The sequence below is a fragment of the Sceloporus occidentalis genome, unplaced genomic scaffold (genome assembly GCF_023333645.1).
Source record: "Sceloporus occidentalis isolate IW3139 unplaced genomic scaffold, rSceOcc1.0.p SCAF_23, whole genome shotgun sequence".
Taxonomy (NCBI): domain Eukaryota; kingdom Metazoa; phylum Chordata; class Lepidosauria; order Squamata; family Phrynosomatidae; genus Sceloporus; species Sceloporus occidentalis.
The window spans coordinates 8,918,191-8,990,279 of NW_028317003.1; the positions used below are offsets into that span (position 1 = coordinate 8,918,191).

The 72,089-nt window shown below is 39.6% G+C and overlaps 3 protein-coding genes across 4 annotated transcripts in view; 1 reads left to right on the forward strand and 2 right to left on the reverse strand.

Moving 5' to 3' along the window:
• Positions 1–5,906, forward strand: part of LOC149300769 (thyroid hormone receptor beta) — a 12,272-nt gene extending 6,366 nt beyond the window's left edge. Inside the window, exons 5-7 of the mRNA XM_089484840.1 lie at positions 498–644; positions 1,987–2,245; positions 5,665–5,906. Of these exons, the coding sequence (XP_089340966.1) occupies positions 498–644; positions 1,987–2,245; positions 5,665–5,906 (648 nt within the window). The remainder of the gene's footprint in view (positions 1–497; positions 645–1,986; positions 2,246–5,664) is intronic.
• A 27,126-nt stretch (positions 5,907–33,032) lies between these two features.
• Positions 33,033–45,144, reverse strand: LOC149300770 (nuclear receptor subfamily 1 group D member 2-like). Of its 2 annotated transcripts, none has more exons than XM_089484857.1 (7): positions 44,811–45,144; positions 44,148–44,236; positions 42,789–42,933; positions 37,750–38,420; positions 36,870–37,055; positions 36,055–36,265; positions 33,033–33,229 (listed from the first exon to the last, which is right to left on the reverse strand). In XM_089484857.1, exons 1-7 carry the CDS (start codon positions 45,142–45,144, stop codon positions 33,033–33,035), a joined length of 1,833 nt encoding a protein of 610 aa, XP_089340983.1. The 2 variants fall into 2 exon arrangements, with proteins under 2 accessions (XP_089340983.1, XP_089340984.1); XM_089484858.1 differs by having other exon boundaries at positions 44,148–44,229; positions 44,807–45,144.
• A 17,066-nt stretch (positions 45,145–62,210) lies between these two features.
• LOC149300771 (large ribosomal subunit protein eL15) lies at positions 62,211–64,666 on the reverse strand. Its single transcript, XM_089484865.1, has 3 exons — positions 64,488–64,666; positions 63,659–63,795; positions 62,211–62,536 (listed from the first exon to the last, which is right to left on the reverse strand). The coding sequence occupies exons 1-3, from the start codon at positions 64,657–64,659 to the stop codon at positions 62,231–62,233; spliced, it is 615 nt and encodes a 204-aa protein (XP_089340991.1). The 5' UTR covers positions 64,660–64,666; the 3' UTR covers positions 62,211–62,230.
• Between the last annotated feature and the right edge of the window lie 7,423 nt (positions 64,667–72,089).

A 72,089-nucleotide genomic window follows, 5' to 3' on the forward strand; every position in this document is an offset into this window, starting at 1 on the left:
TTCCCTACTCCTTTTGCTTTAGACACCGTTTTATGGATGTCTTTCTGGAGGAGGGGTCCTTAGAACTGTACAGAGTATTGTTTGTGAAGTCTGAGCAAAGATTTATAGAGTTGCATGCAAACCTGGACTATTGTACATGCATGATTCAGACATAGATTTTTTGGGGGAAAAATACTTTGTGAACTGTCAAAGATGTTTGCTATTCTTTATATGCAGACCAAGACTGATTAAGGTTTGAGTCTTTACATCAGGAAAAATTAGCAGACCAGATGGTGTGCCATGTAATTCTTTGTTTCATTGAAAAGATGTATTTTTTTTCTAGTATATTTTGTTTAGCAATATAGCCAGGTGAGGGCATGTGTTTAACTTCACGGGGGAAGTCATATACTTGGCTTTCCATCTAAGTGTTCTTTGGGGCATCACACTTGGACATTGTCCCCATCTGCAAACATTAACATGTTTTGTGTGTTCTGTGCTTTTCTTTTGTACCATACTAGCCAGAAGATATTGGACAAGCTCCTATAGTCAATGCTCCAGAAGGTGGGAAAGTTGACCTGGAAGCCTTTAGCCAGTTTACAAAAATAATCACCCCAGCAATTACAAGAGTGGTTGATTTTGCCAAAAAGTTACCAATGTTTTGTGAGGTAAGACTTGTTTTTATTCTCAACTCAACCGTGTATGTACTCACCGGGCTTCAATTACCACAAAGTCCTGTCAAATACCATTGGCGTTGCAGAGTGAATAAAGTTGGTATGTAACTACCATGCTTCTTCTTAATGGCCCAACATGTTCTTATCAATTACCCCCTCCCCTTGATACAAAATTATAGCCAGCCTAAACTGGGTAAAGTATTCTTGCAGCACATTCTTCTCAGAAATATCAGATGATGGCTTGTTTGCATCTTTAGAAAAAAAAATCCTTTAATGGAATGTATTAGTAGATTCAAAAGGCATTAGCACTGGTTTTGTATGTAAAAAGTTGTTCTGATAAATCAATATGCTTTTCTGTGTTCCCATAGGAAGCAAACAGTTTAGAAGATATTTAAATTACCCTGTTCACAGACATTTGAATGACAAATGTATTATTTTTTCTAAAGCAATTACATAGATTAGTATGGAAAATATGGTAAGATAAAATGTATATTTCAATGTGTAATAAAACATTTTAGTTTACAATTTCATGTATGAAAAAGTAATTTACTGTAAAATCGCTGGCAGTCTGTAACATGCTGGTCGGATCAGAAAGCATTGGTCAAGTGTGTCGCATGCCACAAACTGCAAAGCAGCTTATGTATTTATTACAATACAAGGTCTTTGCTAGTTGATGTGGCAGTGGAGTTTGTATGAGTTGGATGGGTGTTACAATAAGTTAAAAGAAAAACTCTATAGCAAGACATATAGACATCAATACCTCCCCTTTCAGCCTCTACCTCAATAGATACCATCTGTGTAATTGCAACCTTTTAATAATTGGTATTTTATCTCATCTCTAATCATCTGGTGGCCCCGCAACCTGCATTTTGGGAAAACAAATACTTACCCCCCCCTTCAAGATCTGTAAACCACTGGCCTCTGTATGTGACCTTGAGTACAATCAAGTGACCCTTACCCATGCAGTCCTTCACATTGCGACTGACCACTTAACCTGCTAATTGATTGTAAGCTTGTACGAGTAGGGCACGCTTCTCCTCTACTGGTATACTTAATAATTGTTAATGTATGAAACATCTGTTTCAAACAGGGTAACTCTGTGCCTCTTCAGCAGGTAATCAAGTACAATTCCCAAGATCCTCCACCAGCTCTTGATTCTTGCATATTTATTCATCCATGAATTCAACCCACAAGTTTCCTACAACTAATTTTAACTCTGTGACCCTGAGAAAATTTCTGTAATTTGCTTTTTTCAGCCTTCGTTTGCAGTTGTGTGATACATTATAGTTTGTTGTTACAACAGCAGTGAACACACTTTATTTGTTTTACCTTTCAGCTGCCATGTGAAGACCAGATCATCCTTTTGAAAGGATGCTGCATGGAGATCATGTCACTACGAGCAGCAGTCCGCTATGATCCAGAAAGTGAGACCCTTACACTGAACGGAGAGATGGCAGTCACAAGGGGGCAGCTGAAAAATGGAGGACTTGGGGTGGTTTCAGATGCCATCTTTGACTTGGGCGTATCGCTGTCTTCGTTCAACCTGGATGATACCGAAGTCGCCTTGCTGCAGGCTGTGCTGCTCATGTCATCAGGTGTGTATGGAAGTTATATGTATGTATATATATAATAGAGAGAGAGAGAGCGCAATTCTGAGGCAAACCAGCAAGAACCTTTTTTGGACATCCAACTGCTGATCCACCCCTTACGCCCCTTGTTTTCATACTTAGTCAGGGAGGAAGAACCCAGAAGTAGAGCTTGACGGGATTCGGCATTGCAAACCCATTGTCCCAATTTCATTCTCCTGTGTCTGGGGACACCAGAGAATGCATAGTGCACTTACGCAAAATTGTGTGCATATGCAGTAGCGCTGCCTCCCAAGCTCTGCTTACATTGCCTCCTTACCCTTAAGTCCTCAGAAATAATTACTCCTAAATCCCTCACTTCTGTTGTCACTAACAGAAAAGTGCCCCAGCGCTATATTCTGCCTTTTTACATATTTACATCCCAAGTTACGTTATATTTATCAAATTTAAACTGCAGCTGCCAAATTCTGGGCCATTCGTCTTAAATCACTTGCCCTTTGGCTTGTTCCACCAGAAATTTTACCCTGTTGCAGACCTTTGTATCATCTGCAAAAAGAGGTACCTTAGCTTTGAGATCTTTTGTAATATCCCATGAAAATATAAAAAATTATGAGTCCGATACTGATCCCTGAGATACCGCACTATGAATATACACCATTAACTACAGCCTTCTGCCTCCTGTCACTCAAAAATTGCTTTATCTACTCAACTATATTTTAGCATACACATCCAAACACTGCAATTTATTTATGTCTGCTATGAGGGACAGTCTATCTATATAAGCTATGTCTATTGCTTTTCCCTGGTCTTTTATTTTAGTTACCCTGTCAAAAAAAAAAAAAAAAAATAATTGACAAGATCTCCCTACAGTAAACGCAATCCTGTTTCTGATGCTAGAAACCATTTACATCCAGATATTTAACAATCTTTTCCTTTAGGGTGGTTTCCATTAACTTCCCAACGACTGACATAAGACTTACTGGTCTTATAATTGGCTATTTTTTTGTGATGTAGAACTACAATTGTTAAATAAGTCTGCCAACAGTTTTGCTAGGGCGCTCCGAAGCTCTTTAACCCCTTGATGACAATTGCCGGTCCGGGCACGTCACGGAAAATCAAGTCGTTAACGACAATTGACGTGCCAGGACCGGCATGTCTTTAAACGGGTGCAGAAAGCGATCTACTTTCGCTTTCTGCACCCAAACGGCGTTGCTGTAATGCCTCGACCTCGACCTCAAGAGATGTTGCTGAACACATATTGGGGTGTCGTCTGACAGCGGCATAAACCAGGAGCTGTAAATTCATACATAAAGTAGGTGTGTGGGGGAAAAATACACACAAAAAAATACTACTGCAAACTTCGAAAAAATTATGGTGGTAAAATGTGTGCATGCAAAGAGTTAAAATACCAGCATTTAATATACCCTGGGGGGTCTAGTTTTCAAAAATATATGGTTTTGTTGGGCACACTGAAATGGCCCGGATCAAAGATGTGACATATCCGAGAACCTTTTAATTCATACCTGAAGTAAAATGTGTGTGACAAAACAAATGCAAAAAAATGACTACCACAAAGTTTGACAAAGACTGGTGGTAGATATGGTGCATGGAAAGAGTTAAAATACTAGCATTTGAAATACCCTGGGGTGTCTAGTTTTCAAAAATATATGGCTTCATTGGGCATACTGAAATGGCCCGGCTCAAAGATGTACCAAATAGGACATGGGCAGTTGATCGCCAAATGCCAAAATTCAACATTGAAAATGCGCATGCCCCAAATGTGGCCCTTTTGCCCCCAAACAGCCAGGCAAAATCATTCATGTGAGATATCGCTGTACTCAGGAGATGTTGCTAAACACATATTGAGGTGTTTTATGATTGTGACATATACCAGAACCTGTTTATTCATACCTGAAGTAAAATGTGTGTGAAAAAACAAATGCAAAAAAAATTACTACCATAAAGTTTGACAAAGGCTGATGGTAGAATTAGTGCTTTGAAAGGGTTAAAATACTAGCATTTGATGGGGTAAATTGCGTGGGCCGGCTTCAAATATACCCGAAATGGCACATGGGGGGAAGAATTACCAGATTTGGGAAAAAATGACTTTGAAATAGCAAAACGCTACCTGTACTTATTGCCCCATAATGTGTAGAAAAAAGCAAAAAAACATAAAAACATTGGGTATTTCAAAACTCAGGACAAATAGTAGAATCTATTTAGCAGGTTTTTTCCATTACCCTTTTATAGATGAGTAAAAGATTTTTCAACTAAAAGTTAGAAACAGTCATTTTTTTCTAAATTTTTCACCATATTTTATACTTTTTTTAAAAGTAAATAATATGATACAATCAAAACAATATCATCTAAAGAAAGCCCTTCTTGTCCTGAAAAAAACAATATCTAATGTGTGTGGGTTCAGTAAACGGGAAAGAAGAAAATTACAGCTAAACACGAGCAGTGCAGAAATGTTAAAACGGCCATTGTCACGAAGGGTACAAAAAGTAAAATCAGCCTTTGTCACGAAGGGGTTAAATAGCTTTGAATGTATTCCATTGTGTCCCATAGATTTGTCTGTTTTACTTTGGAGAGTTCAAGTAGGACCGCTTTCTCTGTAAACACGCATGCTTTACATGCCTCCCTGTTTCTCCTCAGTCAGGTCTTTAGCCTCATTTACATAACTCCATCCATTAGTCAAAATTAATATAATTTCTCCTTGTTTACCTTTTCACATTTAAATCTAGAAAGTGTTTTTATAACTTGGAAATTTTCTCATCCGTGTTTGTTTTGGCACAAGAAGTAGATCGATGAAGGAACAGGCAGAGAAAGGGAAGGCTAGAGACAGATCGTTGAAGGGAGAGGACAAAAGCAACCACTGTTGGGTACAAGGAGGCTCAACTGTTTCTCGGGGGGGGGGGACAAAGACAAAATGATTGCACAGTTCCATTAAAGTTAGTGTAACTAGGTCTTGCAACAGGTCCAATCTTACCTAAGAATGTATATGCTGCTAGTTGCAGAGAACAAATCAATCAGTGCAGCTTATAAAGTAAGGCAATCTAGACTGAGGAAACTATTTTCTAATACATTAATTTGCATCACAATTGGAGTGCTGATTCTCGAATCCAGTGTCAGACTGGATTCAGCTTTGTATTTTTTATAACTCTCCCTAAAACTTGGAGAAATATTTTTTTTAACCTTACATTCTGAATATGTGAAGTGGGTAGCACGACGGTTTCATTAGTGTCATCACGTAACATCTAGGTGTTGTGTGTTCAGAGATTGGGGGAAGAGGAATTTCCACTAATTAAAAATATCCTGTATGCAGGAATTATTGATAAAATCAGCCATAACACGTTAATCATTATGTTTAGTTAATCATTATGCTTATTTATCTAATATATTTCTTCCTTCTTTCTATCCTTTCATAGATCGCCCTGGTCTCTCCAGTGTGGAAAGAATAGAAAAATGCCAAGAAGGTTTCCTCTTGGCTTTTGAACACTACATTAACTACAGGAAACACAACGTTGCACACTTTTGGCCAAAACTGCTGATGAAAGTCACCGACCTCCGCATGATCGGAGCCTGCCATGCCAGCCGGTTCCTGCACATGAAGGTGGAGTGCCCCACTGAACTGTTCCCCCCACTGTTCTTAGAGGTGTTTGAGGATTAGAACAGACTGTGCTTCTGGATTCTCAGCACTACTGGGGTGTCTCCCCTTCCATTCCATTGCCTCCGTCACTTTTTTTGTTCTCATCCGTTCTAATAGACATGGATGACAATGTTCCTCTGATGCGGGTACTCGTGACTATTGTGGTTTTGTTATTATGTCCTTTTGATGTGAAGTTTATCCGTGGAATTTTAACCTTTTTCATGCTGAAGCGGCTGTCAACTCATTAGACAACTTTATGTTTGGCGGTCCTTCCAGTTCTAAAGTGGTTTTGAAAAAAAATGTATATTAACTTGCATTCACCAGCACTACGGATCCTACACAGCAAAGGTATTCTCAAATATTGTGCCTGCGGTTAAAGTCCTTACAGACCATTTCCGATGATGATCAATCAGTCGTGCAATGTGTGGCAGTATTGCCGCAAACACATGGTTTCCTCTAAGAAAAAGGCAGATATTTGGTTTTATCTGTAGATGATATTTTTTTTATTTATTTTTTTAAAGTAAATTCTAATGCCCCCTATTTGACACTCACTGCTCCCCGAGTTGTGGATAAAACAGTAGCATCTATTTTGAATTGGTTTGATAGTAAAATGTTTTAATCTGGTAAAATACTAAAATTAATATTTTACCTTTATACTTAAAACGGTATGATAATCCTTAAAAGAATGTATTTTTTTACTCTAGCTCTCCATTTTTCCCCATACCTTCTTATTTTGTTTGTATAGAAATTAAAAAGCTAAACAAGTTTGGATGTTCAGAATGAAACTATATTGCAAATATGTGTTATTTAGTTGGTGTAAGTAGGACAACTCTACAGAACTGGTTCCTTAATTCTGCACATTCCCTTCTCAGGTATTTGAAAGTTAACCTCTTAGGACATCCCTTATTGATTCACCTTTTCCTAAATCGCTTTACTTATGTTTTGTCAATTGGATTGCCGCAGGTCTTAATGTCTTATTATGACAAGGTGGCACTCTGAGATTTGGTAACATCACATGATTGTGCTCCTAAGGGCCATAAGTTAATTGCATCCAAACTCCTTAAGTGTAATATTGCCATTTTTACTATTGTACTACCTCCTCCATCATCGAGACTCAGTGCCTAGCAGCAAAATCACAGTCATTCTGGCAAAACAACTTTCTTCTCGAACATCCCTCTACGTCGCTAAGATTACTGACATCCATATGATCTGAGTAGCCAATGTTTTCTGGACACATCCTTTGTTCTTGTTGTATGTTTTTGTCGTTAACTTTAAGGTGAGTTTATTAATAGTCCAAATTCACAGTCAAAGATCTACCTCTCCTAGCCAATCACATAAGACAGTGCTATTCATTACTAAAATCGAGTGTCTGCAACAGCTCATCAGGGAAGTGAAATTGTAGTTACCGCCACTCCATTAGGTGTGAGCTGGAGTTTTTGGCAAGTTAAACAGAAGACGTAATAAACTTTTTTTTCTATTAAAACATAGCTTTATAAATGTTGCACAGCACATTAGCAATGCCTTTTGTAATACAGTTTGTACATGCATGATTTTAAAGGTAGGCATACATGCACACGTGTGTAAAAGAAGGGAAAGCAAAAAAGTGTAATAAAAGGTATAAATTATGAGACAAATAATAAAGGAAAGGGTGAACAAAAACTACTTAGATTAATGAAATGAAATTGTGTGGCCTGACTATAAAGTCAGGGTTTTGGATGTTTTTTAGGTTAGCATGGAATTTTGCGATTTTCACACTTGTATTAAAATTTCTACTTATTTTTAGAACTAAAGGTCATAAAAAAAAATCTGCCCTCCATACCAACTATCTTTAGGCACCATTATGGCTCCCCTGAAAAAAATAGTTCAGTCTTTAATATATAATATGCGGTAGGGCCAGGGCTTAGAAGCAAATGAGGCAAGATCTGCTTGGAGCTGGACATTCAGCATTTTTGTATTGGTTATACTCTGGAAAGCTCTGAATTTTTTTAGAGGCCTTAAGGGAAAGGATTTGGGGAACATTACACATGTACATAACATAATACAATAAAGATGTGTTGTAGTGAAGAATTATGAAGACTTTCGTATCTGGTATCGCTGCCCATTGTAATCAGCCATCTTTCTGAAGATCATGCTTAAGTCACACATCTTCAAACTGAATCAAAATGTAAACAAGAAAATGAATCTTGAAATAGCATTAACAGATCATCTGTTTGGGAAGATTTATGTTCCATTTAGATTGATGAAAAATCAAACTGCCCAACACAAAGTTATAGACCATCACCTGGTCTATAAGCACACTTGCCCTGTCACTATTCACACCAACCATCCTCTAACCATCCTCTCCCTTCCGACACCTGAAATGTTGGGGGTATGCCCTAAAGAATCACACCAGTTGCTGGGGGCTCCAGGACGGCATATGATCTCTAGCTGTGGGAGAGCAGTGTGTCGCTGCTCCCACTCCCTGCCCGTTCCCACCTGCCATAAGAAACAATAGGTGGAGAGCCAAAGGGGACAGACCACAGGACTTTAACAAGTTTGTTAATAGTTCAGGGCCTTTTACACATATTTAAGTTCTATGACCCCTTACAAATGACATACATAATTCATTTTAAACATGGCTATATAGAATGTGCATTCACTATTTATGCAGTTGGCCAATGTTTTGCTGATAACATAGCCTTAAATGAAGAATTGGAAATTTTCCTTGCAATGCATGTGAAAAGATTGCATGTTAACATGGTCAATCAAAACAACATTGAAACTGGTGAGCTTTCCAAATACTACTTTAATAAACACTATAAAGACAAACTGGATGGGATTTCAAGGGGCATCACCATATAATTACAACATTGACAATTATGTGATATGCAGACCCTCTGAAATCAAGTAAAAGTTATGGGAAAAACTCAGTCCAGTCCAGAGGCAGTACAAAAACCCTTAAGTGTCCTACGCCTAAATTCTAGGCACGAATACGCGAGTAGTTAATACGTAGTCTTTAGAATAGCTCAAAATTCTTCCCTGGTCCTTTCCTCATGGAAAAGCCAAGTTCAGCTATAATAATAAATAATCTTTTTATATTAGCTCGGCTCCTTCTTCTCCACCAGCTGTCTCAACCACCTCTATGATTTAGTTAAAGCTATGCAATTTAGTACTTTTACATGGATAGAGCCTAGAAATAGTCTCGCACCAAAGCCTCCATATCAGCCTTTTTGATCCCACTAAGCATAATCATCCAAGAGAATGGATATTTTCCCATGATATTTTAATCAAGAAAGAGACCAGAACTGTGAGCAACTAGCACCAGCTTTTTCCTAGAAATATCTCCTCAAATATCCAGGTATTCACAATCCAGGAATGACGAGGACTTTTTCTTTACATGCCGTTGACTCCCCTTACTCACCACCTAATACATCCGAGATCAGACATGCCATTATTTTTTTTCCACTTGTTTAAATGATATGATTGCCTTAAACAGGAAACCAAATAAAACAGAACTTATATTCAGGTATTAAAACAATATTAAAATCAATGCACTCTATAAAATATAGCAAAACTAGTTCTGTAAAACATATCCATCAGTGTATTTAGTAGATAATCCATATAGTTTTTTTTAAATCCACTAATAATGATTATTCTCACGTGCCATGTCAATACACCTATTACCACACTCATCAGTTACAAAGATCATAATTATTATTAAAATCTATTACGCGGCAGCGCATGTGCACAGGGTTGAACATTTAAATTATGCTAAATTAAGTTATTTGAATTTACTGTCCCAAGATAGCAGATCATTATAGAAATTAACATCTTTTACATTGTTTTTCTAAAAACATCTCAGTAAGTTAAAGGTGCTGTTCCACATAAGCATTGAGATCTGTATGGTATAGCAAGTAAATGTTAGCAGATCTCTTGGTTTCAATGTCCGCTACATGAAAATGATGTAAAACTGCTGCATGACTTTTTACGTTTCTATGGCAACAGCCTATAAATGACTGTGTTTGTGTCACAAGTATTCAAATAATAATTAAAAATTCCAGGGATTTGATTAAATAACTTTTTAGACAGAGCTGTCTTTATGCCAAATGAGGCCAAGGGAAAGCTTCCCACCATGCCCCCCACCACCCCATACCTGAATGGGAAGTGGAGGTCTCTGCCACCGCCGGCACAGACCTTTCCGGACACATCCTCATTCGGAGTCTGTGTGTTCCATCCTGCAGGACTCAGGGATATCATGCCATATCCAAGTGTTCAGCACCGGCAGGAGATGTGGTTACAAGGGAGGAAGTGTTTGTGAAGAGGTTTCTGCTATTGTTTGCACAGACCTTAAGGCTATGGTGGCTGTTAAGGTGCCCAAAGGGACAGCTGCCAGAAGTTACTAAGGCAAGCCTGGCCCAAGACAGCTGCTTGTTTTGACCCACGTTAAACACAGCACTGCTTTCGTGAAAATATTTAGACATTTAGCAGAGTAGGTGGAACAGCACATTTAAACTTTACACACAGTACATTTTATCATCTACACTGGGGAACATCCCCATGTATTTGTATGATGTTCTTGCACAAGTTGTCATTGCATTATACATAAGAAATCCAAGCAGACTTGAGGAGTTGTTTTGCTAAACAAATGCCCCTTTAAGCAACATCTTTTGTTGCCCCGTGTTGTTACCATATCTCACACAGGTTTTATATGCAATGTAAAAATGGAGTAGGAAAACTGGATCTTCAGAACATCTCTTTCCACCTAGTCAGACCTTAGTACTGTTGTTACCCTATATGATAAATTTGGATATGTATACATATTTCTGACTTGTTGCATGCAACATATGTTGAATTTGTATTCAGATTTCTAAAGCTAAAACATTTGTCTCAAAAGACCAAAATGGTAATAGTATAAAGAGAAATACTTTTTTGGTGGCCACAGTAATTTCAGGAGATTCAGGATGTATTCCTAATAAACAAGTTAATACCTTTTTACTGGGTTAACATAGAAAAAAAGTAAAGTTGTTGAGAACTCAGAGGTCTCTTCATCAGATGGAGAAGAGACCTTTGAAGTCCTAAAAACTTATGTAATTTTACAATGTCTTCTGTGTTCACCCAATCACAGGTATCAACCATGATTAAAGACTATAATGCTTTGTAGCGTTATTGTCGTTCTGGCAAATTTTCCGCTTCTTGTGTCATAGTGAAAACTATCTTACGGACTCACATAATTATGTGAAATCCATATTTTTAAAGAAAATCTAGATTTTCTATGCCCGCATTCATAAGTATTAGGGGAGTTGGACCCCTCACAGTTGGGTAATAAAATATTAAATCATTGTAATCATATTGGGAATACATTGAATACATTAGAACTATTTTTTCCACTTCTTTTAACTTTTTGACTACGTGGATTTCACGTTTATTTGAAAAGTTAATTATAACCGTCCCTATTTCAAGGATAGACAGATATAAAGCTAGAATTTTGTTTTGTGTCATACATAGAAAAGATTCCCTATATGCAGACTTTTGTAAAGAAAAATTTATTATATTATAAGAGATATTTTTTTTTAGCAAAGTATCCCAAATAGTACAGAATGTTTTACATTATAGAATTTATTGCACAAATTAGAAAATGAACTAAAAAGGTTTGGCCTTAACCACATTTTAACCATGTTGTAAAACTCTCATAAGTTTTCAACTATTTGTTTTTCTTCTGTGTGTACGCAAGTGACAAAATTTGCTTTGTAAAGTTTGTTGATGGAGGATCTTTCAATGCAACCATTACATGACAATGGGAAACCCATAGGATATATTGATGATTATCAAACTCAACAGTCCCTATTTAAGCCAGTTGCGGCTATCACTATTGTTTCTAAAAGACTACTCTGATTCCATATATAAACCCAAATATTATCAGTCCTGTAGTTTGTAATTGAGGACCTTTTCTTATATGAAGAGTAAGAGAGACTATCTTTTTTGTTGCTTTCATATTCCCTGCCCTTATATAGCCTTTGCCCTGTTGTTAATTAACATGATGTTACAGTTACCACCAGCAGTGTAAGCTCTTCCAACAATAAACTAGCTAAAAGCAGGTGACCGTATGTATGATTTTACTTGTATCTTGCACAATTTATCTGCTTCAGATCCGTTAAAGTGTCTATTTCTGCACAAGACAATCACACACTAAGCGCAATTATTGCTGTAGTTTATTTTTAAAGGTTTATCACACGGCTATTACTCATGTGTACGCATTGTGACTGTCCACCATACACTGATGATCAGCATGTATCTGATATTGCATCTTCATTTGAATTTAGTCCCAGCAGTACAACATTTGGTAAACTGAAACCCTCCAGCTTAAACTACAACTCCCATGAAACCACTTACATCTGTGTCTTATGTGTGGAAGATGGGTGTTGTAGTTTATTAGTACATGAAGAACTACAATTTACTCTGATTCTAACACAAAAATCAAGCTCCATAATGGAAATGGTCTCATTCCCACCCAACTAGACTCTCTTTTAACAAACGCATTGTTCTTTATCTGATATCTAAAAGCTTTTGGGAACGTAACAATATGCTCTTTTAGAAAAAAGAAATAAACTAAAAAAAAAAAGAACAAGAAGTTGCAATTTTTAGTAGTACTAAGGTATACAAGAACTAGAGCCATTTCTTCTAAAAGTGGGTAATGTGAAAGCACTCTTTGCAATGCATGTTAACAATCTTTCGTATTATATGTAAGTACTTTTTGCACACACACTCTTCTCTCTCTTTCCTTTAGCGACACCTTGGTAAACAATTTTAAAAATATTCCAAGGTTCAAAGAATTAAAATATATAAGCTTAAATTTCCAGAGTACTATATGTTATGACCGTGTAAGAATGTAGAATTTCACTGTAGAAACCACACAAAAAAATACCTATTCAAATAAATCTGTGTTTCAAAATCCAGAAAAGTAGAACAGATCGACACAACCGTATCCTGCATAAATTCCAAAAACCTAACTATATGGGGCTCATGTAATTGTATGATGTAACGCCCCCAGGATGAGAAAGGAGAGGGACGCTTTATATCTTATAGAGATAATACATCTCCTAATCCAGAGAGGCCAAAATATTTCTAGAATTCTAGGTAATGTGTTGCCTCTTCTTCTGTCATCAGCAGGATTGACAGTGGTAATCTGTGACACAGAACGGCTACCTCCAAAACTATAGCACTAATAGCAGGGTGATCATTTCTAAACATTTTAATATGAAATATTTTTAGGAATTGTTTGATATTAGCATTGATTTATCTAGATGTAATGGTAATCCAATTAATCACAATACATGATGAGATTTTTGCTGTGCTATATCTCAACTATACATTTTCCAATTTGTTTGTCAGCATGTCAAGAACCTTTATAATGGCTACAGTATGTTTTTTCAAATAAAATGCAGAAAGATGAATGGAAATAGAAGAATTATTTTGTAGTTTTCCTGTCCAAACAGTACAGTTCACATGCAAAGACAGAGTCTATATTTGCAAACAGTGTTATATTGCTAAGAGTGTCATTTTGTAGCATTATAAATAAATCCATATATATCAGTGTAGACGGTAATCTGTGATTCCTGATATGTTTAAGAAGCCTGGAATAAAAGAGAAGTACAGAGTGAACATACGTTGGGCTGGTGGTAGTTAGCACAGAACTGTGGTTCTCCAGAATTGGTTAGTCAATGCCAATTAGGTTAATCTAGCCTTGGGTGATGTCACTACAAGATCTCCCATAAATCACAGTAGGCTGTAGCTTGTAATGATTTCTTTATTTCACTTTTTCTCATTTTGTCCCTCAAACTACAATTATACCTGATAATTTCTCTGTCTAAAGCAGCCCTGACAGGGCATTTCTGCTTTGGGAATAATTATAGGGGAAACTAACCCTACCTGCAAAAGTGCATTGTAAGCTTGTTTGAGCCGGGCCCTCCTCACCTGTTGTCTCTGTTAGTCAATTTGTTATGTTACATACTACTTGTTATGTCCTGTCTACCCATTGTACAGCGCTATGGAATTTGATGGCACTATATAAAACAATAAATAATAATAATTAGGGAGTATTGGTAAATATTAGCCCCGTCCATATGCACTTTAGTGTTACAGCCACACCCCATTAGTAATGTTATCAGTGATTTGGATCCAGCATCGTAATCTATCCACTAATGGATAACCACAGTTGCCCGGCTTTGGGTTAACCATTGCTAACCTCATGAAGTTATATTGTATCTGTGTATAATATATATTACATACATGTATTAAGTCAAACTTGGTGCTAAAACAGGTGCTACTATTATTGCAGACATTCATATCCCACTCAGATTTTCTGCTCAGATTTATTGAGTTTAGAGGACAAGGTCTTGACTTATGAAATTTTTAAATATTATTGTACACAGATGTTTTAAATGTAAAGGATGTATTTTAAGGCAATATGATTTACTCTAAATTTAACCCATGATTGAAACCTTACAGCACTTAACATAAAATAGATTTACATGAATTGTAATTGTCAATAATTCAAAATGTTTACATTATGTAGAATTCCTTTACAAACTTGCGACTTTGTTTCTTGAACGTAATGATTGTTCGTATATGGAAACACAGACAGGATAATGGATTATTTTTTAATTTGTTATTATATTTTTGGAATGTTAATATAGCTTTATCCATGGTTTCTTAAAAGGAGTGTTAAAGTATTTGGCATATATTGACCTCTCAATTTTAGGGTCGAGATTACCAAGTCTCTGTATTCTACCTAATTTATTTGGATTTTAACAATGTGACATGTACCAGACAGGGTGTTTAGTCCTTCCGTTCTGCAATGGGAGTTTTCTTAAGTTTTCAGAACGGATCTTTCCTGTGGGTTATAGGTAAAATGCATTTATGATTCCTAGGGTAAAGAGTGTTTCGAGAAGTGATTGAGTGACTTAAGGGATTGTACATATAGCATGTACCATAAAGCTTTACACGTGCATCATTTGGACAGCGATAGAATCATTGTTTGAATGGAGCAGAATTTGCCCACACTATGAAACATATCACTGGCCAACCTTTGCAGTCCTGTAGCGCTAATATTAAATATGCATTTCTGATCTGTATTTGTAAGCACATAGAAACGTATGATGGCTACAACACATTTTTAATAAAATAAATTAAAACATTCTAAATATTTGTTTAGTTTTCCTGAAGTTAAAGTGTCTACATTGTGTCTATTCCATTCTGATTTTTTATCTTTTATAAAAATAATAAATTACAAATGTCTGTTTTATTACTGGATCACTTTATAAACGGATTAAAAAAATGTCGCAATGTTACAGTTTGAAAGTAAGTTTAACTTTAAGGCATACTGTAAGAGTAAGTCTACAAAATCTAGGTCCATCGTTAAGGCAGGGCAAATGCTTGGAATCAATGCTTGGAATCAAAAATTCCACGTTGTGCCTGAGCAAAGTGGAGTTCAGGGCCAAAAAGGATAGGGATGGGAGTAGAAATGATGGGTGTCATGAGGAAAGGAGCATGTTCTTTTATGGTACTGGGGGAAATGCAACACTGATGTTACCACTACTACTAACACCCATAGACACTTGCCTAGGGCCCAGTAACAGAGCCAAAAATGGCCCTTGTAACGGTTCTCGGTACCTCAAATGGATATATCCGCTAAAGTTGGCTTCCTCTGCTCATGGGCATAGGAACCCCTAAAAATGTGGGGGATAACAGGAAAATAAATTACATTCTGTCCTTCAAGGCACGCAGCCCCTCCTTTCTTTTCTCCTCAATCCTGCCCCTGAGTCTATGTTTCTCTAAGCAATTTGAGCGTCATGGTGAGCTGTAGTTTTTGCTGCTTGTGTCACCATGGTAACATGCAAATCAAGCAGCAACAGTAGCAGAATCCTCGTGGTGAGACACTGCCTGATGCCTCTGTAAAATGATATATGCCTAATTTATCTGGGGGATTTCTCCATTATCCCCCACGCATGATTTCCTGGGGTTCCCCCGGTTCCTATGTCCATGCCTCTGCTACTCCGACCGGTGAATCTCTCACTTATTATCGGCCATGCTACCACCTTCCCCTCAAGAAACATCAGCCAGGACTAGAGGCTTGAGGGTAAAATCAGAGTCTCTGGTAATTGGGGAAACGTGGCACTCTGTACCAGGGGGAAAAAGAAGTAGTCCAAACGCACCCCCTTTACCCACCTTCCCAAAAACATAACCCCTTCGAAGACCAGGGCCCATAGTATGTAGGGAGGACCATATGCATGGGACCCGGAGCAGGTAAAATATGAAAAAATTATGTTAATCTTCAATTTCATCTACTGCAGCAGATAAGTGGATCCTGATACTATTTACCCCCACTCCCGTCCACCTGCCTTCCGCACAAGGGTTTGTGAGCCACTAATAATCTCACTTCCTGTAAGGTCCCTTAGCTCCATGACCACAGCCAGATCCAGCCATCCTTCGGGAGGTCCGCAGTAACAACTAGCATCCACCTCCTAGTCCCCAATGCTGCTGGTACCCCCAGCCACTTGAAATCCTGCAACGCCGTCCACTCTGTCAGGGGGGTGTGCACCTCCAATGGCTTCATAGTTCCAGGTTCCATACAGCCCCACTTAAAGGGACATGTTGCACTTTTGTCCTCCAAGCCACGTTTTTACTCCAGAGGCAGGGCCTGGAATTGGAGGGCTATTTAAGCCCTCAGTATACATTCAACCTCTACCTGTGCCTTGTGCCTATTGGGTCTAATATAGTGCCATCTTCATTATCTATTGGTTATCCTGGTACCCTGGCTTGTCCTTGACTATTCCTGCTATCTCCAGTCTTTTGATTCTGACCACGGTTATTATTCTGGCTGCCTACCTGGTTATTGACCCCAAGCTTGACTACGGACCAACTCCAGTCTTTTGATTCTGGCATATCTCTGACCACCGTTATCCTCTGACTGGCTTCTACCTCCACTTCTTTACCCACCACTGCTATTTCAAATTGTTCTTCAGACTTCTCCTTTCAAGTCTCCTTTCATATCTCTCCCTTCCACTGATCCAATGGTGTGTAGGGGTCAGTGAGGTAGTGTCGGGTGCTACACCACTGTTAGGCTAGTTTTACCTAAGGCTATACCACTGGGTGTATACTGGTCTATGCTAATACCACCTTGGCTACCTCCATAGCCACCAACCTCCCATTACACAGGTTCCTGCATCATTGTTACAGATTATCACAGGTCATACTATGGATCCCTGTTACGTGTGTCCACCCGATAAGATCAACAAAACCAAGTTAGCTTCTCATGCTTCACACCTACAATCCATGTTATGGTTTCAGCATGTACATTTTTGTAACTTTTTGTGTGTTGGGCACAGGGCCGGCCCTACCATGGAGCAGAGTGGGGCAATTGCCCCAGGTGGCACTTTTTAAGAAGCGCCTTTTTTTTTTTTTTTTTTTTTTTTTTTTTTTTAAAGCGGAGGAGAGAGAGGGGCGCCGAGTGGTTTTCGCTTACCCGCTCGGCGCCTCTCTCTTCTCTGCGAGCCCTCTAGCTCAGTCTCGGTGCCGGCTTGTAATGCTGAGCGCCGGAAAATGATGTCATTTCCGGTGCTCAGCGGTAAAGCCGCGCGCACTGTGGCAGAGCAGGGAGACTCGTTGCAGGACTGCTGAAAGGTAAGTGCAAAGGGGGGGGTAGGGTAGATAATAGGGAGGTAGGGAGGGAGGGGAAGGGTAGATAATGACCCCTAGCGTCGGCAGGGGGGGGGGCAGCATTTTAAACTTCGCCCCAGGCAGCATTATGTCTTGGGCCGGCCCTGGTTGGGCACGAACTTTGCACTGAAACATCCCAGAATGGATCTTGACTTCACTTGCATACATCACCTGTACGCCCCGGGATTGGTGTTACTCAACCAGTTAATTCATGATGATCAATGTCACCCTGTTTCAAGGGCTATATTCACACATTTGATGATACACAGGACCCAAGAGAAGGCGCATTTCAGAGTTTTTACCTGTGTAATCAACCAAGGGTGGGGACACAGGAGACGTTACATGCTTTGTGGTTAATGCCAACTGATTTATTTGTTACATTAGTTTGACTTTTTTTTTTTTGATAATCCAGTTGTGCATTCTGTTTCCCACAGACTTTATTGTAAATCTGAGTATAGAGCAGATCTGCACTGCTGGGTTCCCTGTTGGATTTTTAGTAAAACTGATCTGTGTGTTTTTATCATCTCAGTCTTTTGGCTAAGATCAAATGAGTAACTGTGAGAGAGGGAAAGCTTTGATGTAATGCACTTGTTTTTTTCTTTTGCATTGTGCACGTGAGTACGCTTTTTTTTTCTTATTAAGTAAATTTAATTGAATACACAGATCTTTGAAACACTGAAAATAGCCACAGTGGAGCCAGAGGCCCTGAATATTCTTCTTTTTTGATGAGAGAGGCATGGTACCCCTCGTGGGGAGCCCTCTTCCTCAGATGACTCCAGCTGTATTTTTCTTAGCAGAAAGAGGTAGAATATCCAGCCCTCTTGCCGGCCTTCAGTCCTAGGAGGGAAGGAAAGGGTTGCATATATTTTCAGAGTATGACCTCAGAAGATGACGATTGGGGGATCTGATGCACATCATGGCCAGTGTTCCCTCTAAGCTGTGCGCTTGTGCGCACGCACATAACTTTTTGAGGGAGCACACACGTCCTAACATTGTGCGAACAGTACCTAACGGGGAGCTGGGGGGGCGGGCAGTCCGTCCAGGGTGCCGTCCAGGGTGACGCTGGCACTCCTCCAGAGACGGACAGTAATGTCCGCCGCTGGAGGAGCAAGCTCGGTTGGGGAGATCAAAAATCTCACCCCAACCGGCTTAAAATCAATCAAGGGAGCGGGAGGTCTGTTAATGCAGACCTCCGATCCTGCTCCCTTGCGATGCGCGCGGCAACTGATGCTGTGCGTCGGGATTTGATGTCAGATCCCGGCGCACAGCACTGAAGCCACGCCCACCATCTTCACTGCACCGGAAGGACAGGACACAGAAGAAGAGGCAAGAGGAAGAACTTAGAGGAGGAGGAAAAGTAACAGAGGAAAGGTAGGAAAACATTAAGTGAGATTAGTAAGTGTGTGAGAGTGATGGGTGTTATGCTGTAGTTTATGCTGAATGTTTGTGAATGAGTGTGTGTGTGATAGCATGGATGTGTAAGGGGGGGGGGGGAATAGCATGGCATAGGGAGGCTGTAATCACATTAATATGATGCCCAGGTTCCAGAATGTACTGGCTGCCTGGGCATGATAGGAGTGTGATTGCTGTTAGAAATTATATATATATATATATGTTGTTGTCCAATTTTGGTGTGTTATTTTCAATAAAGTGGGTTTTTTTTAAAAAAGGGGGGGTCATTTAAATGCTGAATTTTTGTTCCAGAATTTCCATTTCGAAACACCCCTATATACTAAGCCAGACACTGAAGCGGTAGGCCTACACCACATCAATGTTTGGCTTAGTATATAGTGATAGGGGTTATGCTACATTATTGGCAATGTCTGGCTCAATGTATAGTGATAGCTGTTGTGCTGTGCCTCAGTATATAGTGATAGGTGTTATGCTGTACCCCAGTCAATGTGTGCCTCAGTATATAGTGATAGGTGTTATGCTGTACCCCTGTCAATGGTTGCCTAACAACAGAAGCTATGCAGTTTTTCCCAATAAAAAAAAAATTATATATATATATATATATATATATATATATATATATATATACACACACACACACATATATATATATATATATATATATATATATATATATATATATATATTGATCCTTTATGCAGCCCGGAGCCCCCTCTCGTGATTCACTTATAATTAACTTTTGCGGTGAGAATTTCACCTTTAAAATAGACCATGGAGTCAAAAGGGTTGGAAATATATAGCTCCCCCCTTGCAATGTGATTTTTTTTTTTCAGCTCCACCAACTTCGCTTTATATGGACTGTAGAAGCATATTGTGCGCACAGAATTTTGTCCCTGGGAAAAATTTTGCACAACAGAAATTTTCTGCGCATACCACCCAAGAAAAATTAGAGGGAACATTGATCATGGCCCTTAATGGACAATTTTGCAAAGTTCACTTTTTTTTCACATTAAAGCACTAGCCTCGGGGCTTTAATTTTTTTTTTATCTCATCCAGGGGACAAATCTGTTTCTTCTTGTGGTTCTAGACTGTCCTTGTAGGAGGGATTGGTCTGTATGCTGAGTTTTTCCACTCTGTAATGGCAAAGCCAAGCTAAAATTTAAGATTTGATTACCTTACTTTTATGTAGTAACCATACAACATGTAAGTGAACCTCACACTTCCATCCTATAAAAAGCATACTGAAAAAGTAACATGCTTAAAATTTAATATTTTGGTATTTATCTATAGTTACTAACAATATATAGTTAAATAGACCATACATAATTACACCTATGAAACTTTTAACCTTTGCAAGGCAGCTAATAAGAAAGAAAATAGTTTAAAAGTGTTTACATACAAGTAAAGTACAAGAAAATAAAACAAGCTTGGTGGAATTGGAGTAGATACAGTCGGGACAATTTAGTCTTTTCTTCAGGCATGTTGCAAATGTTTCAGATTTAGTTTTATAGAGCACTAATAATAATGTACTAGATACAGAAGAAAGCATTTAAATAGAATTGTATTAGCAATATTTCAATAATAATGTTGTTGTCAGAATACACTATTACAAAACACACTTTGTCCGGGGCATACAATATATATTTAAATATATTGTTACAACAATTTGTGCAAGACCAGCAGTCATTGTACTAAGGTACATTTGTACAGAGAAGATCCTGATCTACAGGAGCTCAACATCCATTGTCTTTGAATGTAGCCGGTTAACTAGTAACCATTTTATCCAATATGAAATATCAAATTTACTATCAAAAGATTTTAAAAAATCTTGTTACAAAATGTTTCACTTGATATATAGATTGAATTCGTTCTTGGTTTTCAAGGGTGTAAAGATCAAACTGTTCTTTTAGTGACATCTAGTGGGCAGTCATAGAATAATACCATGAAAAGAATCGGAAGTGCCTTGTACGACTAGAAACATAGAATTTGATGGTAGAGACCTCAAAGCTTTTTCAGTCCTTGGCCTTATCTTATATTCATGTCAGCCATATGCCTATCCTATGCATGTCTAAATGTTCTCACTGTATTACTCTCTACCACTTCTGATAACTTTCTACCAATCTTTGAGTGAACTAAAACTTTCTTACATTCAACTTAAGCGATTCACCCTCTACTTTTAAACCATGACCTTGTCTTAATGTTTCTCCTTCTTTGTCATATACTTTCCACTTGTGCTTTGTTGCATCCCTTTAGGTATTTAAATGTTTCAATTATATCCTCTCCTCCAAGCAATACATCTTGACATCCTTTAGTCTTTCCTGAAAACTTTTCTTCCTCTCTGAACTCTCTCTAAAATATCTATATACTCATAAAAATTGGGTCTTCAGATCTGTACAGAAAACTCTAGGTGGCATTTGACCAGACACTTGCAAGATAATAGTCATTATGTTGTCCAATGAGTGAAAAAGATTGCCTTTTCCATAAGTGGTTTATAACATTAGCTTCACTAAGGAGCTTGTTTCAATATAGTTAAGGTGACTTTATATAAATCACAAAAGCAGTGATTATATAGTTTGAACAGATTTCACAGATTTAACCAAGGGCATAACTAGAAACCACAGGGCCCTGGTGCAAAAATTGCCTGGGGGCCCCCCAACAGCTGGTCTGTGCCATCATTGCCCCAACCAACTTGTCTGTGCCTTTTTTGCCCCATGCACTCCCCTTCCAACATGCACTTTGGCACGCATATGTAAACACACTTACACAAATTACACACACTTACTCATACTCACACACTCCATCTCACTCCACTTACACATCCATGGTCACACACAAGTACACATCCATGGTCACACACACATACACAATTACACATCCATGCTCTCACACACACGCTTACACATCCATGCTCACACACACACACACACACACAAGTACACATCCATGCTCACATACACACAATTACACATCCAAGTACATATTCATGCTCTCACGCACACAAGTACACATCCAAAATGTGTACTATAGTGTAAGGGCACTAGGTGCCAGATCAGATAGGAGTCTCGATGCAGGCTCGGATTCAGAGCATGGCCGAAGGCAGGCTGACAATGGATCCAGTTCAGAACTGCTCTCCACTTTAGCCCTAGACTTCCTCTTAGGTGCCATCTATAGGTGTTCTGGGCATGAGCAGGATTTAAACCTGGGCAGACAAGCTCAGTAAAGGCAGGAAACAGGTTTGGGAAAGCAAGCTCTTAGTGACCGAGTTGGCAGGGAACTGGAAGTGCACTGGCAGGGCATGAGGTAGAAGCACGGCTGGAAGCCCTCTGGCAGGGCACATGGCAGGAGCACGGCTGGAAGCCCTCTGGCAGGGCACGCAGCAGGAGCACGGATGGAAGCTCTCTGGCAGGGCACACGGCAGAAACATGGCTGGAACCCTTCTGGCAGGGCACGAAGCAGGGGATGCTGGCAGGAAACAGACAGCATCAGGCCAGCAGGCAGTAGTGGATGCTGACCAATGCACGGTACAAACGATGATCCCAAGAATAGTCGCAGTCCAAGCCAAAGGTCAGAAACCAGAATATCACAATCAGCGGGGTACCAAGGGACAAACACTAGAACGAGATCAGAGTCCAAAGCCAAGGGTCAAACATAGAAGACGGATCAAATGCAGCCAATCAATCAATTGGCAATTATTGAGCCTTAATTTCCCGAACGAGGGGCAGTTGTGTCAAGAGCACACAGGAACAACATGGCCAAGGAGAGGCCACAACCTGTGCTTCCTTCTTCACATCACCATAGGTGGAAAAAAAAAAAGGGATTGTGGTACAGGTAGGAAAAGCAGAAAACTCTGAGGCTTGATTGAGTTTATTCAAAGTACATACAAGTATAGCATGTGTGTACAGCAAATAGTAAAATAGTACACTTAAGACATCAAAACACTAATTTGTTCTATGTTTCCGCACAACATCAGCAATCATTCATACATTGATGTAAAACCTTGTACAAAGAACAGTAACCATAAGATCCCATGATGCCCAGCCAGTCGGAAGTGTTTTGTAATACTTGTTCATAGCTCATAATTAGTTCTCAGAAGCAGTATATATTGGAAACTATGCTGCACAACTATTTATCTGGCTCATTTTATAGTGATGGGAGTTATGCTGTTCCATAGCCAATGTCTGGCTAAGCATATAATGATTGGAGTAATGCTGTACCACCATCAATGTCTGTCTTAATATATATTGATGGGAGTTATCATGTACCACTGTCAATGTCTGGCTCAATATAAAGTGATGGGAGTTATGATTTACCACCATCAGTGCCTGGTTCAGTATATAGTGATGGGAGTTATGGTGTATCATCGTCTCTGTCTGGTTCAGCATATAGTGATAGGGGTTATGCTGTACCACCATCTGTGTTTGGCTCACTATATAATGATGGGTGTTATGCTATACCACTGTCAATGTCTGGTTTAGTATATAGTTATGGTATACCACCATCAGTGGCTCAGTATATAGTGATAAGAGTTATGCTGTACCAGCCTCAGTGTCAGGTTAATATTTAATGATGTTGTCACCCCTGGAGTCATCGACAAGCACTCACCACAAAAGTTCTTCAGCTCTGAAACATCTATCAAGGGGTTGAGCCTCAAGCTAAGATGACAGGGACGATCCCAACACTGAAGAGGCTTAAGTGTAGGCAGGTAAAGTTTGGCACTGAGTGTTAGAGGCAAAGCACGTACTGAGCCGGATACTTGTACAGGTAAACTGCAGGTGGAGTTCCTAGGGTATCTGTTGTGAGCAGTTCAATATTTTTAAATCTCGTGCCCAATCACACAGCCTGTCTGCCAGTAGCGGGTCCTGGCGACGTGATATTATCCCCTCCTTGAAGGCCAGCCAAAAGCCAAAACATCCCAGGTTTTTCTGTGGAATTGTCTCAGCAGATCACTGGAAGGGACCAAAGACCTTTCTTCTAAACCATATGCCTTTAAGTGTACCAGTTAGTAAATAGCAACTGTAGCTTGGGCTTGGGGGGTTTACAATAAGTCTACAGTACAAAAACTAACTTTTGTTTACTGCAACATTATTTGGCTACAATATTATTCGGCAGCCATATTGCTGGCTAACCTGCAGTTAACAACGAAACAACGAATCGATAAAATTGATAATAATCGATTATGAAAATCGTTGTCAACGATTTTCATAATCGATTAGTTGAATCGATTTTTATCATAATTTTTTTCAAAGCAAATGCTCTGAAAAACAGTGGGATATCGGAGGTGTAAGGCATATCAGGGGGCATGGTGGCATATCGGGGGGTATAAGGCATATCGGGGTACAGTGTCATATCGGGGCATGGTGGCATGTCGGGGGTGTAAGGCATATCAGGGGGCATGGTGGCATATAGGGGGGTATAAGGCATATCGGGGCACAGTGGCATATTGAGGTAAACGGCATATCAGTGACATATTGGGTATAAGGCATATAGGAGGCTATAAGGCATTATCGGGGCACAGTGGCATATCGGGGGACAGTGGTATATTAGAGGTGTAAGGCATATCAGGGGCCATGGTGGCATATAGGGGGCTATAAGGCATATCAGGGGGGGCACACTGGCATATAGGGCGCTATAAGGCATATCGGAGCACAGTGGCATATCGGGGCAGAATGGCATGTAAGTGGCATATAGGAGGTATAAGGCATATTGGGGGGCACAGTGGCATCTCTGGTACATAGGAGGTATAAGGCATATATGGGGCAGAGTTGCAAGCTGGGAGTGAGATGTGCATAACTGGGGGGGCAGGTTGGCAAATAAAAGAAAATATAAACAAGAGGCAATTTTCTCAGTTTTTATTAAATATGAAAAAATAGTTTACATGAATTAATATTTACTAGTAAAACTTTTTTGGTATTAAAACTTAGAGAAATAGTGTGTTCGGGTTCCTTTAAAACATAGCTTTATTATTATGTCAGTGTTAATGACACATCTTAATGTAAATTATACGTTTGTTTTTTTTTAAAATAAACGAAAAATTCGCATATTTTTTTGTATCCGATTAATCGAAAAAATAACGGGCCAACTAATCGATTATGAAAATAATCGTTAGTTGCAGCCCTAAACAAAAACTTCTTTAGAAGCTGAAGGCCATCCTAGAACTACAGTTTTCCTATCCAGGTGGTTCCTTCAATCTCATGATTGTCTTTACCTTCTAAAATCGAGGAATAAGAGTCATTCACAAAAAGTAGTAACATCTCAAGCAACCCCTGCCTTTGTTTTCCATAAATGTTTAAAAAATGCCATTTAGACAATAGTCAATAAAAGCACTGACAAATAAAACTCTGCCTGGTACAATTTCTTGGGTATAATCAATAAGAACGTTACCCTTAAAAATAATGGCGACCCAATGAGACCTAATTTTCATTACTGAGTGTGTAATGTTTGGTAATAAAGGAGTTAATACCCTGAATCTGCTCGAGTTTGTAATCATTGTATTTATGTTATTAAAACTGCAATCAACATGGTTTCCAAGGTTTCCTAATAAAATCTAATAGCATATGTGAATCAGTGTGTATGTGAGATATATATACAATTTATTTATGTGTATGTAGTGGTGTGTATATATATATATATATATAATTATACACCTGTGTGTGTGATCCCATGTGCTTCATAGTGTGTCCCTGAATGGCAGAAATTAAATGTGGTCACCCTAGCCGGCCACTGACAGTGGTTCCTCTTTTGCTGTCTGCCTCACTCTTGGTCCTTATCTGTTACAGCATTAAAGGCTCACTCCTACAGTCGTGTGAAAAAGAAAGTACACCCTCTTTGAATTCTATGGTTTTACACACATTTTTACAAACTTGTTTTTTCAGCAAGAATTGCCTGCTTCGTGCATTTGAAAACCAGGGCGATCCCTTGCGAAGCTGCCAAAAACAAATTACAAAACTGCAGAAAAGTTGTTATGACTTGTCTATTCATTACCACGTGTAGCCACCGCCATTAGAAGCTGGTGCTCCTTCATGAGGTAAAGTGGGCAGGGCTGTGTGTAGGAGGGTACGTATATAATGACTGATATATAGTAGTAGTCAAAAAAGGAGAGGTGGTCTCATTGATGGTAATGGCTGTGATTGATGGGTCCAACAACCTGTGGGAGTTTTTCTCTTTCACTTTCTGGCCAATCAGCATTTACAAGGGAAGGGACAAGCATTAGATATATTAGAAGTAGGGTGACACCATTTTAACTTGTCAGTAGCAGCAGTTAGACTCATGAGAGTTGGAGTGTGAGACAGCGACAGCTAGCTTATCAGAGGCTGAGATTAATGCTCGTTGCTCATAAACAATACCGTATTAATAAAGTAATAATGGTTTATTTCAGTGTAGAAAATGTACTGGTGTAGGGTGGATTAAAGAAGCTGTAGTGTATGTACATAATTTATATATACCACTTAGAGCAGGGGCGTCCAACATGTGGCCTTGAGGTGCGGCCCGCGTGAGATCGGCAGCCAGGATCACAAGAGCCCTGCTGCTGCTTACTTGTGGGAGGTCTTATTATCCTGCACAGAGGAAGCGGGAGGCCACGCCCCCTGCTGAAGTCTGTGAGCGGCATCGAGAGCTGTAGTGCAGGTAAGGGGTGGGGGTGGTTGTTTGAATGAGTATGCATGATTGAGGGAATGAATCTGTGATTGAATGAATTTGTGTGTGTGATAGCATGGATGTGTAAGTGCTGGAATCTAGGCATGATGGGACTGTGATTGCTGTTAGCAATCACACTCCTATCATGCCAAGTCAGCCAGTACATGCTGAAACCTGGCTAGCTGCCCCCTTGTTTATTGATGCTGCCAGCAGTATGGGGTCTGCACATCACTTACATCCACCCTGTACCAGCATGTACTGGCTGACTTGGGATGATAGGAGTGTGATTGCTAACAGCTAACAGGAATCTGATAACAGCAGTCACAATCCCATCATCCCTAGGTTCCAGCATTTACTGGTTGCCTGGGTATAAAAAGAGTGTGTTTGCTGTTAGCAATCACACTCCTATCATGCCAGGTCAGCCAGTACATGCTGAAACCTGGCTAGCTGCCCCCCTTGTGTATTGATGCTGCCAGCAGTATGGGGTCTGCACTTACAGCCACCATGTACTGGCTGATTTGGGATGATAGGAGTGTGATTGCTAACAGCTAACAGCAATATCATGCCTAGGTTCCAGCATTTACTGGCCGCCTGGTATAAAGAGTATGTTTGCTGTTAGCAATCACACTCCTATCATGCCAAGTCATATTGTTGATTTTTTTTTGTCCAATTGTGGTGTTACTTTTAACAAAAGTGTGGTTAACGGACTAAAATTGGACAAAAAAATACAATAACCATTAATTTCTATATGATTGTTGACAGCAATCACACTCTTATCATGCCCAGCCAACCAGGTTTTGTGTCATTTACTTTATTTTAATCTGCATATTTTATTAAAGGCTATATTTTCTCACAGTGAAAAATGAGCCCTCGTACGTATACAATTCTGATGAAGTGGCCCACGGACACCCCTGACTTAGAGGGACTACATCAGACATGTTTTACTAATGTATTTTAGGGCAAAACACACAATATTTTGTATTATCTTTCTATCTTATATATTATTCTTCATTGATAAATATTGGCAACAAAACTAGGCATTCTACTAGGTCTCTTTGTTTGTTTAAAATTTAAATCCTGTTTCTGTGTAGACAATTTTTTTTATCTTTCTTTTATGTCATACATGATATAATGTTCTTTCTTGTTTTGTCTATTTTTGTTCTTGTTTCTAAAATGGGGAGGAGGTCAGTCTATTTGTCAGTCGTTCCCCTTTGCTCTGCTCTGCCTCGCTCTGCCTCTGAAATTCAGTATCCTACACGATGGGGCTGGATACGTGCCACTGTCAACCTACTACCAGTAGGTTACTATAGGCTGCTATATGATGTTTCTTACTCTGAGGGATCAATTTATCAAACTGAGTCCCATAGCATGCTTCTGGATGTGTGTATTCATTGGTGCAGTGCTGCTGCTGTTGCAGGTGGTCCTGCAGTGAACAATGAAGTGTAGAACTCCTTGACCTTGGAATGGTGCTGCGGTAGATGAAAGGCGAGTCCAGAAGGTGTCAGCAACCTCCCCCTTTGGGAAACCCCCAAATGACATTCCTGAATCAAAAAATGTCCTCAAATTATGTTCAAACCGAAAGGCCGGAAAACAAATTTGACAAAAAACGAAATGAAAATTACTTTTGAATCGATTTCACTCGCCGTGCAAAAGTCTAATAGATGTCATCGGTACTGCCATACGCAGTAATGCCTATTTTGTTGTATTTCTACAACATTGCTAGATAATAATAATTTCGCTGGTGTCGCCTTTAAAATAAGAGAGACAACACTGGGCCAGTACAACTCCATTCTAGTATTTGAAAGAGATCATTAATTCCGGCACATTCATGCAGAAGCAAACACATCCTCATAAATAGCATTTATAAAATGACAATTCATTGAATTAATAAAAAAATCATGTATCATTGTGTAAAGTTGTTTATTTGAAAGGCTAACAACACAAACCACTAACAGGCATCCTTTCCATCATTACGTAACCAACATTGAGTTACCGGTTTGAGCTTACAGGTCAGAAGCTTTCTGCATGTCTTTTTGCCCCAGACATACTACCCAACTGTATAATTCAAACACTTCTTTTAGATTTGGTTCATACAGATATATTCACTTTTTAAATATTTTTGAGCAATTCCTCAACCAAAACATTTGTAAATATGTCTAACATCTTTTCATCGTGTCTTTACCCATGCTCGATTTGAAACAGTGCGTACATTCAGAAAAAGGGAAAAGTAAAGTTCCAGGCTAGTCATAGTTAATGGCTATATGCTATCCCACAGGAGCCAATACCTCTTCCGTCTAAAATAAATCTAACATCTTCAGTTGCATGGTCTTAGCAGGCAACAATGGCCATCTTACCACTTTACAGGACATGGGAATTACTTAGCAACTGAGTCACAAAAAATAGACACTTCCTCTCGATGCCAGAATTATTTTTTTAAATGAATGTCTTCTAGAAACTTCAGGCAACAAAAAATGCTTAACATGGGTGCTCACAGACCATTGCTGAAAAGAGCAAATTTTGTTTCGGTTCCTTCCTGTTGTAGTTCATTTACTTATTTTCCTAAGACAGTTTTACAAACTAACACATACACAATATAACATTTATATAAAAAAGCATATAGTTGAGGTGAATGATGAGTTAATGCCCAGTTTTGATTATTGTTATTACTATGAAATGATTGGTGAGATGGTATGACAAATTCTGTTTTGAGTAATACTTACTAACCAACAAAGAAATCTATTGAGAATATATCTTTTGAGAATATCGAGCATATCAATAAGCCTATAGGTGCCTAAATCTAGGAATAAGCAAACATTAAGCTCTCCAGCTGTTTGTGAACTACATACCCCACAATGCTTAGGTTAGTGATGCATCATGGGATTTGTAGTCCCCCATGGCTAGAGAAATGCACTTTATCCATACATGGCCCATGAGCAACTGTGTTTCAAAAAAGATATCCCCAACCACAAGCAACTTGATTTTTGTTCAGGACCAATATAAGATTGAACAAATGTTACTTTAGATGCCATTGGCAGAGAAAAATGCTTGATATTTCAGTTACCAAAATGCGCTTGCGGGATGGATTTGTAAATTAAACAATAAAAAAATATTCTTATAAAAATTTTAAGGACCAAGAGTCCACTCCAGTTGAAAATAGATTACTGCTTCATTGTATTCGTCATTTGTTTTTGTTTTTTTCTGGAGCCCTTATTTTTCGGTTTATACACACAATGATCAACATTTTAAATAAACATTCAGTTTAACACGTGAAAATAACTCAACACGCTGAATAAAGCAGTCCTAAACATGAACAAACATTTTTCTCAACAGAAAGTAAGTATACATAAGTGGTTATAACTAAAGCCATGCAGTGCTGATCTTTCCTCATACTTTCAGAGTAATGAAGAGAGTCTTGGAATACAGCACCTCATGTTTAGGTTCTTGCGTTCAAGAGACATTAAGAGTTTATATACTAGCACCACTCTCAAATATGTATGATCTGCAAGGCTAAGGAAAGTTTTATTAGGAGTGTGCAGAAGGCAAGGGTCCAAACGATAGCCCCTATAACAGAGACATAAAAACTAACAAGATTAGAGGTAGGCTTTATCTAAAAGGACGGTGATGTTTTTTTCCTGTTGTTGTAAGCTCAATAGCAAAGAAATAAATAAAAGTAAGAGTAGGTATTAAACTATTAACAAATAAGCAGTTGTCATTGGAAACTGTGAAACTATAAGTATAGTAGAGTTCCTGGTTACTGATCACCTGCGGTGTTTGGTCTGTGAGTGGATTTCCAATCTAACGATATTAGCAGCACTTTGCTCTTTCTACCCAAAAATCTGTCTGTTTTTAGATTTGGGTTTTATATATAGCAGCTGTTTTATTAACCATCTATCCATGGCAAATGTGTTGTTTTTTTTAGATATAACCATTTGCTTCTATATATATACACAACAAAAAATCCTTAAAATTATACCAAATGGGTTCATTTCTGGTGGGCTGAATGTTATTAAATATGTAGCAGAACTTATGCAATTTTTCAGCTTATTCAGGGATCAGGGAAAAAAAATAATAAGGCCCATTAGGTCATCTCTGATTTAGATCATTGTCTTTGAAGAGGAAACTTTGTTATCCATAACACCAAGATGGCCATGTAAGGCAGATGATGTGTTGGACAAATGTTTTATTAAATAAAACTTTTATATTATTTTATTTAGAATGTTCTAGAATTCTGCAAAGGCCTAACATTTTTCAAAAAGATCCAAAAAGTGATCCTAGAACATAACACTTTGTATGGCACTTAACTGCTACAACATAAAAATAGCCGATAAAAAGGTTGTTAATAAGTTTTGCTCTCACACACAGACCCAATATTTCTGATCACGTGAGACGTCCGTCACACATAAAGTAAAGATTACACTAATGGGATCCTAGTGATGGGTGATTAAAGTCTAAAAATGTCTTGTTCTTTTTCGCAAAACAATATGTCAGGGATGTGTAACTATTTGCAAAAGAAACCTTATAAGTGTGTATAACAGACTGTACCCCAGCTTGTTCTGGAGTGAAATACATACATTTGTAACAAATTATTTAGCTATTCTGTTACGAGTGAAACAAGATATTTACCCAGTTGCACAGATTTCCAGTCAAAGAACCTGGCATGGCCTCAACAAAATGAATGAAAAACACTACCCAGGCACCTAAGGGGTTAACAGAAATGATGATACACATGGGATGACATATACAGAATAATGCTGGCGCAATGTTTTTACCACTAGAATTACTCTTTATAATGAATGCTTCCAGGCTATTCTATTACAATGACATGCTCCCAAAAACAGCCCTCTTGTAAAGGGTTGTAATCATTAACCCTTGTAGCTGCGTGTGAACCTCCTGCAGCCAAGAAGCCCTATAGATCATGGTAGAAATAAAAGTCTGTATGATGCTGCTACACTAATCATATGGTTACATGTGATACAGCTTTTTTCAGAGATACAGCCTGCAGCCTCCTTCCTTATAAATCAACCATTTGGTGCATTTGGAGATAGTTTATGCAGTCAACGAGTTACATGTACAGGTAAATGGTCACTGATCACCTACAAGAAAGCAGAGCATGTGGCTCAGGGATTTCATTTCAAATTTGTCACAGTATCGGGAATTAAAGGTTTTCCCTCTCCATCCCGATATAATACAAAAAGGTATATCTGTACCTTTAAAAACCGTGGAATGATTGGACGCTGCTTTTTTACCTTCGGTTTACCTGGAATTAGTATTGCGGTTACCTGCCCAACAGTCCTATATAGTATATATTTACAGCAGTGCCAACAAGAAGCAACTCTGCTCCAATAAACAAGCAGTATGTCGCAAGTGGCACTGGGAGGCTTTACAATTTCAGTGACCCGGTCTATCCCTCTGTAGTGTGTAGGAATTATTTGCCACAACCCTGGCACTCAAAAGGTTAAATGTCTTCAGCGCCTGCAGCATTATCAGTTTTAACATTTGTTTTTTTTAAACAAAAATATACAGTTCTTAAATTCATCATATTCAGTATTTTTACATTTTATAAATCTTAATCTTTTTTGTTTTTAATTATTTCTAGCAGCTTCCTCCACAGGTTAAAATATTGTGAGGATGCCAACATATATATATATATATTTCTCTTTAAACATTTTACCTATAGATATTTACAATCTCTAAACATATACATTTATCAGTAAAAGATGATAAAAACTTAAATACAGGAAAAAATTAAACACTCGTGTGCCAACAGATAATAACCCAAATGGTCTTAGTTTAGGCACATATGATTCCAAGCATAATACACCTTCTCAAATTATGACATAATGACTATACAGCGACACAACATTTGCTATCTGATGTCTATTCTAGACAGAATAGAATTATTGTATTCTACTAGAGATAAACCTGAATGCTTAGGGGGCATAATACACAACTATCTCACCGACCCTCTAAAGGTGCCATGCAGCTGTACTTGGTGATCATGTATAGATCATTAAAGTGCTTTAATGCCAATTATATATTTTTTGGTATATTCATATTTTGGTTCCTCCCAAGTTGGAGCAATATAAAAAAAACACTTTCCCAGTTCCAACACAACGCAAACTGCTTGCCTCTTCCAGCCAATTTTGGTTTATTGGATATCTACTCTGCTCTACAGTAAAGTCGATGGTGGCACGTTTCTCTGTTCTTTAGTTGGCATTTCCAAGCCACATATTGGGGGATCGTGTGCAAGGAGAATGTATAATGGCGTTGTAGGCACAAATGTGTTTGAGTTGGACTGGTTCTACACAAGTGGTTTTATGGTTGCCCAATTGCTAAAGAGAATTTGGCCTAATACTAACAGTATAGGTCTGTCACACAATATACAGTAGACATGACACATTAAGAGGCCTATGGGTGAATTTTGAAGGACAGAAGCTCCTCTGAGTGCATGTTATTGAGGGAACGCAGATCTGCCAACTTGAGTAGGAGTTTGGTAAAGGTTGAGGCCTCGTTGTGATGGTTTTTCATGATTAAAGTTCTAAGTGCGCGGATCAAAGTTTCTTGTAATGCTTCAACAGAGTTTACATTTTCAATACCAGATCGATCTAAAACAGAAAAACAAACATATTTTGACAAACTTATAAAATAAAGAAAGGTCATTAGAGTGCTTCTTTAAAAACATTTTAAACATTTTTGTATTGAAGGAATATTGCTATGCGAAGGTGTGTATTTCGGAGTCCAAAATGTAAAGGGCTGACATATGTAAGAATTCAGCAACAAGGAAAACATATAAAATTACTTTTTTTTTTTAATCCTTTGCATGGGTTATTCAATGGCCAATTTATTAATGTATTTTGAACACAAATGTAACATGCCGACACTTCAATACATGAATCACTGATCCACTGACCAGCGTGAAACATGCCCCCTAGTGGAAGTGTATAGAATTGCATTTGTTGGTCTACAGTTTCAGATACTGTTACAGTGAGCTCCTGATACCTTGGGACCATTAGACAACTCTCTTTTTTGTCTAATATTTTTTCATTAGTATTTTTACTTGAAAGCCACCAAAGGTTTAGCCACATGGTCTCTCACAAGCAGTACTCCACTGTAATTATGCATTTCATGGAAAAGGGAAGGGAACACCCAACGTTGGGCACCATGAGAACACAAAATAGTGTGATCATTCAAAAACAAAGTATAAATTAAATCAGATTTCAATTAGGGTACAAATGCACTATGGGAGAATAAAGAGAAGACAATGGGTAACACTTCCCCTCCCCCACTTAGTCAGGGAACCCCAAGGCTCAGTTCTACGACCCCTTCTGTTCTTTCTTTACATTACCTCACCTGGCAAACTAATCTCATCCTTTGGCTTTCAATACCACGTGTATGCTGATGACACCCAGATCTATCTATCCTGTCCCGATCTGCCTTGCCTCTGTCTCTACCTGGGTGTCTCTTAAAAGCTGAACTCCTCATATTCCCTCCATCCAATGCTAACATCCCCTCATCAATTTCCCTCAATGTCAATTCTGCAATCCCCCCAAGCTTGCTGCCTTGAGTTTTTATCTCTTACAGATATTCCAGAGCTGGTTTGCCTTTAGTAAATGTTTCACTGGAAGATGGGTATCTCTGACATAATCATTTTCAATGTAGGGCTATCACAATGCTTGAGGGTTCATGTTTGTGACATCATCAGTTTCACTAAGCCACTGACAGCTTCTATGTAATATCATTATGACCTGTGTCTGTGTTCATTGCGAAGAGAAAGGTTTCTGAAGCAGCAGGAAGGGTAAATGTTTTAACCCTGAATATTATTATTAAGCAATTTGCAACCAGCAGTAGGAAATGCATGTTGAGGGTGTCTCTGTTTGGGTGATTAACGCAGTAACATTTCTTCCTAATACACATCTCACGTATTAAATCCTCAGACTATTAACTGCTGCATCTTGATTGAAAAAAATCACTGTGACCCCACAGGGCTTGTTGCTTGCTGTCTTCTATTAAGTTTACCCTGTGAATTACCCATGTTTATTTTTTTAATTAAATTAATAATTCTCTTTTTCAGGCGCTAAACCAGGTATTTGTTTCTGGGGCCCGTAGATACAGGGACCTCTGTTAATTATAAAATAATTTCTGAAAATAGAGTAGAATAGATTTTAAAAAGTGACTAAGACAAACAAAAGTTGGTAACTTTAAGCATGAATAAACTATAGTTACTGCATTTCATATTACTATATACATTTTAATATAAAAAATTGGGGACCTGCTTACACTTGCATTACCCTCCTAAGCAGGTGTTTGTGTGCAAATGTAAAACGACAGCAGAAGGGGATACTAATCTTACCATAAATGTACCATATTACCATAAAAGTTTGAATGACAGAATCCACTGCATGTAAGTATGACACATTACATATGCACTGTGCTTGCTACAGAAACAGCTAGCAAATGTATGTATGTATGTATGTATGTATGTAAATATATATACGTTCTGTCATTTGGTTATATCTCAACCACTTTCCATTTTTCACCTCCAGGCCCGTCATTTACGTCACCCCACTCTCCCCTTCTCTAATACCATCACTTGTTTCAAGTTATAACCTCTGTCATGTTGATTAGTATTGCTTCAGACCTGATGAAGAGAGGATAACTCTGGAAAGCCTGTCTTTTAAATATTATGTTAGTCCAATAAAAAAGGTATCACCGCAAACTATGCAATACTCTTGTTTTTTTGACATCGTGTCTACGAAACTAATGTGGATAAACCCATTTACATACATATATATCTATATATATACACATATATCCACACTCAACCAGACATGCAATTGTACACACAAAATCATGTGCAGCCCACCTAGCAGCAATGTCTGTAGTTTTTATCTACGTTCGCTTTAGGGATAACGGGTGGGGGATTTTTACCCATGCATGTTCTAGCCAGTTGGCTGGCACAGTGTATAGGCAGAATGTTTGGTTCACTTAATTGTACGTTAAGTTGACTGCCTGCGATTTATCAATCAGGGTGGATAAAAGCTCCACAGAAAAGAAAACACAGTTGAGTACGGAGGTGGACAGTTTGAGCCTCTTCATATCTTCACACCATAGTTCAGCTTTCCCAGCTAACCGGGAATAGCAGTGCACTTGTCACAATATTCCACTGAAGACATGCCTCTGTTCATTATGAAGACATATTATGAAGTACGTGTGTCAGACTTAAAAATGGTGAAGGACATGCCAGGAAGAGTAGATGCTCAGACCCAGTACAATTTAATTGGCTGCTGTTGCCCGTTTCAAGCTTATAAGGTTTACCTTGGTTTGTTAATTTTACCAGACAGAGGATATGTGGACATTTATTGCAAGATGACATGCTGTGAAATGAATAACAATGGACATTAATCACAGAAAGTATCTTTTTTTTGCTTACCAGCAGAAACCAGGACAACTGCTGTAAACAAGCTCATTTCTTCCTCACTAAGTTGGAGAGCACTGAGTTTCTCACTAAAGTCAAACACTGAGTTCAGAAGATCTCCAGCTCCCATCGTGCGCAACTCATCCACACTGTACTTCTTCCCACTGAGAAAGGTAACAGTACGTTCCTTTGCGTCAAACAGTGACGCAAACCGTACCATCAATACCTGATAAAAGAAAAAATAGATGACTGTAAGATGTTTGTTTAAAAAAACAAAAAAAGAAAATTCCTACTGATTGCTGGAGACAATTCAGATCTAGGGGAAATATGATTAAATATTCCTCCAAAATAAAAATAAAGCACTTACCTGACAGCAGCCCTCCTCCTCCATGGTCTATTCTATTCTTGCCACTGAATGACAGCTTGAAGCATTCAATCAGTGGCAGGAAAGTGATCCCACTGAAATCAATGGCAGCCCCTTCCACGCACGGACACGTGGCTTCACTGCGCCTGGAGCGGACTGGAAGCTCGTATATCATGTGCATGGAGATGTGCTCGCCTGAACACATCTCCTCCAGTGCATTTAGATGGGGGAAATGGACTAATGCACACAATTGTCTAGGTAGCACGGCTATAATGTGCGTTAAAGTGCATGTAATGGTCAGAGTGTATCTTTAACAAAACAGTGTGGCTCTTTTTTTTAACTTCTTTTACACCACAAGTTTAACAATAAAAACACAACACTAAATTTACCTCTCAAGACTTCAAATCCTGACTTAGTGTCCAGACCCAATTATAAAGCTTTATACATTATAGCAGAAGCAACTTACCTCAAATGTTCCAGCCTTCAGAAGGTTGACCTGGTCATGCTGTGAAAGATCTTTAAATCCTGGAATGCGCTTGGCAAACTCCACTACCTCCTTTACAACAGGTGTAAAACTCATTGAAAACTCCTCCCAGATTTGAGTACCAGATTTATTTGGGTTCATGAAAGGAGACATGCTCATTGGACAGACCTGCAGATTACAAAAAAAAACATTTTAAGAGACAGATATTGGCTACATTTATAATAAAAAGCAAGCAAAGTGCCGCTAAATATGAAACAGGCCAACCTTGCCGAAAGGCACGCTAGCCTGAGTATGTTCTATCAAATGTAATGCGGGTAAGCGGCTCTGCAGAGTTTAATATTAAAACGCTCTGCTGCGGATGACGAGGCCAGGGAGAGTATTTAGAAGAGCCACGTGAAAAACAAAACTACTTGGCTACTCTTTCAAATGAACAATTGGGATTTTGAGAAAATGTTATGCATTTTTGAGCACATGCTGGAAGTACTGACAATTTTTTTATGTACTTTTTTTATTTTTTTTTTAACATGGCTTATTTACCTTTTATTAATGTGTAAATATTTCTTGCCATACTTGTTGCAGATAAATCCAGTTGCAATGTTCTAATAAGTTACGGCTAATAGTAGCCGTCTTACTTGCTAGTATACATTTTAAGAGTCAACAATAGTGAGATCATTACTTATAAAGCGATATATAAACTGGAATATTAATCCCTGATTATAAACTACTTGCATACATTTCTTATTTAGAGAACAAATCCCCTATAAATAAAGCACCGGCTGTTTTTAAATGAAAATGGTGGGTTAGAACAGAAAAAAATGCAGTATATTCCCATGCCCCAAACTATCAATGAAAAATGTTGTACCAGATGCATTCTCCGTCCTCTGTTGCACGTGTAGCCATTCATGGTGTTGTTATGAGATGTATCAAATACTGATGCTTTACTGCACCCTTTGTGGGAGGACCCGTGTGAAAAGTTGATGCTGTGACCATTGACGAAACTAATGGAACGTCCACTCTGATAATCCTTATTCCTGTTATTGTTGTGCCCATTCAGATGCTTCTGGTATTCGTTCAAATGATAATGAGCAGAATTATGTGGTTTATTGGTATATTCGTTGTTGTTGTGGTTGACACCATAATTGACTTCTTCTTTCTTTCTTTGTGCTTCAGCTGGAATTTCAGAGGCTTCTTGATTATACATGAAGGTCTCCCTATGAGCCCTGGTTACAGTACCAATAACATCTTCTTTGCTAGGATCGAAAGTTGGAGGTGGTGGTGGAGGAGGTAGTGTGTGCTGGGGAGCAGGAGGTGGAGGAGTGAGGTTTTCTGGAAAACACTGAGCTTTCGGTCCTGATTTCTCTTCTACCGCATGTGGGACTGCTGGCAAAAACGATGTGGGTGTCTGAGACTCTGGCATTGCTTCATGAAGAACTGGGCCTCTGAACTGGCTGTTCATCATGGTTTTCATGGCACTCTGCATTTCTATCAGCATTCGCTGCTTCTCACGCTTTGGGATGCGTCCAAAACGAACAGCTGTTGCATAAAAGATAAAGTCAGAAATAGCTAACTGTATTGACATCAATGTTGATGAAAATCATGAAAGTCTACTCTCATGGTTTTGGTACAAGTTTTACGAGACTGGACTAACAACATGGTGACTCTAAACAACTCTATCAATCTACTTAGCAAGGTTATTTAATGATTTTATGTTACGGAATTCCAGCTAGAACAATTCTAATAGGAACACAGAGATAAAGTAGATAATTTATTTAACCCCTTCGTGACAAAGGCTGATTTTACTTTTTGTACCCTTCGTGACAATGGCCGTTTTAACATTTCTGCACTGCTCGTGTTTAGCTGTAATTTTCTTCTTTCCCGTTTACTGAACCCACACACATTAGATATTGTTTTTTTCAGTACAAGAAGGGCTTTCTTTAGATGACATTGTTTTGATTGTATCATATTATTTACTATTAAAAAAAGTATAAAATATGGTGAAACATTTAGAAAAAAAATTACTGTTTCTAACTTTTAGTTGAAAAATCTTTTACTCATCTATAAAAGGTAATAAAAAAACCTGCTAAGTAGATTCTACTATTTGTCCTGAGTTTTGAAATACCCAATGTTTTTATGTTTTTTTGCTTTTTTCTGCACATTATGGAGCAATAAGTACAGGTAGCGTTTTGCTATTTCAAAGCCATTTTTTCCAAATCTGGTAATTCTTCCCCCCATGTGCCATTTCGGGTATCTTTGAAGCCGGCCAATGCAATTTACCCCATAAAGTCATATATTTTTGAAAACTAGACAGCCCAGGGTATTCCAAATGCTAGTATTTTAACCCTTTCCAAGCACTTATTCTACCATCAGCCTTTGTCAAACTTTATGGTAGTAATTTTTTTGCATTTGTTTTTTCACACACATTTTACTTCAGGTATGAATTAAAAAGTTCTTGTATATGTCAGTATCATAAAACACCCCAATATGTGTTTAGCAACATCTCCTGAGTACAGCGATACCTCACATGAATGATTTTGCCTGGCTGTTTGGGGGCAAAAGGGCCACATTTGGGGCATGCACATTTTTCAATGTTGAACTTTGGCATTTGGGGATCCACTGCCCATGTCCTATTTGGTACATCTTTGAGCCGGGCCATTTCAGTGTGCCCAATAAAGCTATATATTTTTGAAAACTAGACACCCCAGGGTATTTCAAATGCTAGTATTTTAACTCTTTCCATGCACCATATCTACCACCAGTCTTTGTCAAACTTTGTGGTAGTAATTTTTTTGCATTTGTTTTGTCACACACATTTTACTTCAGGTATGAATTAAAAATTTCTCGTATATGTCACTATAACAAAACACCCCAATATGTGTTCAGCAACATCTCCTGAGCGCAGTGATACCCCACATGAATGATTTTGCCTGGCTGTTTGGGGGCAAAAGGGCCACATTTGGGGCATGCACATTTTTCAATGTTGAACTTTGGCATTTGGGGATCCACTGCCCATGCCCTATTTGGTACATCTTTGAGCCGGGCCATTTCAGTGTGCCCAACAAAACCATATATTTTTGCAAACTACAGCCACAGGGTATTTTAACTCTTTGCATGCACACATTTTACCACCAGCATTTTTTCAAAGTTTGCAGTAGTATTCTTTTGTGTGTATTTTTCCCCCACACACCTACTTTATGTATGAATTTAAAGCTCCTGGTATATGCCGCTGTCACACGACAACAATATGTGTTCAGCACGTGTGGCCATCCTTCCCCCCGTGTTAATTGGGACCTTGTTGAACCCGGCCAATTCAATTTACCCCATGAAATCATACATTTTTTAAAAGTAGACACCTCATGGGCATTTAATATGCCAGTATTTTAACTCTTTCCATGCGAGAATTGTTTTAAGATAATATGCTAATTTTAGGACTTTATATATATATATATATATATATTTTTTTTTTGCCTTTTTTTAAAAAAAATGTAAAAAAATTTTTCAACTTGAAGGTTCCCCTGATAGTGACATCAGTGGGAAATTATTTTTACATTTTACTGGTTTTTTTTACTATTTTTTTCTAATTATTATTAATTTTATTTTATTTTTAATTTATTTTTACTAATCACACTGTGATTAGAAAGCTGGGCTCCATTGACTTGCATGGTTGAATGCAGTACCTGTATTCAACCTGCAAGTGGAGCCAGAGTTCTCTAGAGGGTCTGGAGACCGTCTAGCGAACTTTTTCATCTTTATTGTTTTTTTTCCCGGGCCGCCGCCATCTTGCTGATGGCGAAGATCACCGGCAGCTGCGGCTGTGACCGCTCTCCGGAGCGGTGACAGTCCATCCCAAGGTAAGTGTTTGGTGTCGCTGGATGCCTCCTGATCGAGATCGTTGATCGCCTCCTAAACGCTTTTAAAACGGGCGTCCGCCACCATACAAAGTATGGCGGATGTTGACGCCCCGGGGAGGGGCCAGAGATGGCCCCTTTGTGCCGATCATGGCGTTGCTGAATGCCTCGAGGTCGAGGCATTACAGCAAAGCCGTTTCGGTGCAGAAAGCGAAAATAGATCGCTTTCTGCACCCGTTTAAAGACGTGCCGGTCCTGGCACGTCAATTGTCGTTAACGACTTGAATTTCGGTGACGTGCCCGGACCGGCAATTGTCATCAAGGGGTTAAAGCCTTTGAAGCCAAATAAACTTACAGTATTATCTGTAACAAGGTAAGGGAGGTATTATTATCTGTGTCAAGGTAAAGGGTCATCATGGCATATGTGGAGTGATGAAAAGCTAGACAACCAGGAGGCTGGCACCCCCCAGTGCCACAACCAGAGCCACTAGGCCTGTGGGCAGCTGCCTCACAGAATCTGAGCGCCAGGATATGATGTCATTTCCGGCGCTCAGACATAGGAAGCGTGTGCGAACTGAGGAAGAGAACCAGGTAGGAGTGTGTGTAAATATGTTAGTGTCTGTATACGAGTTAGTACGTTAGTGTCTGTGTAAAAACAGTGTCTGTGTGCGAGTTAGTATGTTAGTGTGTGAGTATGGAAGTATGTTACTGCATGTATGGAAGTATGTTAGTGTGTGTGTAAGAATGTTAGTGTCTGTGTGTGGACATATTTTAGTTTGTAAAATAAGATAAGCAAGTTTAAAAAAATATCAAAAGCACATATGTATAAATTTAGATTGAAAGCTCTTAGGGGGGGCCTCAAAAGCCCACCATTCCTGACTGGAACTTTGTATAAAAGAACCATAAAGCTAGATTCAAGCTCATAAGCAGGGTTCTCATCTCCTCATGTGTCTGTATGTATTAATCTATATTTGTTGTTTGTGTAACTAACCCATTTAAATTGTACATTGCTGTGTAATGTGTTGGCACTTAATAAATAAAAGGTAATATGTTTGTTTACGTGTATGTAAATGTGAAGTTGTGAGTATGTGTGTATATATATAAAAAATGATTGTCTAGGTATATGTTATTGTATAAAATAATGTAAGCAAGCGTAAAAGGAAACAGTTTACACACAGTTAACACAGGGGCTGTAGGGACAAGGCCTGGGGGCTAGGGGTTATGATACTGGCCTGAGGGAAAATGATATAAAAGGGGGTAGGGGATCTGAGACGTGACATTCTATCTGACAGAAGGCTGCGGGTAAAGCATATGAAAGGGGGATCTGAGAGTGGGCTGGGGATATAACAAAGGACATGACGGGGCAAAGGGATTTGAATGGATTCCGGGGCAAGGGATACGATAGAGGGCAAATAATGTGAGTTGTTTAATAAGACAAAGATAGAGCGAGACAAAGTAGATGAAAAATAATTTTAATAAAAGAGAAAAGGATGTAGTAAAGAATGAGTGATTAAAAAAAAAAAAAAAAAAAAAAAAAAAAAAGATATGAGGGAAGAGTAAATTGGGAGGGATAAAAAAAGGAGGAAAAAGTTAAGGAGAGGGTTAATAAAATCAAATACGAGGATATATATAGAAGAGAGGCTAGAATAGCTGAGTTGGCAAGAGTTCCAACTCAGCTATTATTCCAACTATTTGCTTAATGATTTTTTATGTTTTCAAGCTTATGGCTGTAATAATGTAATACAAAATAATTTCATTAAGTTATTTAAATAAATTCTGTATTTTACTAGATGTTTAATCTGATTTATTTATAATTGTGTTTACTGCGGGGGGGAAAAAAAAAAAGAGTAGCCCTAAAAGATATCTTACACCAGGACCCTTAGCTCACGAGTTCTGCCACTGTAAAGTAGCACCGCTTTTTAGCTCCTGTCTTTTCTTACTTTTTCTCGGTAAAAGGTCAGGGCACAGAAACAGAGAAGAAGAACAAAGATGTAAAGTGATGGTATGGTGGTTACACAGAGCTATGTTTTAGTGTGAAAACCTGTAGTTAACATACCGTCCCTGGACATGCCAACAGACAAACACTTTTTGAAGCGACATTGCTGACATCGATTACGGTTCATCCTCATGATTGAACAACTTTCATTCTTGAGGCACTTTTTGTACTGGATGTTTTGTTGAATGCTTCGCCTGAAAAAACCCTTAAAAAACATAAGCACAAATAATTACTTTTATTGTTATATTTCCCCATTGAAGTCATTAACTCCTTCAACACGCAAGGTTTTTCATGCCTCATTTAACACAGCTATATGTCGATTTAACCATTCTTCCCCTTATATTATAAAGGAGTACATTACAGTTTCAAAACTGTTACATTTCTACATTTGGTATGCTGGGTTTATAACTCTAGTTTTCAACAAAAAAAACAAAAATACCCACAAAAGTATACAGTTCTGTAAAGCAGACAAGCCAGAGTATTTCATCAGGGGCATTTGGATGCTTTTTTATGCAGCCATTTGGCCACTCTCTACCTGAATGCTTTAAACTAAGAAAAATATTTTTTTTTTAGCCCTCACCTACTCTGTCCCCAATTCCTTCTAGCCACCCACCAAAACCTGAACTACAGGTATAATACAAAAAATATTTTTGCCCCCGCCCTAGCCTACTCTGTTACTAATTCCATCAGGTCACCCACAAATCTAAAACTTTACTAGCTAAAATCTTATTAAAATGATTGTATTAAAATAATAATGATTTTGGTAAGAATCGGGGTGGTGGATGGGATGGAGGTGTTCAATGGGCTACATGGGATACGTAAGTCGAGACTAAGTACGGTACTATTTTTCATAGAAACCACCAACTGATGCTCTCTCTCTCGCCACAGATCATAAAGATGGCAAAGAGGCACAGTAGCTGACGAAAAATTTTCATTAACATGATCACATGACTGAATGAGCCGACTGCAGGGTCGATATGAACTCAGATATTTAGATGTATTGATCTTAGATATTTAGTTAAAATATATGGGCAAAATCCATTGAATCCTCCTTCTTCTCAACTCATCTTTAATAAGGCAATCTGAACCAAACAACAACCATTACCATTTTAACAGGAAAGAATGATTATGCACAGGGAAAACTGGAACTTAATATGGCTGCTCCCACAGTATACAAATAACTGAAAGATTAACAGGCGAGCAACACGTCTGCGTTAAAGATTACATTTTAAACTGCGGATATTAGAAAATAATCAAAATGACAAATATTGCAGGACTGTTCTACCTATCATGTTAGGGTTTGCATTAGTATTAGAATTTTTGCATTATTTTAGAATTCTGTATCATGCCAACTTCCTTAAACCAATATAGAATATTTTGGATAGTGTTACTAATTATAAAATATAAGTTTACAGTTACCTTGCAGCCTTCACAAGCGTGAACTCCGTAGTGAAACCCAGAAGCTACATCCCCGCACACCTTACACAGGAGAATCATGCCGCTGAATTCTGTGGATATCAGACAAAAAGGTCATATCTGATCTATAAAGTGTGTTACTAAGATAGTGATTGTAACCACTTGGACTAATTCCCTGCACTGATTAGAGGATGAACCAGAAAATAAAGACTTTCAAAAGCAACATGTAGTTAACATGATACCAATGCAACCCTGCAAAGGAAAAATAGCTACCCGATAAAAAAACAAGAACAGATCTTCTCAGATATCTACACTTTGGATATTTTTTGTGTGTGTGTATATATATATATACTGTTAACATTTTACAATGTACGTGTAGAAATCTATATAAATGTAGCTCATAATGATACCTTCTCCTATTCTAAAAAGTGGTGTATAAAACAGCTGTCATGGGGAGCCCATACTAGTTAAATGTTACTTGTAAATGCAAGGTACAATTTCTATTTGTCTCTTCCTTGAACTGCACTGGAACTTCTGAAGAGCTTCTGTGCATAATATTTTTAGAAAAGTGTACATTCTGTAAGATCCTTCACACTTGAGATTTGTAGTTTGTTTTTTTAAACACATCTAAGAATATAAATACAAACATACAGAAGGGTTACTTACTGGATGTCAGTCCTCCTTGGGCTTTGGTCAGGATTGCTGCACTCGTGTAGGTCGTCTTGATACACAGTGTGTCGACCGGTTGATTCCTCTGTGATTCCTCCAGGCTGGAGATGATGCTCCCACAAGAAAGGTCACTTTTTCTGGCACTGCCTCCACCATTTCCACTGCTACCACCGCTGCTCCCCTCAGAAGCAGAGCTACTGGGAGAGGAGGGCAAAGAGGAGGCTGACGACTGGAAACTACTGTTGGAGCTGTCGCTGTGGCAGGAGGAAGGGCTGGAGGCTGAGCTTGAGGAGCTGATGTAAGTGATGACACCACCTATAGAAGAAGACATTTGGTACTTTAAGCCCACATGCAACCACATGTGCCAATGACTGTGTGACCGATTTAACCCCTATTTGTCACTTGGTACCCTGAAAAATAAGCATTGTGCCTTGGCTGAATTTATAAGCAAAATTGCTGCAACATGAAAGGTTCTAACGACAATGAAGTTATGTTTCAACATCTGAAGTGCCATATGATGCATGTTATTTTGCATCAACACATAATGTTCAAAACTATACATATTGCCCTGGTAGCCATTAACTTTTATTTTAGGCACGGTTTACAATGCAAAGGAAGCATGGAACCATTATGCCTGAACAATTATGTCAAATAATATAAAATGGCATAGAAGCCAGCTGTGAAGCAGTCTTGTTAAAAGCGCGGCGCAATTATGACCAACAGGGAGTGAAGGCAGGGCACATGTACGATGTCGGGCAAATTATTAACTCACATTTTATGATGTTTGAATCCTGCTGTATTGCTCAATAACGTGTTTCTATAGTACTCCTAAACAATAGTTCGATTTCAGTGTTAATTCTGTTTGCGAGGTTTTTGTGATCGGTTCTATGGTCTTCGCTGTAACAGTACTATGTTCTGGGCTCATAGTATTGCAAAGTACCAGCAGGAATTTTCAGCTCCTCCACTTCACATTATGCCCTAGTTACAACACTCAACAGGGTAGGAAAACTCTGTGTGTTTTTGTGGGAGCTTTATGACCCCAGACTGGGGAAAATGTCTGAACTACTAGGGTCCCAGCAAAGAGGACAGAAACCTTTTTCCATATTCCCTGAGAAGCTTTCAAAAGTAATATTAAATGAATCAAATGACCACAAGTGAGCACATATATATAAATATATATTATATCGGTATACATATATATATATAAAAGTAAAACTTTTCGCAAAATCTCTCCACATTCACAGTAAGCTCACAGGGGTTGGCCTTTTATAAAGCAAAGGAGTCTTCACCCATCTATCATACTCCTGTTTCAGAAATAAGACATGCCAGTGTGGACTTGGAAGAGAATGTGCCCATGGAATGCAAAAACAAAGCAATTAAGGACGAAACCACAAACACTACAGTTAATCCTTAGATTCACATTTTAATGTAAGTGGGTCGGTCCTAGACCTAATACTCTGTACACTCTCACATTGAGTTCTTAGTAAGGGTCATAAGGGGAATAAAGAGGGTTTACGGGGTCCAAATTGGGTGATCTGCCCAAAGTAAAGCTTCCCTGGGGCTGCCACCACTTTGGACCCGTCCCTCTAACAAGAATTGCCATCTGGTGCCAAAACTCTGTAACGTTCCCCCGTAATGTGCAGGTAAATAGTATTTAACTACAGTCTCCAAGCCATCTCCACAGGCTTACGGAACTAGGCACAAAATTAATTTTGAGTGTTCTACCTAATTTGTGCGTATTTTGTTGTAGCCACAGACTAAACTATTTCCTGACTGAAAAGTAACTATTTGTTCACATACTGATTAGTGTACTTAGTTATATAAAATATCTTAAAACACATTGCAAACAGGTATCCAAGTCTGAATCAAATGGCCATATTTATTAGCAACAATAATATATTGGGGGCAAACAGCAGCAACATCTTTCTCTTCCATTACGTTTTCTTCGCATGTAGAACCGACAATTCTGTCTTTTAACGAAAGGTTTCAAGTGGTCAAAATGTTAAAACAACTGGAAATCCGACCGGTTCTTATACTGAATGAGTAGCTGGAAGAAAGTAATATATGGATCAAGGAACATTAACCCTTAGAGTGCCAAACTGATATGCGATTCGTGGTTGGCAAAGTGGATCTAGAAGGCCAACCATATATCCAATAAGTAATAATCGCACAAAGTAATGATAAAAAAAGCAGTTTTCTGTAGAGCCGTCGGGATGCAGGCCTTTTACCTTACTTTCTGAGCTTAACTCTTTCGGTGCCAACCGCATATGTGATACATGTCTCTGTGTGTATACTGTCACATACAGTCTTCCCAGCTTAATCTACACGTGTATATAACCACATATACATTTGCTAAGTGGGCTTTTAAGAGAAATACTTTGTTTTAGGAATTACTTTAAAATATATGCACTTTCCACTGGTCAAGTGCAACCCAATTATAACTACTGTAAAACTATTACAATTGACCTGTCTCTGTGGAATACATCCCAAACCCGGGGCTCTGAAAGCGTTAAATGAACATTAAAAAGTGATATTTTTTTCTGTCATTACTGACATACTAGTTATAATTTAAATTAATAACATAACATAAACTCTATGGTGAGGTACACATTGGTGGATGTGGAGTCATAAAAACACATACTTCCCCCTGGTGGACAACAGATGTATAAGCGTTCAGAACCAAAGAACATAACAGCGACAATAAAGGTTCTATGTTCAGCTATGGGCCCAGCTCACAAAATTATTATCTTTTATTTAAATAGCCCCATCAATCTACGCAGCGCTTAATACAATACATATATTCAAGGGGTATGACAAGATGAGAATTGACAGACTAAGACAAACAGATACATTAGGTGGAGAGAGCCCTGCTCGCAAGCTTACAATCTTGAGGGAATGGGGTGACAAACATAAGGCACTTAGAAAGGCTGAGAGGTAGTGTGGGGGTTGTTTCAATGACAAGGAAGTTCTAGCAGCTAAGACGGTGCGGCTTCTCCGAAGAAGTGGGTTTTGAGATGTTTCTTGAATGTTGGGAGGGAGGGTGGAGGTTTGGTGGAAGTAGATTCCAGAGATATGGGGCAGACCGAGAGAAATCTTGTAGACGGGAAAAGGAAGAGGTGATAAGTGAGGAGGACAGCCTTAGCCCATGGGAAGAACGTAAGTAGGAGAGTATTTGCTTAAGAGGGCAGAAATGTATGGAGGAGCAAATTTGGGGCTTCCCCCCCCCCCGACATTTGTACAAACTGTAAAATTACAATTCCCATGAATCCAAATGGCCAAGCCTAATAACTATGGACATCATTTATAGTTAATGCACGGCACAAACATACAGTGTGCTTGAGCAAGTTATGTATAAAAGTGATTCTGGTATAACAATGTCAATTCCTACTCGTTGTACAGCGCTGTGGAATATGATGGTGCTATATCAATTAAAAAATAAATTTCAGATGCATGTACCTCAAGTTCCTTATTCTGGGAAAGCTCGTAAGTATCCAGATTTTTTTTACCAAATGCACCCTCAATATTGTTAATAACTAACTAAATTCTACTTAAGCTCTCTCTCTCTAGTTGTCCAGAAGTTGCAGACAATTCTACTGAAGTGAGGTCTAAGCTTTGATTGAATAACTGTGCTTTATGCAGAGATAATGAGTTCAGGGTTAAAAGTTGAGCTGGTGAGGCTGTCTATTAGCATGTGGTAACAATGCCCCCAGTCACACCTCGTCTTTACATAGCCTCACATTGTAATGAAGCGTGGGTAACTCTCTCTTCGTCTCCTTTCATACAGCCCTCTGTCACATTGCATGACGAGACAGAGCATGTCTCTCACATACCCCGGTCACATTGTAACGACTATCTTCCCCCTCTTCACATGGCCACCTATCCTTTGCCGTATGCCCGTCTCCTCAGTCTCTCAGTCACACGGCCTCTCTCATGCCTCTACACAATGCCCTTGCTCTGAGATCCACGTGCGCGCCTCCTTCCAGACAGCACGTCACTGGCTTTTAGACTCGGCACTCCCAACCAATCATCGCCTGGCTGTCACTATGGCGGCCCGGCCGCTATCAAAGCAGAATAGGAAAGGGTGTGGCTTTAGGAATGTCAACCATACGCCGATTGGCTGGAAACTCGGAGCCTAGAATCCACGTGTAGCGAGAAACTAGGTCACGAAAAACAGCGACCCCTCTGGCAGCCTCACGTGGAAAGCCGTTTGGGAGGCATTTCTGATTATGTAATCAGTACGTCACATATCGAGACGGCCAATCAGATGCAACGCATGTCAGAACGTAAACAGAGGCCGCACATGGCTAGGGCGGCTGATCCATGTGAGTCTGCAGGATGACAGGAGCCCAGAGAAAGAACGAGGAGACAGAGTAACCCGCCCCTTCTACATGTAACCCACTTTCTGGCATCACCACACCTTGTCCGCGTTACCGAGCAAGGCTCATTGTGATAGCCAACACCCCAATAACCCAGAAACACACCGGCAGCGCTGCCCCCCCATGCCATATATATGAAAGAGTCAATAGAACACAAACAAGGCTGCAAAATGCCCACTTACGTGCCCAACGCGGACATCAACTACCCAGGGGCCACACACCAGTACTTAAAGCAAAGTTACTTGTCTCGTCTATGTGAATATGCAGGTGACCCCCAACAGATCATTATTTCCCCGCCCTCCAAATGCCCACTACTCACCTGCGGTGCTTTCCATGCCGACCCCTTGCTCTAGCGCTGGATCTGGGGGCTGCTGCTGCTGTGGTAATGGGGGCTGTGGCCGCAGTGCAGGTGGGGCTCCTCTCTCTCCTGTTTCCTCCTTCTCTCCCTCCTGTACTCAGCTACTCATTCTGCCATCTGCTCCATCGTGGAGAATAAGCACTGCTTGTACTTCTTGCTGTCCTGGGTGCTGGCTGAGAACAGAGCTGCCTTGGTGTCCATGCACTTAGTGTGCTAGGGTCAGCAGTGGGCAGGGCGCAGGGTTACAGATCGGGCTTCCTGTGTCCTTGGAGGGCTACAGAAAGATTTGGTGTACCCCTGTACGCTGGGCCAGGATTCTCTAACCTTCTCTGCCTTGCAGATACTTGTTTGTGCTGGAACTATATTCTGCTCTTCTCTGTGACAGCCTTCTCAGTGGGCGGAGCCTTCTGCCTGACGGGAATTACCATTGCCAACCATTCCAGGCTTCTAGCACCTCACAGGGCAGATAGGGATATTACAAATAAGCATCTGCCTGCTTTGATCATAGACAGCTGGTTCAAACTAGTGTTAGCGTGACCAGCTGTGTCTTAGCCTCAGTAACGTAAACTATTTTACTGCATTTAGAAATAAGTCGTGTTCTACTTCATCTCGTAGACGTATTGAAATACGTCACAGACTGTCCGTATATTACTGCAACTTTCAGACCTATTAAGTGATGGGGACAATCCATACTGGACCGATTTCAAAGGTTTTGTTGATTGAAAGAATTAATGGGCATATGTGGAACACTTACCCTGATGCATGTGGCATGGAAGGGCATCATTACAAAAAATAGACCATGAAATTCTTTTTTGTATAGATTTCAGTGCGTTTTACAGCATACATGGAGTTAGGTATTAGAATTCAATGTATTTTTTCCGTTTGTGGAAACTGCTTCGACCTGGAGCCTCTGGGTGAAGCTCCTCGTTCTCTGGGTGAGGGAAATTATGCCCCACTCCCACTATTACCCCTCATATTCCCAGCCTACTTAAGGCTGTCTGGGACTATCCCCAACTCCCCATATCGCTAGTCTCCCCCCATCACAAAGCCACTGGCCCAGAAGAGGGAGAGTACTAGTTAGCCTATATTAATTTGTCCTGGATTCACAACAAACCTTGTGAATACAATGAATATCATAGTGGATCAACCAGCCTCGTCAGCTTTCAAAGTTAAACTACCCTTGCTCCTTATGACCTAAATACCAAGTATTAAATATAGCTGCCAACCCCAAAAAGCAGTGTAGCAAGTCCAAGAGTTCCCTTGACTCTTGACTTCACTCTGATGGGTAATAGTTCTTGCGATTACTTCATGTCCATTTTCTAGTCAGCGTAGTTAACTGCAGTCACTGATAAGTTTCGACACTGGCATGGTACACCAGAGTCACTTAAAAGAACACTATAGCCTAGCAGTTGGCTGCTTCATGTAACCCAAACTGCCGACGGATGTGGATATTGGCGAGGGCAGTACGCTTCATCTCTGGAGCTGCATCTTCTTTTTAAAAGTCTATGTGTTCTTTACTTTTTACGTATTAAAAAAGTACTACTATGCACTCTTTATTGGAGTGTCCCTTTAATCTTAAAACAGTCATAGCATTTTCAAATTGATAGAGCCCATTGGAGAACACGTTTTGGTCTAGTTTACATTCATGGTTAGAAAATACGTAGGAAGTCCAGTTGCAATTTTTCTGAAGTGCTCTTGCGACCTCTTCCAAACTATATTCTGCCTGGTCATGATAGACTGGAATACTGTATATTGAGCTCCTAATGCATATTGACTTTTCTATATGTACAGTATCTCACAAAAATGAGTTCACCCCTCACATTTTTGTGAATATTTTATTATTTATTTATCTTTTCATGCGACAACACTGAAGAAATGACACTCTGCTACAATGTAAAGCTAAACCTTGGCAACAAAAGTGAGTACAATTAGCCATTTCCCCTCCCCGGTGTCATGTGACTCGTTAGTGTTACAAGGTCTCAGGTGTGAATGGGGATCAGGTGTGTTAAATTTGGTGTTATCACTCTCACACTGGTCACTGGTAGTTTAACATGGCACCTCATGGCAAAGAACTCTCTAAGGATCTGAAAAAAAGAATTGTTGATCTACATAAAGATGGCCTGGGAGGGAAGGAAGAGGCCTCATATCCCCTAAGATGGTCTGTGTGAGTACTTGACACATGATTGTGGTTATGTCAGTCCCTTTTTCACTTCATAGTCTGGACTGATAAGAGCACCTTTGCACACCTGACCCTGCCTGTACTTTTTTAATTTCACCCCACACTTAACATGCCCTGGCCTATGGCTGCTGGTGGTGGCTGTCTCCCTCCTTTTTTTTTCTGGTGCTGCACTTCACACCCACAGGGGTATATGCAGCACCTTGCTTCCATCCCAGACTAAAGCCTAAGAAGGGTCTGATCTTCTAGGGTCTTTGAAAAGGGCATACCTAGGAACTCTCTGGGTTTGACCCAGAGATTGACAGGTGAGCACCGCTTCTCTGGGTCAAGATCCGAACACCCACTCCCCGCCCATTTTCACTTTAAATGGGTGGTGTTTCCACCTGCCGTCAGTGGAAACGGCCCTGACGTCATGGGAGGTCAGCGGGCAGTCCAACAAGGGAAGGCTCCGGGTAGCCCAGAAGTTACCAAGTATGCGTATAGGGGACATGGGCAAGCTTTCCCTCTCTCACAGGTACTCGCTCGATCTTAGCTAAAAGTTGATGATACGATCTATCAGGAAACTGCAAGCCTCTTAATTAGAGTTTAATTAGTGCAATTATCCAGCAAATATGCTGCCCATCACCTTCATTGTCATTGTAGTTAAGGGTGATGAGGGTTGTGGTGCATAGACGCTCATTGGCCTATTTTTTATTTTATAAAATAACAATACATGTTTTATAATAATTTGAAACACCTATGTCTGCATTTATTTATTCTTCTATGAGAGAGCAGGGGTGTGACATCACAGTTACTAATTACTAAATGTTAGCAGAGATCACACGTTTTCCTGCATTACGGTCAGATTATGTCACAATAGTTGTCATAGTAGCAAGCAGCCATTTTATCTCTATAGAAGCTTTTGTGTAAAGACCTCCACAGTATTATCTCTCAAACTGGTCCATTTAGAACGTCAGAAAACTAGGGAGGCTAGTTGCCCAATAGACCAAATGCTCCTTATTAGAGTTGCTCGGGGGCTACCACCCCAGGATCTCCAGCCCTATGTTGCCAACTAGTACAACAGAAAAAAAAAGTTGTATGCATATCAGTTTGATTAACAGCTCTCTCTTTAGTTACAAGATGTAACTTTCAAATTCAACATTTGTGAAATGCAGTTGAGTTCATCTAAATTACCAGGCATCAGGTAAAAAAACAAGCATCAGTAAAATAAAGCTAAATACACATGTGCAGAAGCGGTGAGGGCTTAAATTATGAACCCTGCACTTCCATATGTGTTGATAGAAAGGACCCACTCCTAAAATAATAAAACTAATCCTGATCTAAACCATATTCTTATGTATTGAAAGACAGCCATTAATTACTCATGGTCTATATTAATTACATATATCCATGTATAACTAGCGGTTCCGGGTCTCTAGGCTTTTGGAGGCCTTGCTTGAGAAGAGTTAGGGGCCAATCTCTTAAACAAGTAATGGATTTAACTATACACTTGGGAAGGAACACAATATATGTTCACATTTGAGCATTAATTAAAAAATAATGAAGCATTATTATGAATACATTTGGTTGACACTTGCCCCCTGCTGACCTCCAAGACCTCACTTAAGTCCATTTCATTGCTCTGCACATTCTCTGCCTTAAGTCATATCCCAGAGCGGGAGGAAAAGCAAATGTCTCGGCTTCATTAATCGGCCGTTACAAGGGAGATCTGAGAACAGTGAGCTGCTGCCCACCAACCTGGCGGGCAACACATCGGCCACTTCTCTCTGGACCAGTCTCTTTAGGCCAGAATACGCTGCTGGGTACATCTGTGCTCGAGCCTCTGATGAGGACACATCATTTCATGGACCTCATCATTTTATAGTTCAACGAGGCAGTAAACAGCTTCTTAGCAAGAAACAACCATGACTAAAATTGGACAGCAATTAAATTAGCACAATGTATACCACAACGTATTTCATTTTTCTCTCATAAGACTTTGGCGCTCAAGAGTCATCCAATAATCCTAGTGAGTTACCTGTGTAACGATAGAGTGATGTAAGGTAATACCCTCAGAACAGGTTCTTTTCAGCAGAAGGAGACTGGAAAACGAAATATTCATGGTACTTGATTATGGAAATAAAGCGCAAACAAAGTTTACATACACACAGAAACACAATGATCTGTGATAGAGAGCGTGTGGTTATGACTACTAGGAAGATGATTCATTTAGCTTTTTGAACATAAAGTCCAATGAATGCTACGTGCGGTTACAGACACGGAACTAGGACAGTGTCTCGCTCGTGGACTTGTGTGTGCTAGAGGCTGATTCGTTAGTAACACTCTTCTCATATAATCCAAAGATATATTTGCGGGAAGTTATGTAAGAGTTGGATGAACTCATACTGATTCTAGTTGCGGGTTCAGCTTGTATATAGTCATCAGGAAACCTGTTGTTCCGGGGCAAGTAGGGTCAGCTGTAATAATTAGCTCAGTTTAATCACCTAGAAATGAATGCTAAATGATACGGAGAAAACGATCTGAAGAATACGAGGAAATTAAATAATGCGTCTCAATTACAACCCATCATACAATAAAAGGGATTTGTTGAGATTCCAAAATAAACCAGTACAGCGATGCTTATTCCCAGTGAAAGTGATCGGATTATTACACAATGGAGCTGCATGGTTTTGTGTGAAACATATAATAGGGGGCAATTGTCAGAGGATGCCAGTCCACACCTGGGGTCAGCATTAGAGTGACAGCAGCATGGCCAGGCACTTCATTGGTTGATGGCAGACAGCCCCCTGCTGGCGACCAATAGAGTCGCTCGTTCAGACTTTTAAAATCCTGATGCCGCAACTTGGCCAGGGGAGACCACTGGTCTCCCCGCTCCAAGAGTTAAAGGTCCATACGAACGACCAATAGAGTCACTCATACAGACCTTTCACTCTTGGAGCAGGAAGACCCTAGGCCAAGATCTGCCGTCAGGAGTTAAAGGGCCGTGCTGTTGACTCTGTTGGTCGCCTGCAGGAGCCTCCTCTGGCATCAACCAATTGGTAGGCTCGATTGGGAAGGGACCAGGGAGGGACCAGGGAGATTAGTCTTTGTTTTGCCGTCGTAAATTCGGTATTTGGGCTGAACAACGAAAACGCACCCTTTGTGTTTGTTTTCATGTGTGCCTGAATAAGAATGAACAAGTCTAGTCTCTATATCAGTAAAAAGCTGGGCTGAATGGTTCTTATGTGCTGTCAGATTCTATCTTTGATATGAATTGCAGTGTTTCAAACGATGGGGTACTACCAAAAAATAAGCTATCACTTACTGTAATTTACCGTGAATTTAAATATAATGTTTGTGTTTTGCTTTGCTTTCAAACTTATAAAATACTTATAAACTCATTTCAATGACAGGTTACATGTTTATTCCCTCTAGTTATTGTATCTCACGGGTTGTTTCTCATAATGCTGCGTTTTCCAACTCCTAATACAGTGGGGCAAAAAAGTATTTAGTCAGCCACCAATTGTGCAAGTTTTCCCACTTAAAAAGATGAGAGAGGCCTGTAATTCACCATAGGTACACTTCAACTATGAGAGACAGAATGGGGAGAAAGAATACAGGAAATCACATTGTAGGATTTCTAATGAATTAATTGGTAAATTCCTCGGTAAAAACAGTATTTGGTCACCTACAAACAAGCAAGGTATCTGGCTCTCACAGACCTGTAACATCTTATTTAAGAGTCTCCTCTGTCCTCCACTCGTTACCTGTATTAATGGCACCTGTTTGAACTTGTTATCAGTATAAAAGGCACCTGTCCACAACCTCAAACAGTCACACTCCAAACACCACTATGGCCAAGACCAAAGAGCAGTCGAAGGACACCAGAAACAAAATTGTAGACCTGCACCAGGCTGGTAAGACTGAATCTGCAATAGGCAACCAGCTTGGTGTGAAGAAATCAATTGTGGGAGCAATTATTAATGGAAGACATACAGGACCACTGATAATCTCCCTTGATCTGGGACTCCATGCAAGATCTCACCCCGTGGTGTCAAAATGATCACAAGAATGGTGAGCAAACATCCCAGAACTACACGGGGGGACCTAGTGAATGACCTGCAGAGAGCTGGGACCAAAGTAACAAAGGCTGCCATCAGTAACACACTACGCCGCCAGGGACTCAAATCATACAGTGCCAGGCGTGTCCCCCTGCTTAAGCCAGTACATGTCCAGGCCAGTCTGAAGTTTGCTAGAGAGCATTTGGATGATCCAGAAGAGGATTGGGCGAATGTCATATGGTCAGATGAAACCAAGGTAGAACTTTTTTGGTAGAAACTCAACTCGTCGTGTTTGGAGGAGAAAGAATGCTCAGTTGCATCCAAAGAACACCATACCTACGGTGAAGCATGGAGGTGGAAACATCATGCTTTGGGGCTGTTTTTCTGCAAAGGGACCAGGACGACTGATCCGTGTAAAGGAAAGAATGAATGGGGCCATGTATCGTGAGATTTTGAGTGAAAACCTCCTTCCATCAACAAGGGCATTGAAGATGAAACGTGGCTGGGTCTTTCAGCATGACAATGATCCCAAGCACACCGCCCGGGCAACAAAGGAGTGGCTGCGTAAGAAGCATTTCAAGGTCCTGGAGTGCCCCAGCCAGTCTCCAGATCTCAACCCCATAGAAAACCTTTGGAGGGAGTTGAAAGTCCGTGTTGCCCAGCGACAGCCCCAAAACATCACTGCTCTAGAGGAGATCTGCATGGAGGAATGGTCCAAAATACCAGAAACAGTGTGTGAAAACCTTGTGAAGACTTTGTTACCTCTGTCATTGCCAACAAAGGGTATATAACAAAGTATTGATATGAACTTTTGTTATTGACCAAATACTTATTTTCCACTATAATTTGAAAATATATTCTTTAAAAATCAGACAATGTGATTTATGGACTTTTATCTCATTCTGTCTCTCATAGTTGAAGTGTACCTATGGTGAAAATTACAGGCCTCGCTCATCTTTGTAAGTGGGAGAACTTGTACAATTGGTGGCTGACTAAATACTTTTTTGCCCCACTGTAGTTGGTTTCAGTTTACTGGGCTTGACAACGTGATGTGAAAGGACATCCCTACACTCTACCAGGTATCTTATGATCTTTGGTTCTCTGTTGCTTTTCTCTGATGCAGGCATGCATGGTGTCTCCTTCTCTTCCTTTTTATTTTTCTTATATATTAGAAAAATAGCACAATTTGCACAAAAGAAAAGGCACTCTCTTGCCTTATGCAAAAATAAAGCATTAATTTATTGTGACATATATACATGATGGAATTGAGAAGCGTGAGTACTATATGTTAGTAGAGGCACTGGATAAGAAAAAGCCAGGTGAAATAGACAACTGAATAATATATTTTCTTCACTGATTGATTCTTTGTAACTATTTTCAAAAATAACACTTGCTATTCTGTTTTCACAGCGACTTTCAGAATTACAGCTTTTAGTATTACCAAATTCCTCCATTTTGTTTGTAATTGGTATAATAGTTCTGAAGATACTTGGTAGAGCAGAACTAAATGTGTAAAATCCCTTAAACCTCCTGAATAACTACCCCCAGTGAAATAACCAAGACTGTAGAAATTTCATGAAGGGAAGGTGTGCTTCTAGGAAAGTTATAGTGTACAAAATCTAGAAATGGCCCTGATGAGTTTTGGTACTTTAGCATAAAAAAAGAATTTGCCTTGAACAGAGGTAGTCAATTGCCCATGATTTCCACCTAAAAGCTTTGTGGTCCACTAAGAGCCAAAGCTCTAGCCATCATTCTAACAGTCTCTATCAATCACTGCACCACACAAAAGATCCACACAGATTTGATGTCCAAAATGTTTCCATCATCTGGAGTTCTTTGGGCATTTCCTTCTCCATCTGCTGGTGCCAGATCTTAACTGGTTTGACTACCAATGCCCCCACTGTACATCTAGAAAACAGGAGAAGCTTTCCAAAATCTTTCCCGTACCTGGCCTTTTTTCAATAGCTATCATCCTAGTGATATTAGCCACAGAGTCCTACTTTATTCTTCTGATAATTTCTACTATTAATAAAACACAGAATTATTTGGAATAAAGTCAACCAACTTTAACATGACGTTGTTACGTTAGAGTAGCAGGCTGCAAGCGTTAACTTTTCTGTTATGTTTATATTTGTTCATTGCAAAGTAATTCATATTTCTTGCGTGTAAAAAAGCTAGAAATGGCATGCAGTGGCTTGTATTGATGCACTGTAGTGAACACCTATATCTATGAACCTAATCTGAGCATCATATTGATGTAATTATCTTGTCACATAAGATAATACAAAATCTGTTTGCCTTTTTTGATCCCAGTATTACATAACAGTCGTACATAATTCAGTCTTTCCCCTGAGAAGAAATATCGTTCATCTCACACTGTGACACCAATTATGTACGAAAAGGTGTTTTGACATGAATTTGTGCATGGCTTGTGATCGATACAAGGTGACAATGATTGTTTGACATGTGATCACATTGGGATCGTCTGATGATCGTGTTAACCATTGCTTGTCACAATACTGATAGGTAGTGGGTATCATCTGCATAATATAAACCAAGGTTCTGGCAACAAGTTAATGCTCCAATGTCTGTGCCATGCAGTGGATTCATTGGAACAGTACCATACGCAAAAACATGGGTAGTTTACCACAGAAAGGGTTTTATTTTCACTGAAACACCACTGGTTTAGCTGTAAGTGTAAAGTACACACCAGGGAGGTGGGCTTTTAACCCCTTAATGACAATTGCCGGTCCTGGCACGGCACGGAAAAGCATGTGCTTTACGACAATTGACGTGCCAGGACCGGCACGTCTTTAAACGGGTGCAGAAAGCGATCTACTATCGCTTTCTGCACCCAAAAAGCGTTGCTGAATGCCTCGACCTCGAGGCATTCAGCAACGCCGCGATCGGCACGAAGGGGCCATCTCTGGCCCCTCCACGGGGCGTCAACATCCGCCATACTTTGTATGGCGGCGGACGCCCGTTTTAAAAGCGTTTAGGAGGCGATCGACGATCGCCTCCTAAACTTAAATGGTGTCGCTGGAATGCCTCGATCAGGAGGCATCCAGCGACACCAAACACTAACCTTTTGATGGGCTGTGACCGCTCCGGAGAGCGGTCACAGCCGCAGCTGCCGGCAATCTTCGCCATCAAGGAAGATGGCCGCCGTCCTGTAACAGGAACCACAAATTTTAAAAGTTCGCTAGATAGTCCAGACCATCTAGAGAACTTTGGCTCCACTTGCAGGTTGAATACAGGTACTGCATTCACCATGCAAGTCAATGGAGCCCAGCTTTCTAATCACAGTGTGATTAGTAAAAATAAATAAAAAAATAAAATAAAATTAATAAATTAGAAAAAAATAGTAAAAAAACAGTAAAATGTAAAAATCATTTCCCACTGATGTCACTATCAGGGGAACCTCCAAGTTGAAAAAAAATGTTAAATTTTTTTTAAAAAAAAATAAAAAAAAAATATATATATATATAAAAAATATATTTTTGTGAGCAAGTCCTAAAATTAGCATATTAGCTTAAAACAATTCTCGCATGGAAAGAGTTAAAATACTGGCATATTAAATGCCCGTGGGGTGTCTACTTTTAAAAAATGTATGATTTGATGGGGTAAATTGAATGGGCCAGGTTCAACAACGTCCCAATTAACACGGGGGGAAGGATGGCCACACATCTAATTTCCAATTAGAAAAATGCACACGTACCAAATGTGGCCTTTTAGTTCCCCCAAAAAATGACACACCCATGCATGTGGGGTATCACTGCACTCAGGAGATGTTGCTGAACACATTATGGGGTGTCGTGTGACAGCGGCATATACCAGGAGCTGTAAATTCCTACATAAAGTAGGTGTGTGTGGGAAAAATACACACACAAAAATATTACTGCAAACTTTGAAAAAATGCTGGTGGTAAAATATGTGCATGCAAAGAGTTAAAATACCAGCATTTAAAATACCCTGTGGTGTCTAGTTTTGAAAAATCTATGGTTTTGTTGGGCACACTGAAATGGCCTGGCTCAAAGATGTACCAAATAGGGCATGGGCAGTGGATCCCAAATGCCAAAGTTCAACATTGAAAAAAGCGCATGCCCCAAATGTGGCCCTTTTGCCCCAAAACAGCCAGGCAAAATCATTCATGTGAGGTATCGCTGTACTCAGGAGATGTTGCTGAACACATATTGGGGTGTTTTGTGATAGTGACATATACGAGAACATTTTAATTCATACCTGAATTAAAATGTGTGTGGAAAACCAAATGCAAAAAAATGACTACCACAAAGTTTGACAAAGACTGGTGGTAGATATGGTGCATGGAAAGAGTTAAAATACTAGCATTTGGAATACCCTGGGCTGTCTAGTTTTCAAAAATATATGACTTGATGGGGTAAATTGCATTGGCCGGGTTCAAAGATACCCGAAATGGCACATGGGGGGAAGAATTACCAGATTTGGAAAAAATGGCTTTGAAATAGCAAAACGCTACCTGTACTTATTGCCCCATAATGGGTAGAAAAAAGCAAAAAAACATAAAAACATTGGGTATTTCTAAACTCAGGACAAATAGTAGAATCTATTTAGCAGGTTTTTTCATTACCTTTTATAGATGAGTAAAAGATTTTTCAACTAAAAGTTAGAAACAGTCATTTTTTTCTAAATTTTTCACCATATTTTATAATTTTTTTAATAGTAAATAATATGATACAATCAAAACAATGTCATCTAAAGAAAGCCCTTCTTGTCCTGAAAAAAACAATATCTAATGTGTGTGGGTTCAGTAAACGGGAAAGAAGAAAATTACAGCTAAACACAAGCAGCGCAGAAATGTTAAAAAGGCCATTGTCACAAAGGGTACAAAAAGTAAAATCAGCCTTTGTCTCGAAGGGGTTAAACATACACCGATCAGCCACAACATTACGACCACTTACCTAATATTGCATAGGTCCCCCTTTTGCTACCTGACAGCCCTGACCCGTCGAGGCATGGACTCCACTAGACCTCTGAAGGTGTGCTGTGGTATCTGGCACCAAGACGTTAGCAGCAGATCTGTCCTGTAAGTTGCGAGGTGAGGCCTCCATGGATGCATTCTGGTGCCATGCGGCACCAGCCATCCACGTGATGTAAAAGAAAACGTGATTCATCAGACCAGTCCACCTTCTTTCATTAACGAATAAAACAGAAAGGGTAAAAGCACTAGAAACATAAAACAATTAGATAGTAAAATACGTCTTTAAATCTTGGTTTAAATCTTAATGATTAGCCCCAAAGTATGCGCATGGGCAATATGATCCTCGCCTAGGGATATTCTTGCGTCGTACTCTTATGGTTCTTTCGATGACTTTTGGTGAGCAGTGTTGGAATTGGTCACACCTTTGCGAAACACCACTCTGCTCCCCAGACTTACCAATGCATTCCGAGACATGCTCCCCATGCTACAGACTCTGGTGGGGGCAGCTGGAAGGTCATGTGACACCGGCGCTCTGTCAGAGGTTCCATCTGAAGTGCCGGCAGCAGCAAAGGTTGTCTGTGTGCATCATGCAGACGTCCACCGGCTGCCAGGAACCTGGATCCTAACCCTGAAGGCTAAAGGGCTAAATGAAAGAAAAAAACAAAAAACCCTCCCCAGCGCCCGGGACTGCACGCCCCAGGCCTAATTTAACTAATTCTTACTACTACTGTAATCTGTGCTTATGCTTGTCCAGTGTTTTTGAAATATTTGGTCAATGTGATGAAAATGTTTTTTGTCAAGCTGGTGTTCTACTAATAAACCTCATGACCAGAGTAGGGTAAATGTGACTTAAATACAGATCCTTTTTAAATAATCCAACATTCAAATGCCTTTTTAGTTGACACCCCCATGGACCTAGCTGTAGGTATGCTGGTGCTATTGAAATCTGTCTTCAGGCCCGTGACGCACATGTAGATATGAAGCCGTGTATCTGCCTTTAACCTTCTCCAAAAGACATGTTAACAGTGAGGTATCAATTGTGGCCTTGCTCCGTATACTGCTTCACACCACTTGAAAGCTTCAGTCTTGAGCCTTACTCTATTCTATTGGCAATTCTGATTTGCACATTCAATAACCTTAAGAGATGCAGAGGGCTGTTTAAGGTCTGAGCCTTAACACCAGGAGAAATAAAATGGGGAGACTAGATAGGGCAAAGGGTTCTTACCTGCCGTTATGTTGACACACTAACATAGAAACAAAATATAGCAGAAAATCCAGCCACCTACACATTTGCCAAAAATTCATAGGTAACATATAGCTTATGTTCAGATCAAAGAAGCATCGATAACTCTAGATGTTTATCATTGCTTAAATGTTGCTGTAGACACAAGCCTAATGTTTCTAGTGTTGTGCATTTTCATGAATACGGTTTCACCAAAAAAAAACAACAAATGCCTTCGTTGTCCAGAGACTATTTTATTGTCAAATTTACAAGTACAATCCCAGTTTAACGATAACGGTGGAGCTGAAGTGTGTTGCGTCTTCTCCAGGCAGCACGACGAGAACCACCAATAGTTTGGTGGAATTTGTGGCCCTTTCCAAGACCACGGCTCTTCTTGCCAGCAGATGTTAACCCACGCATCTCCCTGTGCTTGTGCACTGGTTTTGTGATCCATTGGGTGTCTGGGTTGCGTCTGATTGCCTTGTGGAATGTGTCAATGAGAACAACCTCAAAGAACTTGTAGGTGGAGTCTTGACCCACCCAATAAGAGCTGAGCACCCTCAGACCTCCGCAATGGCGACCAGCACGTTCCTGTAACAGAGTACAAGACTTTAAAATAATCCCTTCTTTGAGCTAATCAGACCATTCTAAAAATAAAATCCTAACTTACTTCATAAGGAGCAAGTTTTTGGAAATATATATATATATATATATATACACACACACACACACACACACTAGATCTTAAATACAATGGGTTTTATCACCCAAAATACACAACACATTTCTATAACTTGCCAGGTATAGGAAATTCCCATAATGTAGGGTAACCATTGGCTATTTCTACCTCTTTCAGTTATGGATTGTTATAGCCGACTAGACTGCACCAACAGCCAAACCTAAAATAAGCAGTCACGTTCTATATAGGTTGCCTCACAATGTACTGCCAAGTTAACACATGCCAATATTCTGCTGAAACAAAATAGAGATCAGCTGCTCATACAAGTAAATATCTTCATATCTACTGTATGGGTTCTAATACAACTTGTAATGTAAAAAGGCAGGAACAAGTCATTTTATCAAAGCCAAACTGTACTTTTGAATGATCTTCAAAACGTTAGTCGGACAATTCCAACAGCCCTCGCTGGCAGTTACGGGATTATTAGCCAAACAAAAGTACCTGGTTTCTGGAAAAAGCTAGTCCTCCGAACAGTTAATAAGCCCCTCTTGAATTATAGTTAATAGCAAGAATAATGTTGGCATTAAGTGTTATTGTCCTAATATATGAAACTGAAGATATGAACAAAATGATTTATGTAGAAAAGCCAACAAAAACTAAAAAAAGTGCTCATGTGGAAATAGTTTAACACTATGCTTGTGTCCCCAAAATCATGTTTGGCAACTTTGATATGTCTTTAATGGACACCAGTCTGTTGTATGTCCCAATTGTGGGGAGGGGGGACATTTGCCTTTCATACCAAAGGACTTTATTTACCATATATACCTTCCAAATGTGCCAATGGCAAAAAACCCACATTAAAGCAAGAACTGCAATATCCAAGTGTGAGTAGCCAACAGATAGATACAAGGGAGATTAAACCGATAGCGGACAGCCTTTAGAAAGCAACAACGGCCTTGTATTGCTGTGGCAACATGTCCAACTTTAAAGTTTCTTTAGGTTAATGTTATGTCTCAGATGTGTGCATATCATACCTCAGCAACAGACTGGAGGCTACGAGCAAATTTGAGTTGGTTCACACCATGGTGCACAGGTTTTCCATAGGTGGCACCCTTGGGCACGGGGCGTTTGCGGCCTCCACGGCGAACTCTAACACGGTAAATAACATAACCTGTTGGGAAAGCCAATAAAATATATATGTTACATTGACGGCACTTAAAAGCATAGTACAGCAGCATAGCATGGCAAGAAATCGCCAGCTAGCAGACAATTCAAAACAGACTTTATGTACCTTGTAAGTTAATATACCTAAAATTAACTAGCCAACTAGTCAGTCATATGGACAAGTTCCCCCCCAACACAGTGGGAATAAAGCGCTCACTGCCTAACTAGACCCGCCATCCGTTTTAGACATGTTTGAGCCAGAGAAATAGTCCTGCATCTCCAAGCATAAGAAGCTAAAGGAATATTATATAATATATATATATTCTGCTGAAACCACAAGCCCAGGACTTAAGACTAGTTTGCTCATTATTTTCTAGTCCCCCACTAGATGTTAACCAACATGCAGGCACTGACCACAAAATCTGCCAGGTGCGTATCCCAGAGACCATGTATGCTCAGTGTGAAAACATGTATTAATATCTTATAAGAATGTATAGTCGTTTTAAAGTTACTGATAATTTTCACCATATCTCTATACTAACAGAGTAACAGAATCTGCAGGTGCAATGAATGGCGAGTAGACACCTGGACTAGCTCGGCATCAGTCATTGGGCATGTAGAGCCCAAACACGCAGTAATGCAAAGCTTGCCCATGGTTAGTGAATAGCAACCCACGTCATAAAATGACAGGCCGCTTACCTTGCTTGGCCTTGTAACCAAGTCTACGAGCCTTGTCTGGACGGGTGGGACGTGGGGCACGGTGGAGGGAGGAAAGCTGGCGATATTGCCAGCAGCGGACACGCAGAAGAAAGCGCATCACATCTGACTGCTTCTTCCTCCATAACTCTTGCATGTACTTGTAGGCACCCATGCTGGCTTACACTAGAAAAAAAAATAAAAATGGAAGACAGTAAGAAGACAGCCCTCAACTTCATAGACAAAAACCCCACACTGTAATACCCAGAAAGACAGGTAGCCAAGTACAAGAGTCAATGACTCCATTGGGAGGTCCTATAGAATGAATGCTGTAGAAACAACATACTTAATCATTAAAGAACACGGTCATCAGCTAGTTAAAGTAATGCATCACAATACATATTACCCTGACAGCATAGAGCGAGTTAATACCATGAAGAAACGCACAAGCTGAGATCAGCGATCCCAATAATAAACCTCATGGGTAATAACGCTTTAATGCATATCCCGGTTACAGGGCACGCGGCCTTCGCTCATCCGCACTGACAGCGGAACCAGTCCAGGACATTTCAATAAATATAGATGACTAAAGCGCCTGAACTCTCCATTCCCAGTTAAACACACAACAAACGACAAAAAGGGATCAGTCTCAAGGTACGACACACGCAGGACACCGTCCGCAGGCAGCTACACACTCACACCGCGTCCCGTAACACTTCACCCCGGGACCAGTGCAGGGGATCGGCCCAGCGGAATATATCACCGGCAAAACAGACAGAAATCACCAGGAGGGACCCGGGGCGGGTAAAGGATGGTCAAATGCAACCGACACATACAAATCCACAGCTGGATGGCCGACAAATACCCCTGATTGAAAGCGGATTGGGGAAAAACCAGATCAGCTAAACAAGGCCAGGGACTCCATTACCTGATGGCTCGGCAGCCGGAAAGGAAGGACGGAATTACCCAGCTTCCCTTATGCCGATAGTTTGGGACAGACGATTTCCGGTTTGTAGAAAGAGGGGCTGCTGGGAAATGTAGTTCTGATTGAGAAACACGTTATTTGCTGCTTTTTATTAGCGATTTGCCTTATTAAGTTACATTGGGTTTAATCACTAAAGGGCGAGTTGCTATTTATTATGAAGGGCCAACGTTCTCCAACAAGAAATACACATTAGTGGAATAGTAAACATGTATGTTAACATTTTTGGTATCTAATATGCAGTTATTCCTGCTTATAACACTATATCTATATATATATGGAATATTTGTTAGGAGAGTTTCAACCACATTTGTTATTGAAACTCTCCTAACAAATATACCTGGACACTGTCAGAGATGTAATGTATGATGTCATTATGAATACCTATAGCATAAAGGTTCCTATTAGCCTGAGTTGGTAGTCTGTGGCAACAGGTAGCATGTCTGTTTTTTACATAAAAGTGCACATAAAATGTAAATTGTTTTAAAAACTATGGTTTATTATTCTTCTGAAAAATTTTACTTTGGAATATAAATTATGTATGGAAACGTTAATCACTAATTGTCTGCTCTAAAGTTCTCCAAAAATTCAACCTGCCCACTCAGGGTGGTAGGAGAGCAGGGGGGTCACGTACTGTGATGAATAATATTCCAGCTGCTTGTCAGTGTGTGTGTGACTATTTGTCGGTCTGACCCCATAACAAAATCCAGACCTCCACGTGGACATACATAGAAAGTGGATTTTTTTAAAATAGGTTACAATAATTATTTTACCATGAACATACTACATGAACATTTAAAATAACTGAAATATGACTATGAATATTAACCCCTTAAGGACCGGGCTCGTTTTTTCTTTTTGTACCCTGTGGGACCGAGGCTGTTTTAATACTTTTGTGGTGCTTGTGTTCAGCTGTAATTTTCTCCTCACCCATTTAGTGTACCCACATAAGTTATATATTGTTTTTTTCAGGACAAGATGGGCTTTCTTCAAATACCATTATTTTGATCGTATCATCTTATTTACTATAAAAAAAAATAAAAAAAAACATGGTGAAAAATTGAAAAAAAACCCACATTTTATGATTTGTATTTGAAAAATCTTCTACTCACCTAAAAAAGCAAGTAAAAAAAACTAGCTAAATAGATTCTACTACTTGTCCTGAGTTTAGAAATACCCAATGTTTTTTTGCTGTTTTTTGTAAGTTATAGGGCAATAAGTACAAGCAGCGTTTTATGATTTCCAAACCTTTTTTAAAAAATCTGGTCAGTCTGCCTCCATCTCCTCTTTGGAAAATCTTTGAAGCCGGTTAACTCAATTTAACCCATTCAAACCATATATTTGAATCTCCTGAGTACAGCGATACCCCACATGCATGGGTTTGTCAGATTGTTTGGCTGGTAAAAGGCTACTTTTGAGGCATGTGTAATTCAGGTGGTCATTTGGTCATTCTGCCTCCATCTCCTCTTTGGAACATCTTTGAAGCCGGTTAAATCAATTTAACCCATTCAAACCATATATTTTTGAAAACTAGACACCCCAGGGTATTCCAAATGCTGTTATTTTAACCCTTTCCATGCACCAATTATACAACTACACTTTGTCAAACTTTGTAATAGTAATTTTTTTTTATTTTTTTTTCACACAAATTGTACTTTAGGTATAGATATACAGGTCCTGGTATATGTCACTGTCAAACAACCCCCCAATATGTGTTCAGGAACATCTCCTGAGTACAGCGATACCCCACATGCATGGGTTTGTTAGATTGTTTGGCTGGTAAAGGGCTACTTTTGAGGCAACACAGACTTTTAGCATCTGGTCATTCTGCCTCCATCTCCTCTTTGGAATATCTTTGAATCCGGTTAACTCAATTTAACCCCGTCAAACCATATATTTTTGAAAACTAGACACCCCAGGGTATTCAAATTGCTGTTATTTTAACCCTTTCCATGCACCAATTATACAACTACACTTTGTCAAACTTTGTAATAGTAATTTGTTTTTTGGTTTTTTTTCACACAAATTATACTTTAGTTATAGATATACAGGTTCTGGTATATGTCACTGTCAAACAACACCCCAATGTGTGTTCAGGAACATCTCCTGAGTGCAGTGATACCCGACATGCATGGGTTTGTCGTGTTGTTTGAGATTTAAAATGCCACATTTGGGAAGTGCGCTTTTTTTCTCCATTTTGGTCAGTCTGTACCTATGCCCTATCTTTTAGCTCTGCCACTCCAATTTACCCCATCAGCCATTTTTTTTTATATTAGACACCCCTTGGGTATTTGAAGTGCTTTTATTTTAACTCTTTGTTGAGATTTTTGAGAAATTTTAGCACTTGCTCAAAATAATAAACTTTATTTTTTTATTTTATTTTTTTAATACTTTTTTTTATATTTTTTTACACATTTTGCTGGTACTGGATGGTTCATATAGTGACATCACTGCATAATTATTTTTAAATGTTAGCACTTTTTTTTTTATTATTTTTGGAATATTTTACTAATCACATTGTGATTAGAAAGCTGGGCTCCATTGACTTGCATGGTTGAGTGCAGTACCTGTATTCAACCTGCAAATGGAGCCAGAGTTCTCTAGAGGGTCTGGGTCTAGCGAACTCTTTCATCTTTATTGTTTTTTTTCCCGGGCCGCCGCCATCTTGCGGATGGCGAAGATCACCGGCAGCTGCGGCTGTGACCGCTCTCTGGAGCGGTCAAAGCCCATCCAGAGGTAAGTGTTTGGTGTCGCTGGATGCCTCCTGATCGAGGCATTCTAGCGACACCATTTAAACTTTTATGTATGGCGGCTATTGACGCCCCGGGGAGGGGCCAGACATGGCCCCCGATGCCGATCTCGGCCTTGCTGAATGCCTCGACATCGAGGCATTACAGTAACGCCGTTTAAGCGAAGAAAGTGATCGTTGATCACTTTCTAAGCTTATTTAATTTTTTGATGGTTCAGGACCGTCAAAGGTCATTAAGCGACCGTTTTTCCATGACGGTCCTGAACCGGCAAAGGTCGTTAAGGGGTTAAAAAAGTTCATATATTTGTATGTTTTACTTATTATTTTTTAAATATTTGTTGTCCTTTGCCAGCATAAAATTCTGTATACACACAAAATCCCCACTACAAAACTAATAAGATATACACTATATGGACAAAAGTATTGGGGTACCTGGCTATTACACCAACAGAGGCTTTTATGACATCACATTCTAAATACATTTACATTAATATGTAATTGGTCCCCCCTCTGCAGCTATAACGGCTTCTACTCTTGTGGGAAGGTTACACAAGATTGTGGAGCGTTCCTGTGTTCCCATTCATCCAGTAGAGCATTTGTGTTTGGTCAGGTTGAACTCAGGGCTCTGCAGCCGGTCAAGTTCTTCCACACCAAACTCATCCAACCATGTCTTTATGGACCTTGTTTTGAAGGGGCGGCACTTTGTCGCCCCAAGCCCCCTTTTTTTTTTTTTAAAAGCGAAAGAGAGAGAAAGGGGGTCGCCGAATGGTTTTCGTTTACCAAGCTGTCAGTACCCGCTCGGCGCCCCTCTCTCTCTCTCTCTCTCCTCTGCGGCGAGTCTTCCTGTTCGGTCTCGGTGCCGGCTTGTAATGCTGAGTGCCGGAAGAAGAGTAGATGGGGGGGGGCATTTTAAAATTCGCCCCAGGCGGCATTTTGCCTTGGGCCGGCCCTGGCGGCATAGTCATGCTGGAATAGAAAATTCTGTTACTGCAAAGTTGGAAGCATAGCATTGTCTAAAATGCCTTAGTATGCTAAAGCAATAAGCTAGTATTCAACCTTATGCCGACGAGTTCCATTAAGGACGAAACAGCTGTCCATGAGTGGTCATCCGGCTATTGCACCTCTTTCCGTGAGCTGTACAACACAATTCCAATTGGCTGCTAAAATCAGTCATGAGATCTGGATCTGAATAAATCACTCCATGGTTCGACCCATATATTGAAAGAATGTATTCATTTATTTACAAGAGGTAAAAAAAAATAGTAACATTATATCTTTGGAGACAGTGTATCACATGTGTGCATCAAGCATACACCCAACTCGTTTCATCTGACCTGGACTTAATTGTAGGTGCTAACTGTAAAGCTGCCTCCCGTTTATCATTTGCTTATGTTTAAAGGCTGTCTAGTACAATGGACATTTGTCCTAAAGGGATCCATGTATAAAGTGGATATAGAGGCAAAAGGTGATCATTGTTAATCTTGTTTGCATATGCCTACCCAGAATCCCTTGCAGTGGTGGCAGCACAACAATATTTCTGTGAGAAACACAAATTGCCTGGTGAATGAGCTACACACACACATATAAATATATATATATATATATATATATATATATATATATATATATATACACATACATACATGCACACACACACGTTTTTCTTTTCATTTTTCGCCCTATACTAAACCGATTAAAACACCCTACAATTCCCAATTACAAGTCCCTCCCCCAAAAAACATTAATAAAAGTTAAAAAAAAAATAGCTTCACCTGAGAAGTCAACAAAATGATGGTTTGGGTATACATTATGGCAGAAGGTTTAGAATATTGTCTGATACATTGTAACATCTGTAACACCAACCAAATACCAGCGGGTCCCAGTGTAGATAGCGTTTACAGAAGCAGTAAGCACACATGGAATATCGGATTTTACATGCCATTGTAATACTCCTTGGGGACCATTCTTTACATGACATCATGGAACGGGCTAAGTGATAAGAATATTATAACAAACAAAAACCTTGTTGGTGTTCACATTTTAAAAAATGTATATGGCTGCCAAGTTTCCCAAGGTTTGTTTTATGATTTATGTGGCTGTTTATGACATCCCAATGGGTGATGTCATAGATGACTGCAGGTACATTGAGAATAGACATTTGCTAGTGAACAGCATTTATCTTTCTTTGTCAACTACCAACTACTATAGTGATAGTTCAAGGTCCTACTAAGTGCACAAGGGTCAACCAACATGTCACTGGAGATGACAGAACCAAGGTAATGCTGCACAATAAATTAGGTGCAATTTAAAAAAAGTTTTTGTTTTTTTTAATTAAAATACATGCAATACAAATGTATGACAAGCATATAATAATCCAGACATCCACTGAGCCCCTTTAGTAGGATAGCTCCAACCCGAAAAGGACCACACATCATTTGGTCTACCTTAAATCCCCTCTTTAAACATAAATTCTCTCTAAATATAGACTGCATTAAAGTAGTGATCAAGCCCAGGTTGAGGATTAAAAATTAGCCCTGGTACTTTTACTCCACTGGCTGGATACATGATCTTGGTGTTTGGCAGCCTGTATCGAGCTGGCGGCCACTAAAACGAAGGATCTGTTGCAGAAGCGGCAATGAAGGTACTGTATGTTGGAGGCCCCACTGGACACTGGCCCGTAGAGCATTTGACTAGTTTGTCCAATAGCCAGTCTGGGCCTGGTTGTGATGAAATCTAATGACATATTTGGAGAATAAAGAGTTTGGCATTATTCAAATAAAACAACTAGATATTTTGGTAAAATCTGGGAGAATGTTTTGCTCACATGTTCATGTTCCACGGATCAGATATACAAACATTAAAAAAGCATGTCTATGTTACCCCATATCTATTACGGGAGATGTTGGCTGCTGAATGGAGTGGTGTCCTATCAAGCGATAACTCTGTTTACAGAAAATGGTGTAACACAAACTTCTTGGGCACCTCTATAGTGGTAATGCTAGTTCTTTACAGATTATATGGAACATGGTTGTCTTGCATGTCTTACATATGCATTTACATTATGTGACATGGGCAGAAAGACGTCATTTTGCCCACACTGACTAAAATACATCCAGAATATTTTGACATTTCTGGTCGAAGGGTATTTGCAGCATGCTCACATTTCTGGGTACCCACTACTGAACCACCTACCTCGCAACAAGTGTGCCCTGGAGAGACACATTGGGTTTAGGTGTGTGACTAAGGGCAGGGTATTACTAAGACTTTTTATGTCACTGAGTAAGGCCTTTGAAAGAATGGTGTATTTTAAATACATAATTAAATTACCGGTATAATCCAATTTCTGCTGTGTCCAAATACATTATTGTGACGTTTAACACTGTAGAACACTGTAATACACACATACCCAGCACTGTAGGGACATCAGGGGAGGAAAGAGGGACTGTCCCTCCTAATCAGGGGCAGTTGGCAGGTATGGTAACAGATACATTATTATTAGGAATGGATTGCTGAAGATCTGCCATTGCATAAGTGCTGTTTTTCTCATTTATTGAGGCTTAGTAAAAAATAGAGCTACACACTCATAAAATCTAGAGGACTCATTCTAGTGCACCAGGCAATGCGCGTCCTATGAAGACGTTACATCACGTACTATAAAAGGGCCTCGCACTGCAATATATATAACAGTCTGCCTCTTGGCCGCTGCTCTCCACCGTTGTAGAGTTTACTGATTATCTGTAAAGCTCCTGCAGTGATACACAGAAGGACATCAATAATGCATGTAAATCAATTAAGAGTGCCGGCTCACACCAGTACTGTAACACACAAACATATAATATGAAGACATGTTATGTAAAGAAGAATACAATTCTAG

Coding starts and splice junctions, on each gene's coding strand:
- LOC149300771 (XM_089484865.1), bottom strand. CDS start 64,659: ATGGGTGCCTACAAGTACATGCAAGAGTTATGGAGGAAGAAGCAGTCA. Junction 63,796..64,487: donor TGGTTACAAGGCCAAGCAAG/GTAAGCGGCCTG, acceptor CTTTCCCAACAG/GTTATGTTATTTACCGTGTT. Junction 62,537..63,658: donor GCCTCCAGTCTGTTGCTGAG/GTATGATATGCA, acceptor ACTCTGTTACAG/GAACGTGCTGGTCGCCATTG.
- LOC149300770 (XM_089484857.1), bottom strand. CDS start 45,144: ATGTCTTCTTCTATAGGTGGTGTCATCACTTACATCAGCTCCTCAAGC. Junction 38,421..42,788: donor TGTTGGCATGTCCAGGGACG/GTATGTTAACTA, acceptor TTTATGCAACAG/CTGTTCGTTTTGGACGCATC. Junction 36,266..36,869: donor TGAAGGCTGGAACATTTGAG/GTAAGTTGCTTC, acceptor TTCTTTTATCAG/GTATTGATGGTACGGTTTGC.